The sequence below is a fragment of the Rutidosis leptorrhynchoides genome, chromosome 8, assembly GCF_046630445.1.
Source record: "Rutidosis leptorrhynchoides isolate AG116_Rl617_1_P2 chromosome 8, CSIRO_AGI_Rlap_v1, whole genome shotgun sequence".
NCBI lineage: Eukaryota > Viridiplantae > Streptophyta > Magnoliopsida > Asterales > Asteraceae > Rutidosis > Rutidosis leptorrhynchoides.
In genome coordinates, this window is record NC_092340.1 from 59,173,792 (window position 1) to 59,245,880 (window position 72,089).

General features: G+C 33.6%; 2 protein-coding genes, 1 long non-coding RNA gene and 2 pseudogenes across 3 annotated transcripts; 2 read left to right on the forward strand and 3 right to left on the reverse strand.

Moving 5' to 3' along the window:
- The first annotated feature begins 6,280 nt into the window (after nt 1-6,280).
- On the forward strand, nt 6,281-10,148 carry LOC139861716 (probable ADP-ribosylation factor GTPase-activating protein AGD6). The gene is given in 4 exon segments (XM_071850215.1): nt 6,281-7,232; nt 9,147-9,236; nt 9,358-9,452; nt 9,454-10,148. Coding segments are annotated over 4 exon segments (1,407 nt in total). The 5' UTR covers nt 6,281-6,392; the 3' UTR covers nt 9,836-10,148.
- Nucleotides 10,149-10,385: 237 nt separating this feature from the next.
- On the reverse strand, nt 10,386-34,003 carry LOC139862754 (cation/H(+) antiporter 20-like; annotated as a pseudogene).
- LOC139862755 (uncharacterized) lies at nt 16,373-18,536 on the forward strand. The gene is made up of 3 exons (XR_011764272.1): nt 16,373-16,783; nt 17,707-18,098; nt 18,182-18,536. It is a non-coding gene; the product is annotated as an uncharacterized lncRNA (long non-coding RNA).
- A 1,245-nt stretch (nt 34,004-35,248) lies between the features above and the next one.
- On the reverse strand, nt 35,249-36,819 carry LOC139863442 (chaperone protein ClpB1-like; annotated as a pseudogene).
- Nucleotides 36,820-37,901: 1,082 nt separating this feature from the next.
- Nucleotides 37,902-45,009, reverse strand: LOC139861136 (cation/H(+) antiporter 20). Its single transcript, XM_071849434.1, has 6 exons — nt 44,826-45,009; nt 43,479-44,001; nt 40,858-41,360; nt 39,337-40,245; nt 38,906-39,247; nt 37,902-38,697 (listed from the first exon to the last, which is right to left on the reverse strand). The coding sequence occupies exons 1-6, from the start codon at nt 45,003-45,005 to the stop codon at nt 38,668-38,670; spliced, it is 2,487 nt and encodes an 828-aa protein (XP_071705535.1). The 5' UTR covers nt 45,006-45,009; the 3' UTR covers nt 37,902-38,667.
- Between the last annotated feature and the right edge of the window lie 27,080 nt (nt 45,010-72,089).

Genomic DNA, 72,089 nt, shown 5'->3' on the forward strand with positions numbered 1-72,089 from the left:
ATTGATTTTGGAAACAGTTGGGATCGACATCTACCGTTAGCAGAATTTTCCTACAACAACAGCTACCATTCAAGCATTGAGATGGCGCCGTTTGAAGCACTTTATGGTAGAAAGTGTAGGTCTCCGATTTGTTGGAGTGAGGTGGGGGATAGACAGATTACGGGTCCGGAGATTATACAAGAAACTACCGAGAAGATCATCCAAATTCAACAACGGTTGAAAACCGCCCAAAGTCGACAAAAGAGCTACGCTGACATTAAAAGAAAAGATATAGAATTTGAAATTGGAGAGATGGTCATGCTTAAAGTTTCACCTTGGAAAGGCGTTGTTCGATTTGGTAAACGAGGGAAATTAAATCCAAGGTATATTGGACCATTCAAGATTATTGATCGTGTCGGACCAGTAGCTTACCGACTTGAGTTACCTCAACAACTCGCGGCTGTACATAACACTTTCCACGTCTCGAATTTGAAGAAATGTTTTGCTAAAGAAGATCTCACTATTCCGTTAGATGAAATCCAAATCAACGAAAAACTCCAATTCATCGAAGAACCCGTCGAAATAATGGATCGTGAGGTTAAAAGACTTAAGCAAAACAAGATACCAATTGTTAAGGTTCGATGGAATGCTCGTAGAGGACCCGAGTTCACCTGGGAGCGTGAAGATCAGATGAAGAAGAAATACCCGCATCTATTTCCAGAAGATTCGTCAACACCTTCAACAGCTTAAAATTTCGGGACGAAATTTATTTAACGGGTAGGTACTGTAGTGACCCGAACTTTTCCATGTTTATATATATTAATTGAGATTGATGTTTACATGATTAAATGTTTCCAACATGTTAAGCAATCAAACTTGTTAAGACTTGATTAATTGAAATAGGTTTCATATAGACAATTGACCACCCAAGTTGACCGGTGATTCACGAACGTTAAAACTTGTAAAAAAACTATATGATGACATATATATGGTTATATATATAGTTAACATGATATTATGATAAGTAAACATATCATTAATTATATTAACAATGAACTACATATGTAAAAACAAGACTACTAACTTAATGATTTTGAAACGAGACATATATGTAACGTTTATCGTTGTAACGACATTTAATGTATATATATCATATTAAGAGATATTCATACATCATAATATCATGATAATATAATAATTTAAAATCTCTTTTGTTATTATAAACATTGGGTTAACAACATTTAACAAGATCGTTAACCTAAAGGTTTCAAAACAACACTTACATGTAACGACTAACGATGACTTAACGACTCAGTTAAAATGTATATACATGTAGTGTTTTAATATGTATTTATACACTTTTGAAAGACTTCAATACACTTATCAAAATACTTCTACTTAACAAAAATGCTTACAATTACATTCTCGTTCAGTTTCATCAACAATTCTACTCGTATGCACCCGTATTCGTACTCGTACAATACACAGCTTTTAGATGTATGTACTATTGGTATATACACTCCAATGATCAGCTCTTAGCAGCCCATGTGAGTCACCTAACACATGTGGGAACCATCATTTGGCAACTAGCATGAAATATCTCATAAGATTACAAAAATATGAGTAATCATTCATGACTTATTTACATGAAAACAAAATTACATATCCTTTATATCTAATCCATACACCAACGACCAAAAACACCTACAAACACTTTCATTCTTCAATTTTCTTCATCTAATTGAACTCTCTCAAGTTCTATCTTCAAGTTCTAAGTGTTCTTCATAAATTCCAAAAGTTCTAGTTTCATAAAATCAAGAATACTTTCAAGTTTGCTAGCTCACTTCCAATCTTGTAAGGTGATCATCCAACCTCAAGAAATCTTTGTTTCTTACAGTAGGTTATCATTCTAATACAAGGTAATAATCATATTCAAACTTTGGTTCAATTTCTATAACTATAACAATCTTATTTCAAGTGATGATCTTACTTGAACTTGTTTTCGTGTCATGATTTTGCTTCAAGAACTTTGAGCCATCCAAGGATCCATTGAAGCTAGATCCATTTTTTTCTCTTTTCCAGTAGGTTCATCCAAGGAACTTAAGGTAGTAATGATGTTCATAACATCATTCGATTCATACATATAAAGCTATCTTATTCGAAGGTTTAAACTTGTAATCACTAGAACATAGTTTAGTTAATTCTAAACTTGTTCGCAAACAAAAGTTAATCCTTCTAACTTGACTTTTAAAATCAACTAAACACATGTTCTATATCTATATGATATGCTAACTTAATGATTTAAAACCTGGAAACACGAAAAACACCGTAAAACCGGATTTACGCCGTCGTAGTAACACCGCGGGCTGTTTTGGGTTAGTTAATTAAAAACTATGATAAACTTTGATTTAAAAGTTGTTATTCTGAGAAAATGATTTTTATTATGAACATGAAACTATATCCAAAAATTATGGTTAAACTCAAAGTGGAAGTATGTTTTCTAAAATGGTCATCTAGACGTCGTTCTTTCGACTGAAATGACTACCTTTACAAAAACGACTTGTAACTTATTTTTCCGACTAGAAACCTATACTTTTTTTGTTTAGATTCATAAAATAGAGTTCAATATGAAACCATAGCAATTTGATTCACTCAAAACGGATTTAAAATGAAGAAGTTATGGGTAAAACAAGATTGGATAATTTTTCTCATTTTAGCTACGTGAAAATTGGTAACAAATCTATTCCAACCATAACTTAATCAACTTGTATTATATATTATGTAATCTTGAGATACCATAGACACGTATACAATGTTTCGACCTATCATGTCGACACATCTATATATATTTCGGAACAACCATAGACACTCTATATGTGAATGTTGGAGTTAGCTATACAGGGTTGAGGTTGATTCCAAAATATATATAGTTTGAGTTGTGATCAATACTGAGATACGTATACATTGGGTCGTGGATTGATTCAAGATAATATTTATCGATTTATTTCTGTACATCTAACTGTGGACAACTAGTTGTAGGTTACTAACGAGGACAGCTGACTTAATAAACTTAAAACATCAAAATATATTAAAAGTGTTGTAAATATATTTTGAACATACTTTGATATATATGTATATATTGTTATAGGTTCGTGAATCAACCAGTGGCCAAGTCTTACTTCCCGACGAAGTAAAAATCTGTGAAAGTGAGTTATAGTCCCACTTTTAAAATCTAATATTTTTGGGATGAGAATACATGCAGGTTTTATAAATGATTTACAAAATAGACACAAGTACGTGAAACTACATTCTATGGTTGAATTATCGAAATCGAATATGCCCCTTTTTATTAAGTCTGGTAATCTAAGAATTAGGGAACAGACACCCTAATTGACGCGAATCCTAAAGATAGATCTATTGGGCCTAACAAACCCCATCCAAAGTACCGGATGCTTTAGTACTTCGAAATTTATATCATATCCGAAGGGTGTCCCGGAATGATGGGGATATTCTTATATATGCATCTTGTTATTGTCGGTTACCAGGTGTTCACCATATGAATGATTTTTATCTCTATGTATGGGATGTGTATTGAAATATGAAATCTTGTGGTCTATTGTTACGATTTGATATATATAGGTTAAACCTATAACTCACCAACATTTTTGTTGACGTTTTAAGCATGTTTATTCTCAGGTGATTATTAAGAGCTTCCGCTGTCGCATACTTAAATAAGGACAAGATTTGGAGTCCATGCTTGTATGATATTGTGTAAAAACTGCATTCAAGAAACTTATTTTGTTGTAACATATTTGTATTGTAAACCATTATGTAATGGTCGTGTGTAAACAGGATATTTTAGATTATCATTATTTGATAATCTACGTAAAGCTTTTTAAACCTTTATTGATGAAATAAAGGTTATGGTTTGTTTAAAAATGAATGCAGTCTTTGAAAAACGTCTCATATAGAGGTCAAAACCTCGCAACGAAATCAATTAATATGGAACGTTTTTAATCAATAAGAACGGGACATTTCAATGATCACGGGTGTATTATTATTCTACCTAACTGCACAGTAAATTATTGTATTATAAATACCAAAGGATGTGATTTGCATAAGATGCACACATAGAATATATTTCATATATCACCATCCTTTTACTCTCTCTTATTTTAAGTTTATTAGTAGCTTATAGTCAAGAACAAACCCACTAAAGGTAATTATAAGCCTACTGAATTATAACACGAACCAAACCACTAAAAGTAGTTATAAGCCTACTGAATTATAACACGAACCAAACCACTAAAGGTAGTTATAAGCCTACTGAATTATAACAGTTTGTTCCGTTTTTTTCCTTTTTTTTTTTTTTTTTTTTTTTGTGTGTGTAGATGAATGACTCCTTGTCTAGTTCTTTGATTTTGGGTTACTTTGGGTTAGCTAATATTTTCCAGTTTCTTTATTGTGGTTCGAGTTCGGCTTTTGTGATGTTACAACTTTGGGGATCTCGATTGATGTATATTAAGTGATGGTTTGGCTTAAAAGGCGTGTTATAGTTTAAAGGTTAGTTAAATTCTACATTTAATTGGTTTGTATTGATTTGTAGAGTATTTGTCAATGTAATTGGTTAAGGGATCAACAATGGTTTAAAATTTTTTTTGCTAATAACATTTCTTAGAATTATCATTAATGTGATTTATATTATTGTACATCTTAATAACTAACATTTTAAATGTGAGTGATAACCATTATTTATAATTATTCAATCATCATAACTACAGTTTTATCTTAATGACAGTTTTAGGATCATTTTTATATTTAAATTCTTTTTTTTTTCTTTAATAAGTGACAAATTTCATTCCTCATCCCTGAACTTTACATCAAATTTGACTTCATTTCCTTTTTTTTGTGTGCATTCCTCGTCCCTAATGTATCAAATAGCTACATCCCTCGTCCTCCCGTCTACTTTCTGTCAAAACCAGCTGTTACCTTTTATCACGTGCATATCATGTAGGCGTATTTTTGTCATTGTTTTGTCTTTTTCTATGATATAAACCCCCAATTCTTGACCCATATCAATTTAAGGTTTTACCCCCTATTCTTCACACGATCCATTTTTCATTTGGATCCCTTTTTCATTATGTCATCTCATGCGAAAACCATAATAACAAACAATTATAAATCGATGGTGGTTATTGCAGATCCAAAACATCAACAAAGTTGACAAATCAATAATGAACAGTCGAAGTTCTTCATGAACACTTGAAAATTTTGATTTTCGGTATTGATGTGATTCAGCTGTTGAGATCAACACAAAACATGCTGCAAAATCATTACCGAGTGCTCAACAAATCGATTTAACACCTGTAAAATCATGAATCTCATGAATTTGTGCCCAAAAAATCGGTCGAATCTTTATTTTAAATTGTTGACTCTTCGATTTAGGAATTCGTGATGTTATTCACTCCAAATTGAGGTATCACGAAGTTAAAGTGAATGATTATGATTCAAAATCTCTGCTCAATTTGATCTTAAAGTTGCTGATTTGTGCCGGAGATCAAAACGAGCTTGAATATTCATACGAAGATGAACACGAAATCAAATCCTGTTAATTTGTGCCTGTTAATCTGATTTTATAAACCACGAAGGTTCGGTTTTTGTTGCTAATCACGGATTTAAACTCTGTTAGAAGTTATCACCTCTCAATGATATACACCTAATTCGTAGGTTTTAGATGTTAATGATGAATGAAGGTTGAAGATGAATTCAACTCAATTTGTTTTTGTTTCAAGAAGAAAGTTTATATTCGTTAAATGTTCACATTTGAATCTTACTGCTATCAACTACATAGCGAGTTAATGGTGACAGTAATGAAAAGACCTCACATTTGGATATTTTTGTTTTTTTTTTTTTTTGATCCTTTAAAATTTGGGTATTTGATTTTTTTAATATTAGAGTACTTGTACTATGTGTTGCACTAGTAGTACATTTTGTGTCTGTAGAAGATAAAACAAAACTGGGAAGAGAACAACGAAATGACTAAACTACCCTCATTTGCGTGTCATGTGACATAAGTTAACGATCAAAATTGACAGAAACTAGACGGGAGGATGAGGGATGTATAATTGTGATACATTAGGGACGGGCGATACAAAAAAAAAAAATAAATAAAAAGGACAAGGAGTCAAGTTTAATACAGTATAAAATTAATGAAATTTTATCTTTAAAAAAAAAAAAAAAAAAAAAAAAAAAAGAAGGTATTTAGTTGTACCAAATCAGACCCAAATCTATTGTCCGACATTATCGGCAAATCCACATCATTCTCTCCATTTCCCAATAATTCCCAATTTCGATCCAAATCAATCAACCGCCGATCGGATCTCACCGTCGTGATACAATACAATTCAATTATAATGGCGGCATCACGGCGTCTGCGTGACCTACAATCGCAACCAGGTAACAGAATCTGCGTCGATTGTTCACAAAAAAACCCTCAGTGGGCATCCGTATCGTACGGAATCTTCATGTGTCTAGAATGTTCTGGAAAACACCGTGGTCTCGGTGTTCATATTTCGTTCGTCCGATCCGTTACCATGGATTCATGGTCCGAAATCCAGCTCCGAAAAATGGAGTCCGGAGGTAATGAGAATTTAAATAAGTTTTTATCTCAGTACGGTATATCAAAAGAATTAGATATAATTGCTAAATATAATTCCAATGCTGCGTCTGTGTATCGTGATCGAATCCAAGCCCTAGCTGACGGTAAACCGTGGCGCGATCCACCGGTTGTTAAGGAAACTCCGATTCGAAACGGTGGAAGTAGTAATAGTAATAAGAAACCGCCGATTTCGGGCGGGTTGGGCGGGTCGGGCGGGTCGGGTAGGGTTGGTAATAGTAAGGGAAATGGAGGGTGGGATGATGATTGGGGGAATAGTGGTTTTGATGATGATAGTAGTAGTAATAGATCGAATGTTAGACGGAATAATTCGGTTGGGGATTTTAGGAGTGGTAGTGGGGGAGGTCGTGGTGCACCGAGTAGGTCTAGATCGACACAGAGTTTGTATTCTCAGTCGCAGTTGGCTGCGTCGGCAGCCGGAAAGGAGGATTTTTTTGCCAGGAAGATGGCGGAGAATGAGTCGAAACCGCAAGGATTGCCGCCTTCGCAGGGTGGGAAATATGTTGGATTTGGGTCGTCGCCTAGTACCATGCCGCGAAATGATTCGCAAGGAGATGTTTTTGCCTCTGTTACTCAGGTGCGTTGGTTATTTTGATCATATTGTATTTCATTATTTATTTTTAGGTTTTATCTGTTTTGTGCAACTATTATTGACGAATCGTGCAGATTACGGTTTTATCATAACTAGTTACTACTGCTGTTTAGTGATATTAAGATTAAAATTATAGTTATAATAAGTTGGGAGAGATTACAACAACAACAACAACAAAACCCAATACCACATAAGTGGTGTATGGGGGAGGTGAGAAGTAAAAGTTTGACTTTAGTATTTGATAGATTTATAGATATTGTATATAGGGAAAACTGCATAGTGGTATCACGCATAAAATGTGCATTCCTCATCTTCGGACTTCGGGTAACATTCATCTTATTGACCTATATATGTGCAGTATACTCTAGATTAACGAATTTAAAGAAAGTTAAAAAGACACATATGTAACAAAATGACCGGCCCGGTCACCTATTCCCCTTTTTTGAAAGACATACAGATATTGTATTTTACAAATTGTAGAAATAAAAAGAATGTTATGTTAATTGAGGAAACACACATTTCTGTAGTAGTTAATTCAACATATTGATAATTCAAAAGAGTTGGATATTAAGTTGATTTTGGGAATCAATTGATTATGCATAGCTTGATTCACCATATGTAGTAGGTTTTGATCGTAAATCATGCTTTCACTTATACATGAAGTTGTAATTGTTAGTGTCAATATCATTTTATATGATAAAATTGTGGAACACCTTCAAAACAAATGCAAACCTTGCTCATTGGCTAATCATGATAAAAACATTTAGGAAAATCTATTCTATCTATTAAATTGGTGTTTTGGGTGAGGTCATCACTTGCTTCTATGAGTTGTAACTTTAGCTTCTAGGAGTTGCAAGTGTAAAAGCAATGATGTCACATGTATTAAATTATTTTAATTTAAATTAATTAAATGGAAGCATGTTTTATGTGGAAAATACCTTTTTACACATATCAATACATACACTCCTTTTTTTCAAACAACGTAAATTCAATTAAAAACAAGTACTTCACCCAATAGTGAATTAACTTAATACAATTGAGATGAACTTACATGCTGAAGGCCATATCCACCCAATTAAGTATGTGCCAAACAAAAAACACAGTATATGTAAATTAACATTAAGATACTTAGACCTAACTTAATCGCTTTTTTAAATTAACATTATCTAGCTTCTATCTCACACATTTCTTATGGTATCTCGAAATTTAAATTTAATGAATCAATATTACTTTCTTTTTTTTTTTTTTTTTTGTTTTTTTTTTTGAAAGGCAAACTCACACACCCACCTAAATCTAACTCGAATATATACACCACGAATTGTCCTAAATAGGACTCGAACCCTCAACCTCAAGGTTGTAAGGGTGACCTCGATACCGCTAAGCCATTGGCTCTTTGGTAATGAATCAATATTACTAATGCCCTCAAATACATTTCAAGAACAAATACATTTTTTATTCCTTTTTGTCTTTCATTGTATTCGTATAAAATTTTTGTTTTGTTAGTCTGTTACTGCTCAATATTAGTGTTGTATTAACTATTGTAGTGCTGTAAAGTTTTAGGATACGAGTAATCTTAAACGTTCAAGAATTGGGATTGTTTTCGTGCAATAAAATTACTAAAACCATATATCAACGGGTTAATGACACTAATATTATGATGTAGATGTCTTCATCTAACCCGTGAATTCACGGGTCAATGAACTAGTATATATTATGGAGCACCTTTTACTGCCAAAAATGTTGATTTAGTATTCCAATGGTGTAAAATTACGCGTATACAAGACAAGGCATTTTTTATTGAAACTGCAGTATGGGCAATTTAACTGGAGACTTTGTGAAATTACTTGAAAACTTATTTAATTTTGCTTTATTTTAATTTTATAAAACATGTTCATTCAGGGACTTGGTAAGTTATCTTTCGTTGCTGCATCTGCTGCACAGTCGGCTGCTAGCATGGTTCAAGCTGGTACAAATGAACTCACCACAAAGGTTTGTCTTCTAATTTATTCCATCTTTTACACACACACACACACACACACACACACAAACAACAATGTTGTCATATTAGAGCATTAGACATTATTATCCATGACATCCTTTTCATGTACAGGTGAGAGACGGGGGTTATGATCACAAAGTGAATGAAACCGTCAATGTTGTGACTACAAAAACAACTGAAATTGGACAAATGACATGGGGAATTATGAGGTGTCATGCAAATGGCTTCACAAAAGGTCGATGAGTACACCAAAGAAAGTCCCACCTTTAAGAATGACAACTGGTCAAGAAACGAAACACAATCAAACGGTTGGAATTCAAGTAATAGTGGAAATGGCTTTTTGGTCAGCTCATCAAGCAAAAAAGTCAACTCTGCTGGTTCTGGTGCGTGGGACGATTGGGATCACGATGGGCGTAGAAATCACGTGTCTGATGCAGGAAACGCATCTCATAATGGTGATAGCTGGGCGGGTTGGGATGACGATAAAGATGATGAAGATGATGGTTTTTTTCAGGCTCCATCTAATGGTAAAACCGCCACTCATACCAACAAGTCCGATGGAAACTGGCCTGGTGCAGGGTTTCGTTAAGATTAGCCGTATACGATTAGCCAAATTCAAAAAGTGAAATTGATGGGAAACAAGTGACAAAATATAGAACATATACCATTTCTTTCAGTTTGTGTGCCATCAATATATTACAACACTTATTCTCCTGTCATGTAAATTGTGAGTCCTTACTATCAAGGTTGCAAAATTCGCTATTCGGGGATTAATCGGTCAGGATTTTGGAAGGATTAATCGGAAATTCGGGGATTAATCGGATTGTACTATTTACATTAAAATATTAAATTTCAAAAATTATATGTGAATATATAGAATAAAACCATAAATATAAACATAAAGTTTAACATAATTATCTAAAAGTGTTCATTTTGTTCAAAATCTTTAAAATTCTAGTTCAACTTCATGTTAAAATGTTGACCTATTTTGACTTTGATCGACTTTGATTACCAAATTTGATTTTGACCTATTAATCGACGTTGACCAGTTAATTAAACGGATTTTCAAAAATCGGAACGGACTGCCCTTAAAAATGATTAATCGGGGATTAAACGGGTTTTTTTTGCAACATTGCTTACTATACCTCATTTACAGCTTCCTCATTTTGATTTAATACTAAAACCTCTTCTGAATCGACGTTATCATGTTGTTGAATCACAAGCACAGATGACACAATACCATGGTTGAAGAAGCCAACATGTCTCCAACCGGCCCAAGCTCTGCTCTGGCTGTCTATCGGCTAACCGAGCCACCATAGCTGTCGGGAACCTTGCTTTACCTACTACGATAAGATCATACTCACCACTTTTCCCTATCGTCAATATGCTCCCACTTCCTCTTGAAATCTTCGATCGCCTTCTCATCACGCTCCTAAATTAAAAAAAATAATAATAAAAATATATAATTAATCAAATGAAATTGTTAAAACGTATATATAGGTCGATCTGATTAAAGTCAATGTACCTTCTCTTTTTCTGGATGGGTGATTACTGTTGAAAAGACATACTTCTCTCTACCTTTACTAGTATTCGGCTTTAACTTTAACCAGACACCGTTGTGCTCTGTTTGATCCCTCACTACAAATCTCAAAAATGTCACGTTGACAGCTGGATGCTCCACCATTCTCCCGCCCAATTCCAAACACCCCCGATCATCGGGCCCACCAAAAAACATCACACAAACCTTTTGTGCTGCAGTGGTGACGGATCCTAGTTTTTGTCTGGATTCGTCACCAAGGCCTCTGTCGACTAGTATCCCCACAGTGCATTCAGCCTTGTTTAGGACCCTCTGATTAACTAGTCTCCAACCATGGCCTACATTCTCAATCACATCTGGACCGTCTGTTTTTATCTACCGTTTGTGAAATGGTAATATGATCATTGGAACACTCTTCTCTTTTGCCACGTGGCAAATATCCCCATGCATGGTTGGCAATGCTGAGATGGCAGTAGTGGTCCGGACCACAACTTGGCCCATCTGACCATAGGCTCGAAATGCCATTGCCACCCTCTCATGAAACGCGCGGACTCGGTAGTTAAACCGGCTGACAAACGGAAGACCATTTTCCGAACTCGTTGTACCATCACAATTGACGATCTACGTTCAGTGAGCTCAACAAGGTGTATTATGTAGAGCTTGAGCTGAGTCTTGTTCACAGACCGAGTTCATTCAATTAAGTTGATCAATGAAGATATGTTTCCCGGGCCCGGAACACACGCCAAGACTTGTAGATCACGTTTCTTCCCAGACGATGAGCTTGCGTCTCCATGCTTTCGAGCGGGTTTGTAGATGGCCATGACCGCAGGAGTTGTGATGAAAGTGGTGAAAAGGGCCATGCGGACTAATATTGCAAAAACTTCATCATTAAGAACCTGTAAAACTAGTTTACACTTTACACAACCCATTCTATCAAACATCAAACATTACTGTATATTTGATATGTGAAACTCCACAATGACCATAATCCCGTTATTTCACTATAGTATTACGGCATTTAATATAATTATCAAGGGGCATATTCGTCATTTTCTTAAAATAAATAACAAATTGAGCCCGATTTGCAGTTTGGCCCACGAAGTTGGACCGGCCCAACATTGTTATAAACATAATCATATATATTAAGGAAATCAAGAAGTGAAGAAATCTCAACCTTTTTTCTTTGCCGATGTCAAGAACAATGAGTTCAACCAATCCTTCAGTATCCATCAACAACCCAAGGTAATCGACTCCCTAACCGGCATCATACACAACACGGCCACCCCAAACGTCCCCAAAATCTTCCCACCGCCACTACAACAAAAGTGTACATATAGGACACCCAAATTGGTCATATAATGTCACTTTATAGGACCTTTTGGCCTGATAGGACCAACATGAGATGTGTACCAAATAAGGCGGTCGTATGAAGTATAGACACAAAAAAGTGTCCTAAAATGTAATAAGATTATGAAACCAATTATCGGGTCCTATAATATAATTAACGACCACACAGAAAAGTCCTTACAAGTACATATCGAGTGACTTTTATTTAGATTGAGACATACAAAAGGGTCCCAAAAGTAAAAAAAAAGTTTACATTAGTACCAACATAGGGGTCCTATTTAAGTTTTATATTTCTTAAGGACTAACAAAAATGGTCTCATTATTATGTTAATACCCAAATAAGAGTCCTATTATAAAAAGATACTACTTTAGTACCAATAAAAAAGGTCCTAATGTATCAATATTCTATTTTTGTACCACGAAAAAAGGTCCCAATATACACAAATGTTACTTTAGTACCACTTAAAGGGTCATAATATAATGATTTTCAAGGTTAATACCGCTAAAAAAAAAGTCCTAAATGAGTCCTAATATGTAATAATATTCATCCTATGAAGTCGTAGTAGTTCCGGATCCAGCTCGAATATTTGGATCCAGTTCGGATATTCGGTTTCGATAATATTCGAATCCAGTTCGAATATTTGGGTCCAATTCGGGTCATGTTCGGTTAATCGGGTTCGGTTTCAATATTCGAATTCGGTTTATTTTCGGATTTTGATCGGTTTTATCGAATCCAATTTTATTTAATATAATTACGGACACCCAATTAATAATTAATAATTTATACTAAAAACAAATATGAAATAAAACGTAATTATAACGTATTCTCAAAATATAAACAACACTAAAAATTAAAAAATCGATAAATAATCCAAAATATAAAGATTTCGAATTACATTTGATAAGAATGTAAAATTAGCGACAAGTAGAGCATTAACGTCGAGGGTCAGCATCTGCCTTTATCAATCCTCACGTACCTCTACAAATAAACCATCCATGTATAAGCATAAAAGTACACGTTATAAAAATATTCTTAACTATTTCAAGTTTAACAAGAACATACCTATATAAACGTACAGGCCAAGCAATACACGCACCAATAGCGTCTCCAACTGCATCAGATAAACCATATGCCTAAGCAATTTTTCATCCCTTTTTCAAGGCCACTTGAACGTCTACCTCGCATCAATCTCGTCCAATGTATATACTCCGAACAATCGGAGTTGGATGACTTGGATCCACGCTCCAAATTAAAATACATCAGGGATTATCTACAACAAACTAAAATTTCATTAAGAAAAATCATCAATACACATTTCTATTAATTACCTTCCCAAATACATGATGCATTACTCCGTCATTCACCCATATATCAATCTGTTGTATAAAAATTATTCTATAATAGAAATAACCAAATGAAATTGTACCAACTATCATACAATATGTAAACCATAAGGAGTTTGTCCCAAGCTGCTTTACCTAATTACCTGGTTCAACACGATCTGACCGGTGGTATTGACCCAAGCTGCTTTACCTAATTACCTGGTTTCGAAAGTGACCAGTTTAAACTAATAGCTGTTTTTGATATGCCTGTTTTGCTACCAACACGATTTTAATTAATAAGTCAGATTATTAATGTACATATTATTTTGTAACAATAACCATCACATTCATCATTTCATCATTTATAAAAAACAAAAAAAAACAAAAAAAAAAAAAACCAAAGAGGAAGAAGTATCAGCAAACCAAACCTGTCCCGCCCATTTCAACCCATAATCAGAGTGACCCGTATCATTAAAAATCAAATTAGGAGTTTGAAAAAAGGGTAACTTACTTAAAAGATATATGATCCAAGTTAACACCGAATTGATAGTTTCATGTCTAGCAACCAACATTAACAAGAAGTCATCACATAATTGTTCACTTGAAACCTAAAAACTGAGCATAAAAAATTGACTGAAATATTAGCATAAACCATATTAAATGAAGACAAGTTGATTTAATATAAAGAGTTTAATTAACCTAAGACGGTATAAAAATAAAGGGCAGCAACTACGTGAAATCGAAACCTAAAAAATGGCCTCAACATTAAGATGCATAGCAGGTCGAATTAGAAGAACACTTTAACAATCATAAACAACAAAAACAACAAAAGACTGCTAGATTTATTTCATCTCAAGATAACATGTACCTATTAAATTAGTCAAAAAACAAACAAATTGAATTATAACGAATGAAACTTCCAACTCATTTAGCTTACTCACAATCTATTGTAAAACAGTCTAAATTCTCTAGTGCAAGATAACAAATGGTCTAATAGTGCCCCTACAAACCACAGTACCAAACATCAACATGTTGTGCACCAAGAAATCAACAAACTTAAGCTTAGTAATCAGTTAACTCGTAAGCCAAGGGGCCAGTGCTAGTAAGCTATACACGAAAACTGAGTTAACTGCATAGACAAAAACAACTCCTAAAATCCAGCGGCGCGTGAGCACTCTTCACAAAACATATAGACCTCCACAAATACTTTGCTACAACAAAATGACCTCAAACTAATCCATATGAAACAACTTTAGATAAAATATTCAGATCAAGCAACATAAATCGCATTCACATAGTCAATTACCTGATCTGATGCATTAAGAATTCCACAATAGACAGACAAGAAAGATTAATAACATAAAGAGAACAACAATTGGTTCATGAATTTGTCATTACTTTCTTCTACAGTAGCTTTAAGAACAATACCAGATGCTGCAACAGTCACAGACTTTACAACAAGGTAGAATAAATTGTAGATTTATAGATAAAGTTTACATACTCCGTAATAAACAAAAAAACTGATATTGATATTGATAGAAAAAAGGCGCCACCAATGGAAAATGAAAATTTCAGAACTTGCTTCGAACTTCCCTCTTTAATTTCAGTAAAAAATATTCGCTTCCTCTCTAACGCGGACTATTTCCCTCCCCATTTTACCATTTTCAGTGCATAACCCTTTCTATCCACCTCTTTCTCATTTTAGTCACCTCATACCACTCACGCACCAGTCACTGTGTTCTATAATATAGGTTCGTTTTCGTTTTCTCCTTATTCTTGAAATTGATATTTATCATATGATTAATTCAATTGAAAATTGATATGGGTAAAGTCTGAATGGGTTTTTTTGTTCTAGAATTAAGGCTAGTGTGTAACCCATTGTTTAGCTGATTTATTGGGATGAATTCTTTTTGAAAACTGTTGATTAAAGTTACACAAGTTAGAATATATGCTTTTTGAAAATTTTAGATTGAAAGCCCTATTAAAAAATATCGTTTTTCACCTCGATTGTGGCTATATTTCTTTGATTATTTGTGCTTTTGGTTTGTTTGATACTTATTATCACAGTAGTTTATATTATTTCGGAAATACAAAAGAGTGATTACAATATTTGTTTTCTCTGTGATGCATTGAGAAAGGGGTTAATGATATTGTGTTTTTTCGATTCTCCGAAAACTAAATATATATTGTGTTTATTCTATAGTATTTGCTTTATTTTGTGAAACTAAAGAAGAAAGGCTAAAGGGGGTTCGTCGTTTGCTTCCGTGCTTAAAGCACCTAAATCTATTGGTCCAACAGTAACCTTCAAAAAGAAGACTGTGGTGCCTGATCATCAATTGACCCACATCTCAGTCACATCTTATGCTACAATGATGAAAGTAAACGACATCAATATCTTGATGAACTTTCAAAGGATCTGCAAGGAAGAAGGATTTGATGAGGTCTTGTGAAATAATAGACTTGAGCCCAATTCAACCCCAAAAGTTAACTCAAGGGGATTAGAAACCCAGCTATTATAAACACCACAATGTTTTTACCCAAGGACGATGTGGGATGATTTACTCAACACGCCGTGAGGTGCAGATTACTGCGGGCGCGGTCCCAACATCAATAACCGTAGCTCTGATACCATGTGAAATAATAGACTTGAGCCCAATTCAACCCCAAAAGTTAACACAATGGGATGAGAAACCCAAGCTATTATAAACACCACAATGTTTTTACCCAAGGACGATGTGGGATGATTTACTCAACAGGTCTCTATTCATCACGCGGGAGGATTTTGGTTATGGCTCCATTTCAATTCACATGAGGTTTGTAACAATTTCAATCATAATGTCCTTTTAAAGTCGGATGTATTCTGTTAATAGACCTATTACTCAGAATTTTCTTGTGGATGAAAGGTTGGTTTGGGTGGAACTAAACTGATTACCATTATGCGTGTTAGCTCAAATCCCATCAAACGAGTAGCTGGCCGAGTGGTGATGTTTGATAATGAGAAAAACAAAGCCACGAGTGTTGGCCGAGTGTGTATAGCAACCAGACAGATGCAGTGTATAAAGGAGGACATTGTTGCTGTTATTCATGTGACTGAAATTGAAGTACATGCTCATGAAGCGGGTTTGATGAAATTGGAGATGGAGGATGCAGATGCAGACTCATCGAACAGTGTCTCAGAGGCTATTTCGGAGGATCAAGATGACATATCAGGCTCCTTTGAAGAAACATGTCAGGTCTATTTAAGCTTCACGAGATTGATGCTAATGAAAATTATGTGACTGATGGCTCCAGCTGCAGTTTCTGATGGTTCTGATAAAATCAAACCAAGTGGTATTGCTAATATTCTCACATGTATACACAGAATTGTTATGTTATTATTGTTACTATATGTTTATATGTGATACGACATGTCTATTGGCTCCAAAACCAACAATTTACATTTGTTCATGAAATCTAGAAATCCACAAATGTATGTATTGTTGGTGTTGCACGTACACCACTTAGTGGATTTCTAGGTTCTCTTTCGGCTTTACGAGCCACCAACAGAGGCGAAACTGTGTGGGGGCAGGGGACGGCCGCCCCAGTGATTTTTTTTAGTGTGAAAATTTAGGGTTTTTTGACTTTGCCCCCGATGGATTTTTTTTTTGTCCCAAAACCTACATATTTTACCCCAAAACCTTCAAATTTTGCCCAAAATTCTCAAACTTTTACCCCAAAACCTTCAAATTTTGCCCCAAAATCTCCAACTTTTGCCCCAAAATCTTCAAATTTTGTCTAAAAAAATTGCCACGGTTCAAATTATTATTTTTTGCCCCTGGTAAAAAAAATCCTAGTTTCGCCACTGGCCACCAAACTTGGGTATGTAGCAATTGAATGTAAGTATATCATTTCTTTTTAAACATAACCTCGTGAATCAACAATAAGTTTAATCGCTTTGATTTTGAATGTTCGGTTGTTGGGAATTAGTATTGGGTTTAATTTGTTAAGAAGCCCATATTTGTGGAATTGTGTACTCTAAACTCTAAAGTCTGATAGAAACTAGAGCTTATTTGCTAAGATAGCTTTGTGAAGGAACTGATAGCACGAACCATGTGTTAGGGTACCGAGTGTGACAGTCTTTTTCGAAGTAAATTTAAACTCTTATTGGACTGAAAATGTGAAGAAGGTGTATGGGTGATCATTGTAAATCGGAGTAAACCACAAGGACCAAATATCAAATTAAATCGTAAATTTATTTATTATATTTTCTACAGTAATGGTGTTGCTGCGCGTGTGTTGGTTAATGAAGAGAAGGCACTTAAGCTTGGGTTACATGTGATTGCAAAGGTTTATGGATATGCTGATGCTGAACAGGTAACTAAATGATAAAGAAAAGTGCATAATAATCTGATTAATTATCATGCTAGAAATTGTTAGGACTTGTAGCAAGATTTTGAATATGGTTGAAGAAACATTAATGAATTATGAGACTGATGTTATGATTGCCGGTAAATGAGCTATTTACAAACACCCCAACGTACACTTGTCATACTCAAGGCTCTTTCAAGAGCAGGATTGAATGCGTCCCAAATAGATCTATATGAAATCGGAGAAGCATTCGCTATTGTGGCCGCTTGCAAATCAGAAATTGCTTGGTTTGAATTCAGTGAGTTATCTATTTGCATTAAATTATTGATTCAGTGAGTTATCTATAACTTTAACTTATATTAATGACATTTTTATGCCTAGGCCTTAACGTACATGGTGATGGTGGTGTATCACCAAGACATCCTTTAGGTTGCAGTGGTGCACGTATCTTGGTCACTCTTTTAGGAGTACTTCTATGTGCATGTTCGCGTTTGTTAGTTAATAAGTTCGGATATTTTAGAGAAATGTTAGCTTAATTGAAAGGATGGTGATGCAGGTTTTGAAGTAGAAATGTTGCAAGTATGGTCCAGCAGGCGTGTGCAACGGAGAAAGTGTTGCATCAACATTCATTCGTTGTTGAACTACTTTAGTCATGTATATGGAGTCTCACAAATGTTGCTGCAACATAGTGTTTTATTTTATATTTTTTTGCTCATGGTACTTATATTTCTATTAAAGGTATGTAATTTAGATTATTAGAAAGTTTATTTGTTAGATAGCTAAGTCAAGGTTCAACAATTGAAGTTTCTAAAGAGCTAATGACTAAAATTATGTTATATGGTTCGATAATTGAGAAAACACGTCATTGTTGATAATGTAGAGACCATTATTGTTGAATGTTGAGACTATTATTGATTTCATATAATGCACTTGTCATGATGTAGGAATAATTACAACATATATGGTATTTTAGGATTTTCAAAAGCATCTTAAAGTGTCCTATTAAATTAACACATAATGTGACAATAAATTGTTAAATGTTTTATAAGGTACCATTTTATGATTCATAATTAAAGTGTTATATGAAATCATATGATAATTATGACTCTAAAAACTAAAAGTGTTCTAAAAATTGACAATGATACGACATAAATATTACATGTCCTATTAGCTAAATATATAATACGACTAGCGCAAATAAATGTCCAATGATATTTTATTTCATATGACTTTTATATAAAGTGTCTTATCAAATTAACACATAATGCGACACTAAACCGTTAAATGTCTTATAACGAAACATTTTATGATTCACAATTAAAGTGTCGTATGAATCATATGATAATTATGACCTCAAAAACTAAAAATGTCCTATTAAAGAATTTAAGTGTCCTATTATATCTACTATAATACGACTCACACAAATAAATGTCTTATAAAGAGTAACTTTCATATGACCGTCATATCATGTGTCCTATTACTCTACCTAATAATAAGACACACACATTTAAATGTCTTATAAAGTCCCTTTATATGATACACAATTTAAATGTCCTATTATATCATTAACTATTATGATAATTAGGACACCAAAAACTAATTCGTCCTAATAACATACGTTTATATGACATATGTACAAAATGTCCTATTATGCTATAATATAATAAGACTCTCGGAAATAAATGGCCTTTAAATGTATATTTCATATGACGTTCATAACAAGTGTCCTATTACATAAACACATAATGAGACACTAACGAATAAAGGTCTTTTAAGCTCCTATATTAGGATCCAATTTATGAGTGTCCTATGAAAATATTTGATAATAGGACACAAAAAAATAATGTGACCTAGAAAAGAGCTCTTTAGGACCCCACTCTAAAAGAGTATATCATAATGAGACCCTAAATATCATTTAGTCCTATCTAAGTAGCTTTTACGACCTTATTTTACTAGGTCCCAGGAAAAAAGGTCCTATAAGTGCACATTTGTTGTAGTGGCGCGCACGCTTCCGTGATCACCATTGTTAGTAGGGCCCACACCTTTCCTCCACTGATCTTTGTGACATTAGTTTTTAATCCACTTGAAGCAAAATACAACGGTAGAAGCAATCCGGATACAAAGTCTCCGATCCTTTCTATTAGTTTCTCAGCAAAATCTCCCTTAGGGATTGTTAGTCCGAAGATAAAAGCCCCAAGAATGGAATGTATGCCGATTAGATCAGTAATGAGCGGGAGACCATAACGGTGGCTAGTGTCAAGCAAATGTAGGCTTCATCTACCGCGTCATGTTCCGGTGAACACCTATGAGCCACCCAGCTCATGGCTAGCTGGATCACAACCATCATGAAGATCACAAAACCACATCCTGATGCAATTTTCGAGTAAATTTAACATTACCAATTCTGTACCATGAAACCAAATGCTAATTCATTCATCGATTCATTAAAAATTACTAAGACCATTTCTTATGCGGCGTCAGTCCTTCATCGTTAGATTAGGTGTACAAACTGACGGGAACTGACGGAGTGTAACGGGTGTGACGACCCGGAATTTCCGACCAAATTTAAACTTAATCTTGTTATAATTCCGACACGATAAGCAAAGTCTGTAATTTTGAAGCCTCAAAAACTTTAAACTGTTTTATATATTCAATTGACCTTCGACTGCTCTCGACGATTCACGAACAATTAATTGTAAATAGATATGTGTGTATGAATATATATAAATAATAATTCGAAATATAATTTGAAGTATTATATGTTGTTGTTATTAAAAATGAATAAAATAAAAATAGGATATTATAATAATTATTATTTAAAATATATCTCTATATATAAATAAAGTATATTAAAAATAAATATTAAATAATTATAATACTTATTTGATGTTTCGATTGATATTAAGCAAGTTAAATTCAAACTATTGTAATTTTAAAATAACGGTGATCCGAAAATGAGTAATATATATTTTAGGCTTATTAAAAATGTATTTAGGACCTATTTGTTGAATTCTAAAACTTTTCATATTTTACTTAGGGGTGGGAGTGAATAATTAATGTAATTTTTATTTAATAGTTAATGATTGAATTTTATATCATAATGACCAAAATAAATAAATATAGTTAATTTAAAAATATGAAATTTTTCTGAACACTTTTATCCGCCACTGATTTCGCACGATACACAGTCTGTAAAAACTGTCGGTAGAATCAAACGAATTATATCCACGGGTGTTCTTACTTTATTAAAGTTATCATTTAAAATACGTAAATAATTCAAATATGATTAAGCACCACTCATTGCTTTCTTTGTTTGAATTCGTTTTGCAACTTGCTTATGAACTACATATTTTTTTTTTACATTATATATATTTACATAAAGCAAACACTCACTTACAGTTGCTTTTTATTTTCCTATCCAAGACCCAACACCAACCCTCTTGCTTATTCTTATATCATCATATATAGGTACATAGAGGAGATACATGTATGTATATCAAAATCGCCACCCCATTCATTGTTAGACTACCATCTCCTCCACCTACAAGAATCACCACTCGCCACCCTACCATTATCTCAAAACCGCCATCATTTGCAACCATAAACCCACCACAAAACCATGAAAACGATCATTATTATGCTTTTGTTTCGGTTATAATCCAAACCATCACCAATACTCGCCAACATCTACAGTCGCCATCTCCATCCTATAGTTACCACCCAAACCACCACACCACCAACATCAAATTCTATATTTTTTGTTTTCCATCGAACCCTCACAACCAACAACTGTTGCTACTATATTACAGCTTCTGCAGCTGCTATGAACTGTTGTGAAACGCAACCTTCACGACCGCCATGTACAACCATGAACCCAACGGAAACCAACCACTAGTGAACCTATTAATTTACGCTGTATATAGTATTTTTTTCCCTTCCTTATTTTGTTTCGTTTATAAATCAAACCACTAACACACCATATAACTATTATAGCTTGCATGTTTTTTTCTTCTGTTACGATGACCACCAATACCATCCTACCGCCACCACTTCGACCACAGCTTACCTGCTACTCTTGTCTCCTGTCCATCAGTTTCTGTTAAATAGTCCCATATACCTACTGCTACTCGATGAGGTGATAAAATTCTAATGATGACGACTTGATGATTATGATTCGATAATTATGATTTTATGTGGGTGTTAGTCACGACATGATTTTGATTATGTTTATGACAATGATAATTATGTTATGATAATGGTGTTATAATGATGACGCTTAGGAGGGATCACGATGATGATAAAAAGGGGACCAGAAGAGATCGGTTGTTCTACTTTTAGGGTTATAAAAAAAGAAAAAAAAAGAAACAGATGCTATCCCGTTTCTGTTCTTGTTTTCTTGTCCACATTAAATCCACAACAGATGGGCTTAGCATAAATTGATAATTGGGTTTCTTAAAAAGTTGTTGGGCCAAAGGAAAATGGGCCAGGTTATGAAACTGATAAATAAATCGGTTAAGTATATATTGGATACAAATAATTTCAGAAGATACAGACAGAGTAGATGGTTAAGTGTATTGGGGTTTAACCGAGAGGTCTCGGGTTCGAGCCCGACTTGAGGCATTTTTTTTAGGAAAGCTTTTGGAGGTAGTTTCCTAAACCAAAAATGATTATTATTATTATTAAGTTGTAGTATTATTATTATTATTAGTAGTATTATAATTAATACTCGAATTATAATTATTATTATTATTATCGCAGTTACAAGTATCATAATTATTGTATCATTTTAAAAATTATAGAATTATTATTATCATTAACATAGGTATTAATATTATCATTATTAATATTGTTGATATGATTATCATTAGTAGTAAATTTTTATTATAAAGTATTATTATTATTATCATTATCATTATTACTAAAAGTATCATTATTTTAAACCTATAATTTTATTAAAACTAGTAAGATCATTATTATTATTGTTAAAATTATTAAGTATCATTATCATAACTATCATAACAGAAAAATTAACATTTTACAGTTATTATTGTACATATCATTATTATTATAATTAATATAATTATTGCCATAAATACCTTTACTAGTAATATTAAGTATTATAACTATTATCATTTTTACCAATATTAATATAAATTTAGTATTATTATCATTATTAACACCATTATTTTTATTAACATTATTATTATCACATTTATCAATATTATTATAAAAGATTATTATTATTATTAAAATTAATATTAACATAATTAACATTTTCACGAACAAATGATCTTCATATAAAGATATATTTAATATACATAACTTAACTATATCAATATCTTTAAAAATATATGAAATGAATATATTTAAACAAATAATGAAACCTATAAAATTTTAATATAAAAATGATATCACTAATAACTATATATATTTGTTCGATTACAAGTATATGTTTTAATTATATACAAATGATATAGGTTCGTGAATCCGAGGCCAACCCTGCATTGTTCAATATCTCCATATGTATTTTTACTACAAAATACAGTATTGTGAGTTTCATTTGCTCCCTTTTTAAATGCTTTTGCAATATATATTTTTGGGACTGAGAATACATGCGCTGCTTTTATAACTGTTTTACGAAATAGACACAAGTACTTGAAACTACATTGTATGGTGGGATTACAATACCGAATATTGCCCCTTCAAGTCTGGTAACCTAAGAATTAGGGAAATGGCCCCTAATTGACGCGAATCCTATAGATAGATCTATGGGCCTAACAAACCGCATTCTGGAGTTTGGAATGCTTTAGTACTTCGATTTAAATGGTGATTGCGATTGCCAATATTATGGCATACTTGCGAGTATGCGGGGGATATTCTATATGCATTATGTTAATGTCGGTTACCAGGTGTTCATCATACTAATGGATTTTATACACTTGCGAGTGTAATGATATTTATGAAAAATGAGAATATTGTGGTCTATTAAAATGATAGAAATGAATGTTTATGAGAAACTAATGAACTCACCAACCTTTTGATTGACACTTGAAAGCATGTTTATTCTCAGGTATGAAAGAAATCTTCCGCTGTGCATTTGCTCATTTTAGAGATATTACTTGGAGTCATTCATGGCATATTTCAAAAGACGTTGCATTCGAGTCGTCGAATTCATCGAGATTATTATTAAGTCAATTATAATTGGATATACTATGAAATGGCATGCATGCCGTCAACTTTCGATGTAATGAAAGTTTGTCTTTAAAAAAAAAACGAATGCAATGTTTGTAAAATGTATCATATAGAGGTCAAGTACCTCGCGATGTAACCAAATGTAATGTATTCGTCCTGATGGATTAGGACGGGTCGTTAGAGTTGGTATCAGAGAGGTGGTCTTAGCGAACCAGGTCTTGCATTAGTGTGTCTAACTAGTAGTTATTTAGATGCATTAGTGGGTCTGGACTTCGACCGTGTCTGCATGTCAAAAGCTTTGCTTATCATTTCGTGTCGAAAATTACCTGCTTATCATCCTTAGGAAATTACATGTTTATCATTCTTAGTCTATACACGTTTTACTGCATTGACTGCATGAATAGTGTATAGACAAAAATTCATATCTTAGCGTATCTGTTAATGTAAACTTTGCCTGACATATTCCGTAAATCCCTCCGTAATCTACGAAATCTTTTGCTCTATATATATATAGATATTCTATGTAATTAGAATACCACCCGATAGCCGAAAATCATTTCATATCGAAAAATCCTTTATTCAATCGTACGACATGGAATTCGCCACTAGTTCAAGTCCCTCAAGCTCCGATATGGAGTTTCACTCGAGCTCCGAAAGCAGTATGACAGGAATAGATCAACCAATCAATCATCCCCAATTCATCGAATGGGTTCGTAGTCGACTTAATCAATGGAGACGCGAAGAAGGTGATCCCTTCCATCAACTGAATTCACCTCTTGACTATGAACCTGAAGCGCTTACCGGCGAACCTGTTCGAGACACCATTTTCTCTCTCATATCCAGAGTATCTCGTCATGATTATATACTATCTCAAATTCTAGATCTTATTCATCTGCTCGTCCCAACCGACAATCATTCTGGAGTAATGGAAGAAGTCAACGAGCTTCGCGCTCGAGTAATCAATTTGGAGAAAATGGTGCAAAACTTACCAGCTTCAGCATCAACACCAGTACCACCAACAACCCAAGTTTCAACATCACTTGCCTCAATATCACAATATATACCTCAAGCATAATAATCGTTCTACATGACGTTCTACATCATTTATCCTCGTTCGACATGGCGATTATGTAATCTCTAATATTTTAGAGATTATATATTCTTGTTCTAACGGTAAATCAAATGAGTTTAATATCATATTAACTCATTAAATCCATGATTGCATCTGAAGAAAATATATATGCACGTATATTTTCATAAAGATTGTAATTTAAAATTCTTTCGTACAAACTGTTAATGGTGAAAATATTTTAACGGGTAGGTAATACCCAAGGAATATTTAGAGTTCACCTTAATAATTTACACTGTACATTCGTCGAAGCTGATTCAACAGTCATTTACTAACCTACTTACAACCACCAATATACGTATCCGTTCACCGCAGAATAATCATTTTCATTCAATTTCATATTTGGATTTTGACCTATCAGAACCCAACAAGTGGCATAATGAAGAAAACATATGACAAAATAAAATTTGTTAGAAACAGACAAATTAACTATGAGAAATTTTGTTAAGAATCCACGCTAACTGTTCCTAGCTAACTGATTACATTTTATTTATCGCAATTTAATTATCGCAGTTTATATTCTCGCAATTTTATTTATCGTCATTTAATTTCTGTTATTTATTTTACACACTTTAAATATCGGGACACGTATACAAGGTTTTGATATATCATATCGACGCATCTATATATATTATTTGGAATAACCATGGACACTCTATATGCAGTAATGCTGGAGTTAGCTATACAGGGTTGAGGTTGATTCTACAATAATATATATACTTTGAGTTGTGATCGAGTCTGAGACATGTACACGGGTCACGATACGTATTAATTAATTCGAATATTATAAATTAAACTATATATGAATTATTGGACTGTTAACTGTGGACTATCGACTGTGGACTAATAACATTGGACAATTAAAATGAATTAAAATATTGATTATAACATATGAAACTAAACATTTCTTCAAGTTTGCCACTTGATTTCATCTTAAACCTCATTGGTATTTTGACGGTTACAATCTGCATTCAAACCTTTCATAATTCTTGAAAACACCTCAATCGAGAGGATGAATCAACCGCACTTCATCTACGAAAGAAAAGATCGATGTATATAGTTATGCACCTGAAAAACTCTCGGAACCTGAGTAAACGTTTAACACGTATCTGTGCTAATTCCTTTAGTGTTATTATTACCCAAAATAACTTGGTGATTCCTTTCAAAGTAGCAAATTTTGTCACAGCTTCAGCAAGTTAATTTCAACTTTTGTTCGAAACAACCTTATTATAACCTTGATATATACGTGTGCTCTTTTATTGTTACCGGGGAACCGTTTATATCCCACCATATTACCAGCAGAAGTACCAACAACCTCGTTGCACTTTGGTTTAAATCTCTCCGACAAATCACTATATTTATCTATTAAAGTCTTATCATGAACTCATCGGCATCTTGTAACGATAATTACTATACCAAATACCGGGAGGCATCAAACGATAATCTCGAATTTCTAAGCGATTCTACGACAACAATTATATATATATATATATATATATATATATATATATATATATATATATATATATATATATATATATATATATATATATATAACTTCTATCTCCTGAATTCACGAACTTCAATTCTAAATTTCTGAAAAGCGCTCTAGTCTATGAATCAGTTTCCTGAGTTTTGAAAAAGCTGATGAAACAGTGAAAACTGAAGACTGTCTTAACAGTCAAAAGTTTGATAATAACGAATTGAGTAAACCATGAAGGAGACTCTGAACAAATCACAAGGACTAAACTTGTACATAAAGAATCCTGATGATTCTGTTTCTGATGAAATCTTTAGCGAATACCTTACTCCTTAACCGCTCTAAATCATCGTGAATGAATTTCTTCATCACAATTTGATATCATTGTATCTTTCTTTATTAATATCCTCAATATTTCTGAAGATATCATCATAAATATTCTTGTCCGATATTAATTATCTTTCCGCTCAATCCATGTTATATCATAGAGGAAACTGTTTTAGTTTCAAAATTCTGAAATATTCGAACTTAAATTATGAATGATTTTGACGTAAAGTTGGAAATTGATGCATGAGTTAGTATATAATATAATGACACTTGATCAACGTGATTATATTACAGTAAGTCATGCTGAGTTTCTAATGAAACGTGATGATTCACAGACCATAACATCATCAGGTGCCATGTTACACGACTCTTACATTCTATCTAATATATAAACATATCAAGAACAAAATTTCTTGATAGTTCTATCTTTCTCTTGAATTCTGGTAATTTAACCAATCAAGATCGTGCTATTACAATTTCTATCTTAGAACGTTAGTCATGTTCATTTGAAATTTCATATCTATGAATTCTGGACCATTATTCGTTTGACTTAAAGTCGGAAAGGAAAATAAAAGTATGGAACCCCAAAATATAAAGGAAACGAAGGGAATGGAATTATAGTGAAATATCAGACAAAGCAATCGAGACAGATTATCACATTTAATCAAAGAGGATCCTAATTTCCTTAAATTCCGAAGAATCAAATCTTATTACAAAGATTTTCTTTTGAATCCCTTAAATTCCGGAAAAACAACCGTGACTACGTCACCTGTTAAGTCAAATCTTCATTTACTCATTTTCACTCTTTTGTGATAGCTTCATTTGTACTATTCGAATAATCAAATTATTTTATCCATATTACTCAATGGTAATAAAACTCTATTTATCAACTTATATGAGTCATGAAAACATACTTATTGTCAGGCATGACCATCCCAATCAAATTTCGGGACGAAATTTCTTTAACGGGTAGGTACTGTGACGACCCGGAAATTTCCGACCAAATTTAAACTTAATCTTATTATAATTCCGACACGATAAGCAAAGTCTGTAATTTTGAAGCCTCAAAAACTTTAAACTGTTTTATATATTCAATTGACCTTCGACTGCTCTTGATGATTCACGAACAATTAATTGTAAATAGATATGTGTGTATGTATATATATAAATAATAATTCAAAATATAATTTGAAGTATTATATGTTGTTGTTATTAAAAATGAATAAAATAAAAATAGGATATTATAATAATTATTATTTAAAATATATCTCTATATATAAATAAAGTATATTAAAAATAAATATTAAATAATTGTAATACTTATTTGATGTTTCGATTGATATTAAGCAAGTTAAATTCAAACTATTGTAATTTTAAAATAACGGTGATCTGAAAATGAGTAATATAATTTTAGGCTTATTAAAAATGTATTTAGGAACTATTTGTTGAATTCTAAAATTTTTCATATTTTACTTAGGGGTGGGAGTGAATAATTAATGTAATTTTTATTTAATAGTTAATGATTGAATTTTATACCATAATGACCAAAATAAATAAATATAGTTAATTTAAAAATATGAAATTTTTCTGAACACTTTTATCCGCCACTGATTTCGCACGATACACAGTCTGTAAAAACTATCGGTAGAATCAAACGAATTATATTCACGGGTGTTCTTACTTTATTAAAGTTATCATTTAAAATACGTAAATAATTCAAATATGATTACGCACCACTCATTGCTTTCTTTGTTTGAATTCGTTTTGCAACTTGTTTATGAACTACATATTTTTTTTACATTATATATATTTACATAAAGCAAACACTCACTTACAGTTGCTTTTTATTTTCCTATCCAAGACCCAACACCAACCCTCTTGCTTATTTTTATATATTCATATATAGGTACATAGAGGAGATACATGTATGTATATCAAAATCGCCACCCCATTCATTGTTAGACTACCATCTCCTCCACCTACAAGAATCACCACTCGCCACCCTACCATTATCTCAAAACCGCCATCATTTGCAACCATAAACCCACCACAAAACCATGAAAACGATCATTATTATGCTTTTGTTTCGGTTATAATCCAAACCATCACCAATACTCGCCAACATCTACAGTCGCCATCTCCATCCTATAGTTACCACCCAAACCACCACACCACCAACATCAAATTCTATATTTTTGGTTTTCCATCGAACCCTCACAACCAACAACTGTTTCTACTATATTACAGCTTCTGCAGCTGCTATGAACTGCTGTGAAACGCAACCTTCATGACCGCCATGTACAACCATGAACCCACCGGAAACCAACCACTAGCGAACCTATTAATTTAAGCTGTATATAGTATTTTTTTCCCTTCTTTATTTTGTTTCGTTTATAAATCAAATCACCAACACACCATATAACTATTATAGCTTGCATGTTTTTTTCTTCTGTTACGATGACCACCAATACCATCCTACCGCCACCACTTCGACCACTGCTTACCTGCTACTCCTGTCTCATGTCCATCAGTTTCTGTTAAATAGTCCCATATACCTGCTGCTACTCGATGAGGTGATAAAATTCTAATGATGACGACTTAATGATTATGATTCGATAATTATGATTTTATGTGGGTGTTAGTCACGGCATGATTTTGATTATGTTTATGACAATGATAATTATGTTATGATAATGGTGTTATAATGATGACGTTTAAGAGGGATCACGATGATGATAAAAAGGGGACCAGAAGAGATCGGTTGTTCTACTTTTAGGGTTATAAAAAAAAAAAACAGATGCTATCCCGTTTCTGTTCTTGTTTTCTTGTCCACATTAAATCCACAACAGATGGGCTTAGCATAAATTGATAATTGGGTTTCTTAAAAAGTTGTTAGGCCAAAGGAAAATGGGCCAGGTTATGAAACTGATAAATAAATCGATTAAGTATAAATTGGATACAAATAATTTCAGAAGATACAGACAATGTAGATGGTTAAGTGTATTGGGGTTTAACCGAGAAGTCTCGGGTTCGAGCCCGACTTGGGGCATTTTTTTTTTAGGAAAGCTTTTGGAGGTAGTTTCCTAAACCAAAAATGATTATTATTATTATTATTATTATTATTATTATTATTATTATTATTATTATTATTATTATTATTATTATTATTAAGTTGTAGTATTATTATTATTAATAGTATTATAATTAATATTGGAATTATAATTATTATTATTATTATCGCAGTTACAAGTATCATAATTATTGTATCATTTTAAAAATTATAGAATTATTATTATCATTAACATAGGTATTAATATTATCATTATTAATATTGTTGATATGATTATGATTGGTAGTAAATTTTTATTATAAAGTATTATTATTATCATTATTACTAAAAGTATCATTATTTTAAACCTATAATTTTATTAAAACTAGTATGATCATTATTATTATTGTTAAAATTATTAAGTATCATTATCATAACTATCATAACAGAAAAATTAACATTTTACAGTTATTATTGTACATATCATTATTATTATAATTAATATAATTATTGCCATAAATACCTTTACTAGTAATATTAAGTATTATAACTATTATCATTTTTACCAATATTAATATAAATTTAGTATTATTATCATTAGTAACATCATTATTTTTATTAACATTATTATTATTATCACTTTTATCAATATTATTATAAAAGATTATTATTATTATTAAAATTAATATTAACATAATTAACATTTTCACAAACAAATGATCTTCATATAAAGATATATTTAATATACATAACTTAACTATATCAATATCTTTAAAAATATATGAAATGAATATATTTAAACAAATAATGAAACCTATAAAATTTTAATATAAAAATGATATCACTAATAACTATATATATTTGTTCGATTACAAGTATATGTTTTAATATATATACAAATGATATAGGTCCGTGAATCCGAGGCCAACCCTGCATTGTTCAATATCTCCATATGTATTTTTACTACAAAATACAGTATTGTGAGTTTCATTTGCTCCCTTTTTAAATGCTTTTGCAATATATATTTTTGAGACTGAGAATACATGCGCTGCTTTTATAACTGTTTTACGAAATAGACACAAGTACTTGAAACTACATTGTATGGTTGGATTACTATACCGAATATTGCCCCTTCAAGTCTGGTACCCTAAGAATTAGGGAAATGGCCCATAACTGACGCGAATCCTAAAGATAGATCTATGGGCCTAACAAACCCCATTATGGAGTTTGGAATGCTTTAGTACTTCGATTTAAATGGTGATTGCGATTGCCAATATTATGGCATACTTGCGAGTATGCGGGGGATATTCTATATGCATTATGTTAATGTCGGTTACCAGGTGTTCATCATACTAATGGATTTTATACACTTGCGAGTGTAATGATATTTATGAAAAATGAGAATCTTGTGGTCTATTAAAATGATAGAAATGAATGTTTATGATAAACTAATGAACTCACCAACCTTTTGGTTGACACTTGAAAGCATGTTTATTCTCAGGTATGAAAGAAATCTTCCGCTGTGCATTTGCTCATTTTAGAGATATTACTGGGAGTCATTCATGGCATATTTCAAAAGACGTTGCATTCGAGTCGTCGAGTTCATCGAGATTATTATTAAGTCAATTATAATTGGATATACTATGAAATGGTATGCATGCCGTCAACTTTCGATGTAATGAAAGTTTGTCTTTAAAAAAAAAACGAATGCAATGTTTGTAAAATGTATCATTTAGAGGTCAAGTACCTCGCGATGTAACCAAATGTAATGTATTCATCCTGATGGATTAGGACGGGTCGTTAGAACGGGCATCAGTTTTCGGGCGTTAGTTAGGACTGAGACGGAAAAAAGGTTAGTTTCTACTGGCCGTTGCTGATTGGTCCACGTGGCCTGGTGGTCTTCAACGGCTATAGAGCCGTTAGATTTTCTATTTTCTTTTTGATATATAATTATATATATATATATATATATATATATATATATATATATATATATATATATATATATACCCCATTCCATCCCATTTAATATATATATACCCTATTCCATCCCATTTTTTACACACAAAATCATTTTTTACTCTCAATTTTTATACAATTAAACACATTTCCACAATTCTCAAATCCAAACTGAAGAACCAACGTATCACGTTGTACTGTAGGAACGTATGGAGCCTTCCCGTTTCGAATGGTCGAGACGATGATACGTCTTCGCATGAATCGGAATCTCCCACTCGCTATGGACGTTAATTGTTGGTTTTTTATTATTTAGGATTTAATAAGTAATTTTAGGATTTAATAAGTAATTTTAGGACTTTTAATTTTTTAAACTTTTAATTTTAGGTTTTTAAATGTAACCGTTAGGACATTTTTTTAATAAAATTGTAATCGTGTTTAGGACTTTTAATTTTTAGTTTTTTTATTTATTTAATCGTGTTTTACTATTTTTTTAGTAATCGTGTAGTATTTTTTTTATTTAAAATGTGTTACAAATATAAAGAAAATGTAAAATAATAAAAAAAACTGATAGACCCTACTGAAAACTGATACAAAAAACTGACACCCACTGTTAAAAAAGGTCAAAAACTGACCCTGCTGACTCACAGCCAGTTTGAACTTTTTAGGTAAAAAGCGCAAAAATTGTCTGTGACGTCAGCGTCACTATAAGAAATGGTCTAAAAAGAATAATAACTTGTTAATATCATCATAATGAATAATGAAATAGTAAGAAGACATGTTAAAGTATTTAACATCCCAAAATATTCTAGTGATTCGAGAGATCTCTCGTTCAAACCTAACTAGTGTTCGGTGGTCACAAAAAAGAGTCACTTGGATAAAATAGTTAGGCTGTATATATTGAATAAAATTATTTTCTTTTTGGATAGCAGAAAAACTTTATCCGTTTACCCATTTAGATATTATGTCGAACTAAAATTGGAAACATAAGAATATGACGTAAAAGTTATCATACGACTTCATGCTATGATAAAATGTTTATAACACCACCTATCTATTACACTATTATTTTATAAATAATTGATCTTTGATAATACTTTTTTTTTTCTTCCTTTTTTCTGTTTTTTTATTTAATTTATCTTTTCCATAGAGTTACTATCAAACTCTTCTAAGGTAATCAGATAAATTTTCACTATTTAGACCATCTAGGGCAGTATTTTAACTCATACGTATGCGATTTAATTTTGATTATTTCGTAGTCATTTCGACCTTTTTACCGGCCAACTCCAAGGTAATACGTATGCGATTTAATTTTGATTATTTCGTAGTCATTTCGACCTTTTTACTGGCCAACTCCAAATACCTTGGCATTAAACTTTTGTGTAACTACAATTTTTAGCTTATACGATTTAGTAACGTACTACAAGTCAAATTATGTTATAATTTATACACAAAAATAAAATGGATATATATAACTTCTATAACACGTGTTAAAGTTCATTATAACATTTCAAAAAGTTTCACTTTTCTTGCAACACAAATCATGTGATACATCTAACAAAAAGGTAACAAAAATTGAAAATGAAGCAACAAACCTAAAAGAAGTACCCAAAAAGAAACCAATGGACTTTTATGTGGCCCAACTTCTTCTCCGTTTCCGGCTAACGCAACCGCAAGAGCAAGCAAAATCCACGCCACAATATCATTAAACGCGGCGGCAGCCATAGCCGTCTCGCCCACTCGGGTCGTTAATAGCTTAAGTTCGGCTAAAATACGTGCAAGCACAGGGAAAGCTGTTATGGACAACACAACACCCATGAATACAAGGTATTGTGCGTATCCAACTTTATCAGCTCCATCGATGGTTTTACGTAAAACAAATGTTATTCCTATTCCGAGAATAAAGGGGACTGAGATCCCTGCTGATACTATAACAAATGCTCGTTTTCCACTACGATGAATGGACTTTAAGTCGAGTTCTAAACCGACTAAGAAAAGGAAGAAAAGAAAGCCTATGCTTACAATGGATTCAAGGATTGGAGTGCTCCATTTAAGGAATATTCAGTGCATGTACTAACATTGAACCAAATAAAAATTGAAAAATATTAAACTGATTATGAATTGGGAACAAAAATTACTCCAAATAGTAGTGTATTACACCCAATACCTCGCATGTGCAGGATTGAGTATTGTTGTTGTATTACATATTGAATACAAATTATATATATGTTACAAATCGAACCGAATTCACCTTTGTTACGTGTTCAATTTACAGATAGATTTTAGGTTCATTTTTTATTCGCATTTACTAAAACCGAACGTTTTGTGATTTGGTTACAGTTTGGTTTCGAAATCCAAATTTATAAAACTAAACAAATCGAACCGAATAAACCGAAACCTTTCATCTAGGAGAAAAATAAATTTGTTTCAATAGACGTCTGTGAAAACAACATATGGTGATGTAGGTACTCTTCTTGTGAGCAATATTCGAAAACATGAGAGAAATTGAACGTACGACGATCTCGGCAATGACTTTGGTTGACGAAGAGGCTTGAGGAGGAAAGCGAGAGAGCGAAGGTTGACCGACGGTCAACGACGTACAATTGATTTTACCAACACTGTCATCATTATGACTTCTTGGTGCCGAATATTTGTTACAAGGGTTATGAGACAAGACGACTATTATGGAAATGGTGATGCAAGAGGTAAGCAAAATTATATGAACTAAAAGATAAAATGATAACGTATATATTTTTCTTAATAAAAAAAATAGTAGTATGACTTCACGCTGACTTCACCCCTTCGCTAGCAGTATATAGTATATATCGTAGTTAATTAATTCTTACTTCTAAAGAATATAATTGTATGCGTTAAACTGTTATGTGTTTGGTGACATGTGAAGAAGCACTTCAAACCCGAGATTCTGAACAGGCTTGATGAAATTGTGGTTTTTAATCCATTTCTCATGATCAGCTCGAGAAGTTGCTAGACTTCAGTTGAAAGACGTGAATGTACATCTTGCTAATAGAGGTGTTGCTTTGAAGGTAACCAAGGCAACACTAGATGTCATACTTCGTGAGAATAGTATGATCATTTAAGCATTACTTTTTCTATAATCAGTTTATATGGTTAATTTACTATATGGTATACTAGTTCTGATTAAATGTGAAATTGATGTGTGTATAGTGCGCGGCCAATTAGAAGATGGTTGGAAAGAAAGGTAGTGATGGAGTTATCAAAGATGTTAATTAGAGATGAGATCGATGAAAATGCGACGGTGTATATTGATGCACATACTAATGGGGATGAGTTGAGTTAAAGAGTACATAAGTAACTCAATATATCCGACGACTTCTCCACTCTGCAACACAACTCATCCGCATTCGATGGTACATCAATATACACCGTCGCATTTTCATCGATCTCTTCTCTAATCAACATCTTTGATAATTCCGCCACTACCTTCCTTTCAACCATCTCCTAATTGGTCACGCACTACTCACGTATCAATTTCACACCCAACCAAAATTAGTATACCATATAGTACATTAATCATATAAACTGACTATAGAAAATGTAATGCTTACCTGATCAGAACTACTCTCACGATGTATGACATCTAGTGCTGCCTCGGTTACTTTCAAAGCAACACTTCTATCAGCAAGACGTAGAGTCACGTCTTTCAACTGAAGTCTAGCAACTTCTCGGAGCTGATTATGATAAAGTGGATCAAAAACCACAATTTCATCAAGCATGTTCAGAAACTCGGGATGGAAGTGCTTTTTCACCTGTCATCAAACACATAAGAGTTTAACGCATACAAATATATTATTCATTAGAAGTAGAATTAATTAATTACCATTACGTTACCATATATACTTCCTAGTCAAGGGGTGAAGTCAGCGTGATGTCATACTACTATTTTTTTTAAGAATAAAATATACATTATCATTTTATCTTCTAGTTCATATAATTTAAGCTTACGTCTTGCATCACCATTTCCATAATAGTCGCCTTGTCTGATAACCCTTGTAACAAATATTCGGCACCAAGATTACAAGTCATAATGATAACAGTGTTGGTAAAATCGAATTGTACGACCTTGACCGTTGGTCAACCTTCCATCATCCAACATTTGAAGTAGAGTGTTGAACACAGAACTATGAGTTTTCTCCACCTCATCAAACAATACAACACTGTATGGTCGTCTCCTTACAGCTTTCCGGTGAGTTGTCCACCTTCTTCATGTCCAACATATCTCCTGAAAAACATAACAATAAATACAAACTTCTAGTCAACATCATTTATTATTATTTATATTCATAATTCATAATAACATACTTAAATACTAGAATAAAATTACATGATTTAGCCCGTGGTCCCTTTAACCCTTCAACAACGGCTGTCTTACCCACACCACCAGGTTCCTCAACAATAAGTACCGGATTACTCTTGGTTCGTCTCAATAGAATCATCACCACTCGCCTAATTTCTTCATCTCGGCCGATAACCGGGTCAAGCTTCTCGGCTTGCTCCACAATATCACGACCGTACGTTTAAGTGCTTGAAAATGCGTGTCTCCTCGGCTTTTTTTGTGCTACCTTGACTCTATGAATCACCTTCAAATGTGAGGCATCAGTAGCTTGAATTTGATCTGGTGCAACGGACTGAGAATTAGGTTTTCTAACCCGTTTAGTTGAATTACCCGCCTCTTCAACACCAGCATTGGTTACTTTTTGTTTGAATATATCGTTAGGGTCCACAATTAATGCATTAGCGATATGTAGAGGTGTAGTAAACTGTGCATGACCAGCATCCATATCTAATTCATGAGCTGCTTCCAATGCCTCATTTGTCTTGTCAGTGAATGTATCAGGATTCTTCATCTTTGATTACACTTCCTAAAACATCAAGAAACACAATTACTAAAAATTCAGTCGGTATCATACATAATAAATATTCAAATACGACTAGGAGATTTAGGTAATTATTAAGTTTTCTAACCATTTCAAATTTTTTTAGATTAAAACAATTCAAGTGCATATAAATATGATTTCAATGCTCTGTATCTAGTTCTATATGAAAAAACGAATGATTCAAACGAAATAATACTTATATTACTTGTATCTAATTGCTTATTTCACTCGATTTGCCCTAAATATTACTGTAACATCACCGCATAAGGCAGAGAAAAAAAAATCTATGCTAAATCAAACAGATGGCGCATTAATAACATGAAAAATCCAAAACCGTTACAAAACACAAATCAAGTAATATAGGTATAGCATTACAAATTACAAATACTAATAATAGCATCTTGACATAACGTAAGCATAAGCATAATAATTAATACAATAGATAATGAGCGTACCTTGGTGATATGTTAAAATTCAATCAGAAAGAAACGATTTGGATGTTCCAACTTCGAGTTAATAAACGAGTGCTTTTATGAAAATCGTTTTGGATATGGAGTACCGAATTTTTCTAGAAGCTTCGGATTTGTGTATGGATAGTTGGGTTTGAGTACAGGGTATAGTTAAATTATCAATCCTTGAGGTGTTTGGGTTTTACAAGACTGGTCCAGATATTTTGAAAAGCTACTGTTATGTTCCATTTAACATCTCAAACTTCAAATTTTCACCAGTAGTAAGTAAACAAACATTCAGCACAACACATTATACGGAGTACATATTATCAATTGAGAGTGACTTGAGACTAGCTTCCGGACTCATTCCTTGCTTCGGATTTTGATGGTTTTGCTATGAAAACACTATTCACTCATAGCTTATTAACAGCCCTTAAGTATTTTTTTTCTTTTGTTACATTAATTCTAAGTCTTTTCTTTTAACAACAGCAAATTTTTTATTTTTTTTATTTTTATTTTTTATACTAAAAGCTAGCATAAACTAGACAAACAAAAACATTACATCAAATTATAATAGAAAGGAAAGCTAGGTGTTCTAGCTAGGAGCAAATTTTCTTCTAGCCTTCAACCAAGAAAACGAAAATAAATAAATATTATCTTTAATAGTACCTCTCTTGATTGTATTGAAACCAAAAAAAGTATCGTTACGAAGTCTCCAAATCCACTAAAGAATGGATACGATACAATATAAGTGTGCATTCCTCGAACTCGTTCCTGTTTGCGCACCAAACCAATCGAAGATCTCATTAACCGAATCAAACTCATGCCATAGAACATTCATCTAAATAGAAATGCCATACCATATTGATTTTGACACATTACACGACGACAGAATGTGATCACGCGACTCACACCCAATATTGCAGCTCAGACAAATAATGGTGTCAATATCCAACTCATGAAAAGATAGGTTAAAACAATTAGGAAGACGATCCAGAATAAGTCTCCAAATGATGATATTAACTTTTGATGGAATATGTTTAGACCATCTAGTAGCAATAGAAGTCAAAGGCAAGAAGATAACATCCAGAAAAGTTCTAGTACCTCAAACTGTAAATGTACCGTCCGGTTCCATATTCTAAACTCATTTGTCCCTCTCATTACATAAATGTTGGAATTCAAGTTCTGAAGAAAGTTGTGGTAGTTGACAAGAACCGGGAGGATTATGGAGCCACTCCCATGTAAATGAAGACCCGTTAAACCGATGTAAAAAATGCATTTAATAATGGAGATAGCTGGACGGGTTGGGATGATGATAAAGATGATGAAGATGGTTTTGTTCAGACTCCATCTAATAGTAGAACCGCCATTAATACAAGAAAATCCTATGGAAACTGGTCTGGTGCCGGCTTTCGTTAAGATTAATATGTTCACCAATTTATTCTAAAATTAGCCCAATTTTCTAAAAAGGTGAAATTAATGGGAAAACAATTGTCAAAATACAAAACATATACCATTTTTTTCAGTTTGTGTGCCATCAATCAATATTATAGACATATTACAACACTTATTTTCTTGCCATGTAAAATTATGAGACAGAACTATACCACATTTACAGCCTCTTCAGTTTGGTTTATTACTAAAACTTCTTCTGAATCAACTTTATTATCATGTTGTTGAATCACAAGCACAGATGACACAATACCATGGTTTGAAGAGGCCAAAAGGTCTCCAACCGCTCCAAGTTCTGCGTGTTCTGGCTGTCTATCGGCTAACCGAGCCACCATAGCTGTTGGGAACCTTGCTTTACCTACAACGATTAGATCATACTCACCACTTTTGCCTATCATCAATATGCTCTCAACGATGTTTGATCCGTTGTTTTCTTTGTATTCCACCATCCCTTCCCACTTCCTCTTGAAATCTTCAATCGCCTTCTCATCACGCTCCTGAATTTATAAAAAAAAAAAAATAACAAATTATATTTAGTCACATGAATTTGTTAAAGTATATATAGGTCTGATTAAAGGCAATGTACCTTCTCTTTTTCTGTATCTATGATTGTTGTTGAGAAGATATACTTCTCTCTGCCTTTACTAGTATTGGGCTTTAACCTTAACCCGACACCGTTGTGCTCCGTTGGATCCCCCTCTACAAATCTCAGGACCGTCACATTGACAGCCGGATGCTCCACCATTCTTCCGCACAATTCCAAACACCCCCGATCATCGGGCCCACCAAAAAACATCACACAAACCTTTTGTGCTGCAGTGGTGACGGATCCTAGGTTTTGTCGGGATTCGTCACCAAGGCCTCTGTCGACTAGTATCGCCACCGTGCATTCAGCCTTGTTTAGGACCCTCTGATTAACTAGTCTCCAACCATGGCCAACGTTCTCAATCACGTCTTGACCATCTGTTTTTATCCACCGTTTGTGAAATGGTAATATGATCATTGGAACACTCTTCTCTTTTGCCACGTGGCATATATCCTCGTGCATGGTTGGCAATGCTGAGATGGCAGTTGTGGTCCGGACCACAACTTGGCCCATCTGACAATAGGCTCGAAATGCCACTGCCACTCTCTCATGAAATGCACGGACTCGGTAATTAAACCGGTTGACAAACGGAAGACCGTTTTTCCTGACCCGTTGGACCATCACAATCGAAGAGCTACGTTCAGTGAGCTCAACGAGGTGCATTATGTAGAGCTTGAGCCGAGTCTTGTTCACGGACCGAGTTGATTCAATCAAGTTGATCAATGAATATATGTTCCCCGGGCCATGGACACATGCCAAGACTCGTAGATCACGTTTCTTCCCTGACGATGAGCTTGCGTCCCCGCGCTTACGAGCAGGTTTGTAGATGGCCATGACTGCAGGAGTTGTGATGAAAGTGGTGAAAAGTGCCATGAGGACAAATATTGCAAAAACTTCGTCATTAAGAACCTGCAAAAGTAGTTTACACAACCCATTCTATCAAACATTATAAACATAATCAAATATAATAAGCAAATCAAGAAAAGAACAAATGGTCCAAAAAGTTAACTAAGTTACCAAAATTGTCAATAAAGATAATATAACTTCTACAGATGCTCAAAAAAGATTGTGTTTTTAGTTTGAAACCCGAAAAGGATTAAGATTTCAAAAAGTGTTAAATTGAGGCAAATCGTGCTCATGTGGCTTTTTTTTATATATAATTGCCAATCTATTGAATCCACGTGTACATATCAATTAAAATACCGAGTCCTTGTAAATAAACTGACCGGCATTGAAAATACCTAGTCCACGTACACATATCATTTAAAATACCGAGTCCAGTATTTTAAATGATATGTGATGTGGATTTAACAAATCGGCAATAATAAATAAAAAAAGCCACACAAGCACGATTCACCTCAATTTAACACTTTTTGAAATCGTAATCCTTTTGGGATTCCAAATTAAGTACACAATCATTTTCGGAATCTGGAATTGTCATATTACCTTTATTGACAATTTTGATAACATATATTACATTTTCAGACCATTTGTCCAAACAAGAAATGAAGAAATCGTAACCTTTTTTTCTTTGCCGATGTTAAGAACAATGAGTTCAACCAATCCCTTAGTATTCATCAACAACCCAAGCGTAATCGACTCCCTAACCGGCATCATACACAACACGGCCACCACAAACGTCCCCAAAATCTTCCCACCGCAAGCTGCCGTGATCACCATTGCTAATAAGGCCCATGCCTTCCCTCCACTGATCTTTGTGACGTCGGTTTTCAATCCACTAGAAGCAAAATACAATGGTAGAAGCAATCCGGATACAAAGTCTTCGATCCTTTCTATTAGTTTCTCAGCAAAATCTCCCTTAGGGATGGTTAGTCCGAAGATAAAAGCCCCGAAAATGGAATGTATGCCGATAAGATCAGTAATGAAGCCGGAGACCATAACGGTGGCTAGTGTCAAGCAAATGTAGGCTTCATCTACTGTGTCGTGTTCGGGTGAGCACCTATGAGCCACCCACCTCATGGCCGGCCGGATCACAACCATCATGAAGATCACAAAACCACATCCTGATTATCATGGTATATATAAGTTAAAAGAATTATAAACTTAAAAAAAAAAAAAAGCGACTGTATATGTGGTTTGCAAATTGCAATTTGGAGTAAATTTAACATTACCATTTCTGTACCATGAAACCAAATGCTAATTCATTCATTAATTCATTAAAGGTACACTAGAAAGATTAATAACTTGTTAATATCATCATGACTTGTTATTATCATCATAATGAAATAGTAAGAGGACACGTTACGGTTATAACAGGTTTATGGTTCAAAGTTCAAACATAACTAGCAACATGTTAAAGTTATATAGATGTTCCAAAAAAAAAAAAGAAGCTAGCAGCATGTTTTGGTAGTCGTAAAAAAAGTCGGAAATAGTTTTTATGGGATAAATCAATTAGAGGCTCTGTACATAGAATAAAAATAAGAGAATGCTAAATGCAATTCTTAAAACTATGTTTAAGCATATCATATTTAAGTTTTAAAACTCGGTTGAGTTAATTGAAAAGCATAAATATTCGTTTTAAAATATCAACTTTTCAATATATTTTTGGTATTAGTATTAGTCATGATAACATTTATATATGTTGGCGCATAATCCCTAGTTCTACATATGATATATCATTTGTTTATTTTCGGTTATGTAATACATTTTATATTGTGACTATTGAATCTTTATGTGTGTGTGTTTATATTTTGTCAATAGTTAAGTTGCAAACACAGTCGATCGAGTGAGTTCACTCACTCGACCGACTGAGTCCACACAGTCGCACGACTGTCTTAGACAGTCGACCGACTCTGTCTAATGGCAGTATATATACGGGTTTAGACCTCCATTGTGAGGTTACTCATTCCATTAACCCTAATCCGTGTGTTTTCGTTCTAGTCGTTTTAATATCCACCGAATAATCATGTTAGGAGTCCTTCTAATCTAGTGTTCATCCTAGGTTTGACCAATTCGACACCGACACGACCCGTTATTCGAACCTTGTTTTAGAGTTTTCCGCCTCTAGATCGAGTTACAAACGATTCAAGATCCTTAGTAATTACGTCTACAATATATATAAATGCTTACACGTAATCCTTAAAGCTATCATTTTTTATAAAAATATTTCTCCTCCGGATAGCAGAAAATTTTTAGCCATTTACCTGTTTCGATATTATGTCCGACTAAAAATGGAAACAAATAAAAATATTAAATGACGTAAAAGTTATCATATGACTTCGTGCCATGATAAAATGTTTATGACACCGCCTATCTATTTATTATCTGTTATTATTAATATATAAAATATATAAAATAAATATATAAATATAATTATAAATATAAATATAAATATTTGATCTTTGATAATACCTTCTTTTTTTTTTTTTTTTTTTTTTTTCCTTTTTTCTGGTATTTATTATAATTTTAGTTATTTATATTTAATATTTATTTCCTGGTGTTATAACGACTTTTCCATAGAGTTGCTATCAAACTCTTTTAAGATCAAACTAAAGTAATCGGATAAATTCACAATTCAGACCATCCAGGTAATAGTACCCACTCCGTTCCAATATAAATGTTCACATTTAACTTTTAAAATTTTTCTTTATCAACTTTTATTGTAAATATTTTTATTTATATTAGATATTATTTGATAATGTTTAAATAAATCGCGTTTGAAACACCCAATCTATTTATATAAATTTTATCAAAAATTATGTAACACAAATAAAGATATTTACAGTCAAAATTGACAAAAATGACTTTGAAAGTTAAATGTGGACATTTGTAGTGAGACGAAGGAAGTAGTATTTTTTACATGTATAATGTCTAATTTTGATTTTGACTCTTACTGGCCAACTCAGAATGCTTTAGCAAATCAAAAATTTCACTTGGAATTTCGGTAATAAACTTTTGAGTAATAACAAGGGTTAGCCTATACGATATAGTAACATACTAACATGTACTACAAGTCAAATTTATTATGATATTGTACACAGATGATGGATATATAACTTCTATAACACGTGTTAAAGGTCATTATAACATTTCAAAAAGTTTCACTTTTCTTGTGAGTGCAACATAAATCATGTGAACATCTAACAAAAAGGTAACAAAAAATTCAAAATGAAGCAACAAACCTGAAAGAAGTACCCAAACAGAGATCAACGGACTTTTATGTGGCCCACCTTCTTCTCCATTTCCGGCAAGCGCAACCGCAAGAGCAAGCAAAATCCACGCCACAATATCATTAAAGGCGGCTGCAGCCATAGCAGTCTCACCCACTCGGGTCGTTAATAGCTTAAGTTCGGCTAAAATACGTGCGAGCACAGGGAAAGCTGTTATGGACAATGCCACACCCATAAACACAAGGTATTGTGCGTAACCAACTTTATCAGCTCCATCGATGTTTTTTCGAAAAACGAATGCTATTCCTATTCCGAGAATAAAGGGGACTGAGATCCCGGCTGCTGCTATTACAAAAGCTCGTTTTCCACTACGACGAATTGATTTTAAGTCGAGCTCTAAACCAACTAGGAAAAGGAAGAAGAGTAAGCCTATGCTTGCTACGGATTCAAGGATCGGAGTGCTCCATTTAGGGAAAATTCGGTGCATGTACTCTTGATTTCTACCTAATGCAGATGGCCCCAAAATTATCCCGCCCTATAAATGAAACATACATAAAATTTGTGAACGAATCAAACGGGGTTTTTTCCTTAAATAAAATAAACAACCTATCACAACTTTTTTGTTTACAAGAATAAATTACTCATATGAAAACGATATCGTTTTCTAAAGAAAAACGTCCTCAACAAGAATTACAAAAACAAACTAAACGAGATCTACACGCAAATTATCTATAAACTAACTTCCCTAACCACCCGAAACCTATAAAACAAACTACTAACCAATCAAGACCGACAACTACACGGGGAAAAAAAAAAAGATATACATATACATGTAGAAAATTGCCTTTAATACTTCTCAATTTCATTATACGGTATTCATTGTTAGTTGTATCATATTAATTATCTATTTTAAGGCTCTTTTATCTTCTCAACGTAAATACATAAGGAAAAAAATAAGAATGTAAGGGGTAAAAAAATCATATTTCTTAAACTACATAATTTTATTTATTTTATTTATGGATAATTAAATTGAAACGGATGAAATACTAAAATTGCTTATAAAAGGTTATTATAGTTCCTTAGACGCATATAAGAATTTTGTATGTCCTGAATTTTAGGATTGATCAGCTTTAATACACTATAGAAATTATTCATACACCACTAATAGTCTAATATAATTATGTTTATATGATTTTATATATGATACAATAATAATAATAAATAATATAATGCAAATTAATGATTAGTATATCTGTGATTACTTAATTTTGATGGTGTACAATTACCGACCTATACACATATTATATGAGCAATAATAGTATAAAAGAAGAGTAAGAAATAAGAGAAATGGAAACATACGACGATCTCGGCAATAACTTTGGGTTGACGAAGAGGCTTGAGGAGGAAAGCGAGAGAGCGGCTGAGGGCGAGGACAAGGGCAGTTTGGACAATTAACAAGGGGAAAGCATAGTCAAAAGGATTGTCACCTTGCCAAGCCCCATCTGAAGCAGTTTTTATTGATGTTATGTTCACCGTCATCTCTTATAGCTTTCTCAAGGATCACTAAATTAGGGGCTTCAATTTAGTAGTAGTATAGCGGTATATATATATGGAGACGTGGAACACTCTTACGTGGCAATCTCATGTCAGAACTCTTTTTTCTTTTCAAATTACATCTAGGAAGATTCTAAGCTTGTACAAATTCTAAAAAAGTAATTGGATAACATAGGTGGTATGATATACGGAGTATACACTAATTATAAGAATTTTTGTCTCTTGGATTTTCTTTTCTTTCTTTCTAGTATATATAAATTAACTCAAATTCATTATGTAAACCATTTTTTATAAAGGTTTTGTAATCCTAGCATACATCTGCGGTTTTTAATTCTGACTGTAACGTCAGAAGCAAATACTGTACTTTTTTTGTGATGTGTCAAAGTATTGAAGTTAAATTATTTAAAGGGTAATGACAAATTTGAGTGTAAATTTGTAGTGGGTGGTGTGATTAAATATGATTGGTAATTGTGTATAAAATATATAAAAATTAATGCTCTTTTATGATTTGCTGAAAATCCCTCGACACAATTATTTTACGTCAAATTATTGACTGATGCCCCCTCGCGTCAAAATCTGACACCCGTTAATGATGTCAGGAGCGTCAAAGACGATTCCACCTCATTTGACGGACAAAAGTAACGCTGAATTACAAATAATCTTACAGTCTTACATCTATTATAACTACGACTATTTACTAACTGAACTTCTATCATCCACATCATCATAAAATACTTTAACATTCCTTTAACTTACCCCTCACTATCTTATACTCCCACTTTAAACTTTAACCATTAAAATTATTATTATTTAAATACATATAATTTTACGGCAAGGACTGTTGCAGTCAACAAAAAAAAAAACATGCAGGTCCTACTAACTTGTGTCAAGGATCGTTGCAGCCTTGGTTGGCATGGCTGTTGACGGTGTTGCTCCTTACCCACGCCATCAAGCGGCACTGCTCACCTCCTCTCACTCACCAAGATAGGGATCGGCCTAATTGATTGATTTTATGTTGTAAAAAATATGATTGATAAACTTAGAAAGTAGTTATTCAAAAAAATAAATATCATGAGGGATGAAAAATAAAACAAATATCATGTGGGATTAAAAAATGATGGAGTTATGAGAAAGCAGTGAGTGATGTGAATTTGGTGGAGTTATGAGAAATTAATTTTGTGGTTGATTTCATATTCTATGAAGAAGTTTTTGAAAATTTTATGAAAATATTAACTCGCTCAAGGAAATAATGAAAGTCACAAATATTTCACATTTTTTTTTCTTTTTTTTGAACGCGCGGTTAGGAGTTACTGACGCGGGTTCAAACGCGATGTCGACATCCACCCGCCCGATCATTTCTCTGCTAGATTTTATTACAATCTTACCGCCCTGCAGAAGAAAACTCACACGACGAATCCATACGGCATCGCGTGTATTAATAGTCCCTTGCGTAAGGTCCGAACACAAGACGTCCGCAACCTCCGAGGCCCATGAAATGAACGGGTACCAACCAGAAAAATTTTATAGCGAGTGAGAGTCAAGTTTTGACCTCCCATATGAAAAGACAAATTACTACGAGTACGCCAACTCTTTATTAATTACCACACGGGATGATATGAAACAATCATAATTTAATTTTGTTTTTCTTTTAGACTATTGAGCTACTATGATCAATTGATCTACTTTATATTATAGATTATTTCATATAAATTACGTGGTTCAAACTTCAAATAAACTATATGAGATACAAATGAAGGTGCCTCTAAAAATGATGAGCGATAGTTGACTTGGTTACTTCGATTAAGTGTAGTAAACAAGCTTCGTCTTCATGTGTTTCTTTAATGTTTTGAAAAAGGATGGACTCTTGGGCTTATATTGCAGGACATTGTGTTTGGGCTATACGATCCTTACAAATGGTATCAGAGCTAGGCAATAGCCCCGATGTGGTGGACAGCGCAGTCGGCGCACCCCTGAGCGCACGCAGCGACGTGGCGCGACCCTGGCACGATGAGTTGATCCTGGAAGCCTTGTATCGAAATCTCCCTGCCCTCCCACCAGGTTAAGAGTTTCGAGTTGACGGCGGTAAAGGTTGGATCCGGACTATCGTTGGAGGGGAGGCCCAGATGGACTTGGGTTGGGGGGGGGGGGGGGGTTGTTAGGGTGCAAACCAAAGTCCCACATCGGTCATGGGACAAAACAAGTATATAAGTTTAAGGGAAAGTCATTCTATCACCAATTGATTTTAGAAAAGGATGGACTCTTGGGCTTATATTGCAGAACATTGTGTTTGGGCTATATGATCCTTACAAGGATAATAGGACCCAAAACAACGCAAGTGATTCAACAAGATCACTCACCGATAGTAATTCTACAAGATTACTAACCCACTTAATGAACGAAAGATTATAAATGCAAGAAATGTAAATCGACACAAGAGATAACGTGTGAAATGTCCCGTTCTTATTGATTAAAAACGTTCCATATTAATTGATTTCGTTGCGAGGTTTTGACCTCTATATGAGACGTTTTTCAAAGACTGCATTCATTTTAAAACAAACCATAACCTTTATTTCATCAATAAAGGTTTAAAAAGCTTTACGTAGATTATCAAATAATGATAATCTAAAATATCCTGTTTACACACGACTATTAGATAATGGTTTACAATACAAATATATTACAACGAAATAAGTTTCTTGAATGCAGTTTTTACACAATATCATACAATCATGGACTCCAAATCTTGTCCTTATTTAAGTATGCGACAGCGGAAGCTCTTAATAATCACCTGAGAATAAACATGCTTAAAACGTCAACAAAAATGTTGGTGAGTTATAGGTTTAACCTATATATATCAAATCATAACAATAGACCACAAGATTTTATATTTCAATATACATCCCATACATAGAGATAAAAATCATTCATATGGTGAACACCTGGTAACCGACATTAACAAGATGCATATATAAGAATATCCCCATCATTCCGGGACACCCTTCGGATATGATATAAATTTTAAAGTACTAAAGCATCCGGTACTTTGGATGGGGTTTGTTAGGCCCAATAGATATATCTTTAGGATTCGCGTCAATTAGGGTGTCTGTTCCCTAATTCTTAGATTATCAGACTTAATAAAAATGGGCATATTCGATTTCGATAATTCAACCATAGAATGTAGTTTCACGTACTTGTGTCTATTTTGTAAATTATTTATAAAACATGCATGTATTCTCATCCCAAAAATATTAGATTTTAAAAGTGGGACTATAACTCACTTTCACAGATTTTTTACTTCGTCGGGAAGTAAGACTTGGCCACTGGTCAATTCACAAACCTATAACAATTTATACATATATATCAAAGTATGTTCAAAATATATTTACAAAACTTTTAATACATTTTGATGTTTTAAGTTTATTAAGTCAGCTGTCCTTGTTAGTAACCTACAACTAGTTGTCCACAGTTAGATGTACAGAAATAAATCGATAAATATTATCTTGAATCAATCCACGACCCAGTGTATACGTATCTCAGTATTGATCACAACTCAAACTATATATATATTTTGGAATCAACCTCAACCCTGTATAGCTAACTCCAACATTCACATATAGAGTGTCTATGGTTGTTCCGCAATATATATATAGATGGGTCGACATGATAGGTCGAAACATTGTATACGTGTCTATGGTATCTCAAGATTACATAATATACAATATAAGTTGATTAGGTTATGGTTGGAATAGATTTATTACTAACTTTCACGTAGGTAAAATGAGTAGTTTTTATCAATCTTGTTTTACTCGCCATTTCTTCGTTTCTAATCCGTTTTGAGTGATTCCAGTGGCCACGGTTTCGTATTGAACTTAAATTTATGAATCTAAACAGAAAAAGTATAAGTTTATAGTCAGAAATACAAGTTACAAGTCGTTTTTGAAAGAGGTAGTCATTTCCGTCGAAAGAACGACATCTTGATGACCATTTTGAAAAACATACTTTCACTTTGAGTTTAACCATGATTTTTGGATATAGTTTCATGTTCATAAGAAAAATCATTTTTACAGAAGTATAGCTTTTAAATCAAAGTTTTTCTTAGCTTTTAATTATCCCAACCAAAACAGCCCCCGGTTTTACTACGACGGCGTATATCCAGTTTTATGGTGTTTATCGTGTTTCCGGGTTTTAAATCATTAAGTTAGCATATCATATAGATATAGAACATGTGTTTAGTTGATTTTAAAAGTCTAGTTAGAAGGATTAACTTTATTTGCGAACAAGTTTAGAATTAACTAAACTATGTTCTAGTGATTACAAGTTTATAACGTTGAATAAGACAGCTTTTTATGTATGAATCGAATGATGTTATGAACATCATTACTACCTCAAGTTCCTTGGATAAACCTACTGGAAATGAAAAAAATGGATCTAGCTTCAAAGGATCCTTGGATGGCTTGAAAGTTCTTGAAGCAGAATCATGACACGAAAACAATTTCAAGTAAGATTTCCACTCGAAATAAGATTGTTATAGTTATTGAAATTGAATTAAAGTTTGAATATGATTATTACCTTGTATTAGAAAGATAACCTACTGTAAGTAACAAAGGTTTCTTGATCTTGGATGATTACTTGGAATGGATTCAGAAAACTTGAAAGTAAACTTGCAATCTTGGAAGTATTCTTGATTTTATGAAACTAGAACTTTTGGAATTTATGAAGAACACTTAGAACTTGAAGATAGAACTTGAGAGAGATCAATTAGATGAAGAAAATTAAAGAATGAAAGTGTTTGTAGGTGTTTTTGGTCGTTGGTGTATGGATTAGATATAAAGGATATGTAATTTTGTTTTCATGTAAATAAGTCATGAATGATTACTCATATTTTTGTAATTTTATGAGATATTTCTTGCTAGTTGCCAAATGATGGTTCCCACATGTGTTAGGTGACTCACATGGGCTGCTAAGAGCTGATCATTGGAGTGTATATACCAATAGTACATACATCTAAAAGCTGTGTATTGTATGAGTACGAATACGGGTACATACGAGTAGAATTGTTGATGAAACTGAACGAGGATGTAATTGTAAGCATTTTTGTTAAGTAGAAGTATTTTGATAAGTGTCTTGAAGTCTTTCAAAAGTGTATGAATACATATTAAAACACTACATGTATATACATTTTAACTGAGTCGTTAAGTCATCGTTAGTCGTTACATGTAAGTGTTGTTTTGAGACCTTTAGGTTAACGATCTTGTTAAATGTTGTTAACCCAAAGTTTATAATATCAAATGAGATTTTAAATTATTATATTATCATGATATTATGATATATTAATATATCTTAATATGATATATACATTTAAATGTCGTTACAACGATAATCGTTACATATATGTCTCGTTTCGAAATCCTTAAGTTAGTAGTCTTGTTTTTACTTATGTAGTTCATTGTTAATACACTTAATGATATATTTAATTATCATATTATCATGTTATATATAATATAATAATGTATTAAAATGCTTCATATATATTTAGTAAGACGTGGTTATAACGATAATCGTTATATGTATCGTTTCGAGTTTCATACGTCAATAGTCTCCTTTTTAAGTATATAACTTATTGTTACTATTTTTAATGAGATACTTGATGATCATTATATCATGTTAAACATATATATTTATTCATTTATGTATCATCATGTCATATACAACTTATAGCGTTCGTGAATCATTGGTAAAACTGGGTAATCAGACGTTTACAAAATTTCCGTTTCAATTAACCAAGTCTTAACAAGTTTGATTGCTTAACATGTTGGAAACATTTAATCATGTAAATAACAATTTCATTTAATATATATATATATATATATATATATATATATATATATATATATATATATATATATATATATATATATATATATATATATATAAACATGGAAACGTTCGGGTCACTACAGTACCTACCCGTTAAATAAATTTCGTCCCGAAATTTTAAGCAGTTGGAGGTGTTGACGTATCTTTTGGAAATAAATGCGGGTATTTCTTCTTCATCTGATCTTCACGCTCCCAGGTGAACTCGGGTCCTCTACGAGCATTCCATCGAACCTTAACAATTGGTATCTTATTTTGTTTAAGTCTCTTAACCTCACGATCCATTATTTCGACGGGTTCTTCAATGAATTGAAGTTTTTCATTGATTTGGATTTCGTCCAACAGAATAGTGAGATCTTCTTTAGCAAAACATTTCTTCAAATTTGAGACGTGGAAAGTGTTATGTACAGCCGCGAGTTGTTGAGGTAGCTCCAGTTGGTAAGCTACTGGTCCGACACGATCTATAATCTTGAATGGTCCAATGTACCTTGGATTTAGTTTCCCCCGTTTACCAAATCGAACAACGCCTTTCCAAGGTGAAACCTTAAGCATGACCATTTCTCTAATTTCAAACCCTATATCTTTTCTTTTACTGTCCGCGTAGCTCTTTTGTCGACTCTGGGCGGTTTTCAATCTTTGTTGAATTTGGATGATTTTCTCGGTAGTTTCTTGTATTATCTCCGGACCCGTAATCTGTCTATCCCCCACTTCACTCCAACAAATTGGAGACCTGCACTTTCTACCATAAAGTGCTTCAAATGGCGCCATCTCAGTACTTGAATGATAGCTGTTGTTGTAGGAAAATTCTGCTAACGGTAGATGTCGATCCCAACTGTTTCCGAAATCAATAACACATGCTCGTAGCATGTCTTCAAGTGTTTGTATCGTCCTTTCGCTCTGCCCATCAGTTTGTGGATGATAGGCAGTACTCATGTCTAGACGAGTTCCTAATGCTTGTTGTAATGTCTGCCAGAATCTTGAAATAAATCTGCCATCCCTATCAGAGATAATAGAGATTGGTATTCCATGTCTGGAGACGACTTCCTTCAAATACAGTCGTGCTAACTTCTCCATCTTGTTATCTTCTCTTATTGGCAGGAAGTGTGCTGATTTGGTGAGACGATCAACTATTGCCCAAATAGTATCAAAACCACTTGCAGTCCTTGGCAATTTAGTGATGAAATCCATGGTAATGTTTTCCCAATTCCATTCCGGGATTTCGGGTTGTTGAAGTAGACTTGATGGTTTCTGATGCTCAGCTTTGACCTTAGAACACGTCAAACATTCCCCTACGTATTTAGCAACATCGGCTTTCATACCCGGCCACCAAAAATGTTTCTTGAGATCCTTGTACATCTTCCCCGTTCCAGGATGTATTGAGTATATGGTTTTATGAGCTTCTCTAAGTACCATTTCTCTCATATCTCCAAATTTTGGTACCCAAATCCTTTCAGCCCTATACCGGGTTCCGTCTTCCCGAATATTAAGATGCTTCTCCGATCCTTTGGGTATTTCATCCTTTAAATTTCCCTCTTTTAAAACTCCTTGTTGCGCCTCCTTTATTTGAGTAGTAAGGTTTTTGTGAATCATTATATTCATAAATTTTACTCGAATGGGTTCTCTGTCCTTCCTGCTCAAGGCGTAGGCTACCACATTTTCCTTCCCCGGGTGGTAACCAATCTCAAAGTCGTAATCATTCAACAATTCAATCCACCTACGCTGCCTCATATTCAGTTGTTTCTTATTAAATATGTGTTGAAGACTTTTGTGGTCGGTATATATAATACTTTTGACCCCATATAAGTAGTGCCTCCAAGTCTTTAATGCAAAAACAACCGCGCCTAATTCCAAATCATGCGTCGTATAATTTTGTTCGTGAATCTTCAATTGTCTAGACGCATAAGCAATCACCTTCGTTCGTTGCATTAATACACAACCGAGACCTTGCTTTGATGCGTCACAATAAATCACAAAATCATCATTCCCTTCAGGCAATGACAATATAGGTGCCGTAGTTAGCTTTTTCTTCAATAACTGAAACGCTTTCTCTTGTTCATCCTTCCATTCAAATTTCTTCCCTTTATGCCTTAATGCAGTCAAGGGTTTTGCTATTCTGGAAAAGTCTTGGATGAACCTTCTGTAGTAACCAGCTAGTCCTAAAAACTGGCGTATGTGTTTCGGAGTTTTCGGGATTTCCCACTTTTCAACAGTTTCTATCTTTGCCGGATCCACCTTAATACCTTCTTTGTTCACTATGTGACCGAGGAATTGAACTTCTTCCAACCAAAATGCACACTTTGAAAACTTAGCGTACAATTCTTCCTTCCTCAATACTTCTAACACCTTTCTCAAATTTTCACCGTGTTCTTGGTCATTCTTTGAGTAAATAAGTATGTCATCAATGAAAACAATGACAAACTTGTCAAGGTATGGTCCACACACTCGGTTCATAAGGTCCATGAACACAGCTGGTGCATTAGTTAAACCAAACGGCATGACCATAAACTCGTAATGACCGTAACGTGTTCTGAAAGCAGTCTTTGGAATATCATCTTCTTTCACCCGCATTTGATGATACCCGGAACGAAAGTCAATCTTTGAATAAACAGACGAGCCTTGTAGTTGATCAAATAAGTCGTCGATTCTCGTTAGTGGGTAGCGGTTCTTGATGGTAAGTTTGTTCAACTCTCGGTAGTCGATACACAACCTGAATGTACCATCTTTCTTCTTGACAAACAAAACAGGAGCTCCCCACGGTGATGTGCTTGGTCGAATGAAACCACGCTCTAAAAGTTCTTGTAATTAGCTTTGCAGTTCTTTCATCTCGCTGGGTGCGAGTCTGTAAGGGGCACGAGCTATTGGTGCAGCTCCTGGTACAAGATCTATTTGAAATTCAACGGATCGATGTGGGGGTAATCCTGGTAATTCTTTCGGAAATACATCGGGAAATTCTTTTGCTACGGGAACATCATTGATGCTCTTTTCTTCAGTTTGTACTTTCTCGACGTGTGCTAGAACAGCATAGCAACCTTTTCTTATTAGTTTTTATGCCTTCAAATTACTAATAAGATGTAGCTTCGTGTTACCCTTTTCTCCGTACACCATTAAGGGTTTTCCTTTTTCTCATATAATGCGAATTGCATTTTTGTAACAAACGATCTCTGCTTTCACTTCTTTCAACCAGTCCATACTGATTATCACATCAAAACTCCCTAACTCTACTGGTATCAAGTCAATCTTAAATGTTTCGCTAACCAGTTTAATTTCTCGATTCTGACATATATTATCTGCTGAAATTAATTTACCATTTGCTAATTCGAGTAAAAATTTACTATCCAAAGGCGTCAATGGGCAACTTAATTTAGCATAAAAATCTCTACTCATATAGCTTCTATCCGCACCCGAATCAAATAAAACGTAAGCAGATTTATTGTCAATAAGAAACGTACCCGTAACAAGCTCCGGGTCTTCCTGTGCCTCTGCCGCATTAATATTGAAAACTCTTCCGCGGACTTGTCCATTCATGTTCTCCTGGTTCGGGCAATTTCTAATAATGTGGCCCGGTTTTCCACATTTATAACAAACTACATTGGCATAACTTGCTCCGACACTACTTGCTCCGCCATTACTCGTTTCGACACCATTTGTTCCTTTAGTTCTGTTAACCCCTGGTCCGTAGACCTCACACTTCACCGCGCTATGACCATTTCTTTTACACTTGTTGCAAAATTTGGTGCAGAACCCCGAGTGATACTTTTCACACCTTTGGCATAGCTGCTTCTGATTGTTATTGTTGTTGCGGTTATTATTGCTGTTGGGATGATTGTTGTAGTTGCTGCTGTTGTTATTGTTGTTGTTGTTGTTGTTGTTGGGCCGTTTGTTGTAGTTGCGATTGATGTTGCGATTGTTGGGATAGTTGTTGCAATTATTGTTGTAATTGCTGTTGTTGTTGTATTGGTGATTCTTATCACCGTTTTCCTCCCACTTTCTTTTGACTTGCTTCACATTGGCCTCTTCAGCAGTCTGTTCTTTAATTCTTTCTTTAATCTGGTTCACTAGTTTGTGAGCCATTCTACATGCCTGTTGTATGGAGGCGGGCTAGTGTGAACTTATATCTTCTTGGATTCTTTTCGGTAATCCTTTCACAAACGCGTCGATCTTCTCTTCCTCATCTTCGAACGCTCCCGGACACAATAGGCACAATTCTGTGAATCGTCTTTCATACGTGGTAATATCAAATCCTTGGGTTCGTAACCCTCTAAGTTCTGTCTTGAGCTTATTGACCTCGGTTCTGGGACGGTACTTCTCGTTCATCAAGTGCTTGAATGCTGACCACGGTAGTGCGTAAGCATTATCTTGTCCCACTTGCTCTAGATAAGTATTCCACCATGTTAACGCAGAACCTGTGAAGGTATGCGTAGCGTACTTCACTTTGTCCTCTTCGGTATACTTACTTATGGCAAACACCGATTCGACCTTCTCGGTCCACCGTTTCAATCCGATCGGTCCTTCAGTTCCATCAAATTCCAAAGGTTTACAGGCAGTGAATTCTTTGTAGGTGCATCCTACACGATTTCCTGTACTGCTAGATCCAAGGTTATTGTTGGTATGTAGCGCAGCCTGTACTGCGACTATGTTTGAAGCAAGAAAGGCACGAAATTCCTCTTCGCTCATATTCAAGGTGTGTCGAGTAGTTGGTGCCATTTCCTTCAAAATAGTCAAATGAAACAATTTAATCATACAGAATATTAAGAGTAGTCAATAGTATCTCGTAGCATAATATGAACTCATTTATAAAAGCTTTTCTTCATATTAGCGTTTTATAAATTTAAATTCGGGTAGTACCTACCCGTTAAGTTCATACTTAGTAGCTAATATACAATTCAACTACTACAATTCTATATGAAAAACTGATTATAATAATATTTCGCGTTCAAACTTTTACACAATATTTTACAAACTTACAATACCGCTTATTTTACATATAGCATGAAATATAGCACACAATAAATTTGATACAAGATGGTTGTGAAGATAATTCTAGCTAGTACACAAGTCGTTCAGCAAAGGCAATAAAGACACGTAATTCATACGTCCAGAAATAAGTCATGCATTCTGGTTTTACTAGGACTACTTCCCATCCTTGGTCTTGTGGAACATAACCGTTATGGCCGTTGATAAGACAGCGTGTTGTAACTTCGTTAAAGGGACGAGGGTTACGTAATGACCAACAGTCTTGTAATAACCTAAAAACCTCATTTTTTACCCCAATTACCGACTCCGACACTTGTGGGAACGTTTTGTTTAATAGTTGTAGCCCGATGTTCTTTTTCTCACTTTGGTGAGAAGCGAACATTACTAACCCGTAAGCATAACATGCTTCTTTATGTTGCATGTTAGCCGCTTTTTCTAAATCATGAAGTCCTATATTTGGATACATTGAGTCAAAATAATTTCTTAACCCGTTGCGTAAAATAGCATTTGGGTTCCGCGCAATATATGCGTCAAAGTAAACACATCGTAACTTATGGGTTTCCCAATGTGATATCCCCCATCTTTCAAACGAAAGTCTCTTATAAACCAAGATATTCTTGGAACGTTCTTCGAATGTCTTACAAACTGATTTCTCCGTAAATAGTTGTGCCGAAGAATTCTGACCGACTCTAGACAAGATTTCATCAATCATGTCTCCGGGTAGGTCTCTTAAAATATTGGGTTGCCTATCCATTTTGTATTTTTATACTGTAAAATAGACAAGAGTTAGATTCATAAAAAAAAATACTTATTAATACAAGCAATTTTTACATATATCATAAAGCATAAGCACACTATATTATATATATTACACCACACGAATACAACTATCTTATTCCGACTCGCTCGTTTCTTCTTCTTCGGTTTTGGTTCGTTTTGACAAGTTTCTAGGGATATATGATGTTCCCCTAATACGAGCCGTCGTTTTCCACATTGGTTTAGAAAAACCTGGTGGTTTAGAGGTTCCCGGGTTATTGTCACAACTTAAGAAATACGGGTGTTGACGATACATATAAAGTTAATCGGGTTTGGAATCAAATTTCTCTATTTTTATGCCCTTTCCCTTATTGTTCTCTTTTGCCTTATTAAATTGTGTTGGGGTAATTTCTATAACATCATCGGATTCCTTGTCAGGATCCGATTCATCGGAGAATTGGTAATCCTCCCAATACTTTGCTTCCTTGGCGGAAACACCATTGACCATAATTAACTTTGGTCGGTTGGTTGAGGATTTTCTTCTACTTAACCGTTTTATTATTACCCCCACTGGTTCTATTTCTTCTTCCAGTTCCGATTCTTCTTCCGGTTCCGATTCTTCTTCCGGTTCCGACTCTTCTTCCGGTTCCTCTTCGGGAACTTGTGAATCAGTCCACGAATTATTCCAATTTATATTCGACTCTTCATTATTATTAGGTGAGTCAATGGGACTTGTTCTAGAGGTAGACATCTATCACATAATATCAAACACGTTAAGAGATTAATATATCACATAATATTCACATGTTAAAAATATATAGTTTCCAACAAAATTTGTTAAGCAATCATTTTTCAAGTAAACACGGTCGAAGTCCAGACTCACTAATGCATCCTAACAAACTCGATAAGACACACTAATGCAAAATTCTGGTTCTCTAAGACCAACGCTCGGATACCAACTGAAATGTCCCGTTCTTATTGATTAAAAACGTTCCATATTAATTAATTTCGTTGCGAGGTTTTGACCTCTATATGAGACGTTTTTCAAAGACTGCATTCATTTTAAAACAAACCATAACTTTTATTTCATCAATAAAGGTTTAAAAAGCTTTACGTAAATTATCAAATAATGATAATCTAAAATATCCTGTTTACACACGACTATTAGATAATGGTTTACAATACAAATATGTTACAACGAAATAAGTTTCTTGAATGCAGTTTTTACACAATATCATACAAGCATGGACTCCAAATCTTGTCCTTATTTAAGTATGCGACAGCGGAAGCTCTTAATAATCACCTGAGAATAAACATGTTTAAAACATCAACAAAAATGTTAGTGAGTTATAGGTTTAACCTATATATATCAAATCGTAATAATAGACCACAAGATTTCATATTTCAATATACATCCCATACATAGAGATAAAAATCATTCATATGGTGAACACCTGGTAACCGACATTAACAAGATGCATATATAAGAATATCCCCATCATTCCGGGACACCCTTCGGATATGATATAAATTTCGAAGTACTAAAGCATCCGGTACTTTGGATGGGGTTTGTTAGGCCCAATAGATCTATCTTTAGGATTCGCGTCAATTAGGGTGTCTGTTCCCTAATTCTTAGATTACCAAACTTAATAAAAAGGGTATATTCGATTTCGATAATTCAACCATAGAATGTAGTTTCACGTACTTGTGTCTATTTTGTAAATTATTTATAAAACCTGCATGTATTCTCATCCCAAAAATATTAGATTTTAAAAGTGGGACTATAACTCACTTTCACAGATTTTTTACTTCGTCGGGAAGTAAGACTTGTCCACTGGTCGATTCACAAACCTATAACAATATATACATATATATCAAAGTATGTTCAAAATATATTTACAAAACTTTTAATACATTTTGATGTTTTAAGTTTATTAAGTCAGCTGTCCTTGTTAGTAACCTACAACTAGTTGTCCACAGTTAGATGTACAGAAATAAATTGATAAATATTATCTTGAATCAATCCACGACCCAGTGTATACGTATATCAGTATTGATCACAACTCAAACTATATATATATTTTGGAATCAACCTCAACCCTGTATAGCTAACTCCAACATTCACATATAGAGTGTCTATGGTTGTTCTGCAATATATATATAGATGGGTCGACATGATAGGTCAAAACATTGTATACGTGTCTATGGTATCTCAAGATTACATAATATACAATATAAGTTGATTAGGTTATGGTTGGAATAGATTTATTACTAACTTTCACGTAGGTAAAATGAGTAGTTTTTATCAATCTTGTTTTACTCGCCATTTCTTCTTTTCTAATCCGTTTTGAGTGATTCCAGTGGCCACGATTTTGTATTGAACTTAACTTTATGAATCTAAACAGAAAAAGTATAAGTTTATAGTCTGAAATACAAGTTACAAGTCGTTTTTGAAAGAGGTAGTCATTTCCGTCGAAAGAACGACATCTTGATGACCATTTTGAAAAACATACTTTCACTTTGAGTTTAACCATGATTTTTGGATATAGTTTCATGTTCATAAGAAAAATCATTTTTATAGAAGTATAGCTTTTAAATCAAAGTTCTTCTTAGCTTTTAATTATCCCAACCAAAACAGCCCCCGGTTTTACTACGACGGCGTATATCCAGTTTTATGGTGTTTATCGTGTTTCCGGGTTTTAAATCATTAAGTTAGCATATCATATGGATATAGAACATGTGTTTAGTTGATTTTAAAAGTCTAGTTAGAAGGATTAACTTTATTTGCGAACAAGTTTAGAATTAACTAAACTATGTTCTAGTGATTACAAGTTTATAACGTTGAATAAGACAGCTTTTTATGTATGAATCGAATGATGTTATGAACATCATTACTACCTCAAGTTCCTTGGATAAACCTACTTGAAATGAGAAAAATGGATCTAGCTTTAAAGGATCCTTGGATGGCTTGAAAGTTCTTGAAGCAGAATCATGACACGAAAACAATTTCAAGTAAGATTTCCACTCGAAATAAGATTGTTATAGTTATTGAAATTGAATTAAAGTTTGAATATGATTATTACCTTGTATTAGAAAGATAACCTACTGTAAGTAACAAAGGTTTCTTGATCTTGGATGATTACTTGGAATGGATTTAGAAAACTTGGAAGTAAACTTGCAATCTTGGAAGTATTCTTGATTTTATGAAACTAGATCTTTTGGAATTTATGAAGAACACTTAGAACTTGAAGATATAACTTAAGAGAGATCAATTAGATGAAGAAAATTAAAGAATGAAAGTGTTTGTAGGTGTTTTTGGTCGTTGGTGTATGGATTAGATATAAAGGATATGTAATTTTGTTTTCATGTAAATAAGTCATGAATGATTACTCATATTTTTGTAATTTTATGAGATATTTCTTGCTAGTTGCCAAATGATGGTTTCCACATGTGTTAGGTGACTCACATGGGCTACTAAGAGCTGATCATTGGAGTGTATATACCAATAGTACATACATCTAAAAGCTGTGTATTGTACGAGTACGAATACGGGTACATACGAGTAGAATTGTTGATGAAACTGAACGAGGATGTAATTGTAAGCATTTTTGTTAAGTAGAAGTATTTTGATAAGTGTCTTGAAGTCTTTAAAAAGTGTATGAATACATATTAAAACACTACATGTATATACATTTTAACTGAGTCGTTAAGTCATCGTTAGTCGTTACATGTAAGTGTTGTTTTGAGACCTTTAGGTTAACGATCTTGTTAAATGTTGTTAACCCAAAGTTTATAATATCAAATGAGATTTTAAATTATTATATTATCATGATATTATGATATATTAATATATCTTAATATGATATATACATTTAAATGTCGTTACAACGATAATCGTTACATATATGTCTCGTTTCGAAATCCTTAAGTTAGTAGTCTTGTTTTTACTTATGTAGTTCATTGTTAATACACTTAATGATATATTTAATTATCATATTATCATGTTATATATAATATAATAATGTATTAATATGCTTCATATATATTTAGTAAGACGTGGTTATAACGATAATCGTTATATGTATCGTTTTGAGTTTCATACGTCAATAGTCTCCTTTTTAAGTATATAACTTATTGTTACTATTTTTAATGAGATACTTGATGATCATTATATCATGTTAAACATATATATTTATTCATTTATGTATCATCATGTCATATACAACTTATAGCGTTCGTGAATCATTGGTAAAACTGGGTAATCAGACGTTTACAAAATTTCCGTTTCAATTAACCAAGTCTTAACAAGTTTGATTGCTTAACATGTTGGAAACATTTAATCATGTAAATAACAATTTTATTTAATATATATATATATAAACATGGAAAAGTTCGGGTCACTACAACGTGGTTATATGCAATCGTTGTGATTGCTTTAGTCCACGGACCAACTAGAGAATGTAATTACTGAATATTTGTAGTGTGTTTACAATGAGTTACAAGAGGGTCTATTTATAGAATGGTTTAAGGAGTAAGCTAAAAAAAAATTCCTTGAAGCTTCATGTGAGTTTCCTAACAACTTCATGGAAGCTACATGTGAGTTTCCTGACAGCTTCGTGGAAGCTACATGTGAATTTCCTCACAATTTCGTGGAAGCTTCCTAACAACTTCGTGGAAGCTTCATGTGAGTTTCCTGAAATCTTCCCTCTAATTGTTTAAAGTTCTCCATATCTCCAACAATCTCCCACTTGGAGACTTTGAACAAACCCAACCTTCGTCAACCCAAAATATCAACGATCTAACCAAGAACGTTAAACCACCATTATACCGCCAAACTCCATTTGGGACACGCACACTCAACACATACTTCGGATGAGCAGACTTTTGATACAAGGTCTTCAACACTACTTTTTAGAATTGAAACATTAACTCTCTAATTCTCTAGTTGGGGTCTTCTCTCATCAATTCATTAGAAGACCAATTGAGGTAATGCAAAACCTCAATTTCTCTGTCGTAACAACCTTAGTAAACATATCAGCAGGATTCTTCGTACCAAGGATTTTCTCCAATAATAAAGTACCATCATTTATATGTTGTCGAATAAAATGATACCTTATCTTGATGTGTTTCGTACGACTATGAAACACCTGATTCTTCCCAAGATGAACCGCACTTTGATTATCACAATTCAAGACGCAATAGTCTTGTTTTTTTACCCAACTCACCTAAGAAGTTTTTCAACCAAACAAGCTCTTTAGAAGCTTCTGCAATAGCTATATATTCAGCTTCGGTGGTTGATAAAGCAACACTCTTTTGTAGTCGAGACATCCAACTAATCATCGTATTCTCTATTGTGAAAACATAACTCGTAGTGCTTTTCCCCAAATCATCACATCCACCCAAATCAGCATCCGCATAACCCCTAAGTATGAGATTGTTTTTGGAGAAACACAATCCCATATTAGAAGTACCTTTTAAATAACGAAGCAACCATTTGACCGCTTCCCAATGCTCTTTCCCCGGATTAGACATATAATGACTTACAACTCCCACTGCTTGAGCAATATCGGGTCTTGTCCAAATCATGGCATACATAATACTACCCACGACCGATGTATATGGAACCTTTTCCATATCTGTTTTGTCTTTTACCGTCTTTGGTGATTGACTTTTCGATAACTTAATCGTGCTACCCAAAGGCATAGAACGAGCCTTTGAATTCTCCATATTAAACCTCTCTACTACTTTCTCAATATATTTGGATTGAGACAAGTATAGGGTACCTTTCACATGATCACACACAATACTTATGCCAAGTATTTGCCTAGCACCATCATGATCTTTCATCTCGAATTCACGAGAAAGTAATCCCTTCAACTTGTTAATTTCGGACATGTTGGAACCTGCAAGTAACATGTCATCAACATACAACAATAAGATTATATAAGAAGACTTGAGTTTCTTCAAGTAGTAACAGTGATCCACTTCACATCTTAAGAAACCAATCTTCTTCATAAAATCATCAAACTTTAAGTACCATTACCGAGGTACTTGCTTCAATCCATATAAACTTTTCTTTAGCTTACAAACCCACTTCTCTTTACCCTTTACCTCAAAGCCCTCGGGTTGCCTCATGTAGATCTCTTCAACAAGATCACCATGCAAGAATGTGGTCTTCACATCTAATTGCTCTAGATGTAAGTCTTCGGATGCAACCATAGAAAGTACCAAACGGATCGTAGTTATTTTAACTACTGGTGAAAATATCTCTTTGTAGTCAACCCCTTCCTTTTGTTGAAAGCCTTTGACTATCAAACGAGCCTTGTACCTTTTCTTGCCATCCAACTCATTCTTGATTCGATACACCCATTTACTTTGCAACGCCCTTTTATCATGAGGTAATGATAATGCTAAAAACGAACATATATTTCATAGCATTATTCCTCAAGAAAGACAAGCTTTTAGTTGCAATTGTTCTATTTACAAGTGATATTCGTTTAAATAATAAAAGGTGAAGACAAAAGACAGATTCGAATAATTGAAGACGCAAACGACCAAAAAGCTCAAAAGTACAAAATACAATCAAAGAGGTTCCAATTATTGATAAGAAACGTCTCGAAATTACAAGAGTACAAGATTCAAAACGCAAAGTACAAGATATTAAATTGTACGCAAGGACGTTCGAAAATCCGGAACCGGGACCAGAGTCAACTCTCAACGCTCGACGCAACGGACTAAAAATTACAAGTCAACTATGCACATAAATATAATATAATATTTAAATAATTCTTATAATTATTTATATATTATAATAAATAATAAAAACCGTCGGCAAGAAAGACTCCAAACTGGACTGAGCTGTAATTTCAATCTCCGCGACTCGCGGAGTTTGAAGGCCAAAAATGCCGCGAGTCGCGGAGCCCCAAGTTTCGAAAGTCCCTATAAAAGCAACCGAATTCTGAGCATTTTTCATCATCTTTTTTTCCTTCTTCTCTCAATATATACGTAATATATATATATAATTTAATTTTAATTTTAATTTTAATTTTAATCTTAATAATAAGGGTATGTTAGCGAATGTTGTAAGGGTGTAAGTCGAAATTCTGTCCGTGTAACGCTACGCTATTTTTAATCATTGTAAGTTATGTTCAACCTTTTTACATTAATGTCTCGTAGCTAAGTTATTATTATGCTTATTTAATCCGAAGTAATCATGATGTTGGGCTAATTACTAAAATTGGGTAATTGGGCTTTGTACCATAATTGGGGTTTGAATAAAAGAACGACACTTGTGGAAATTAGACTATGGGCTATTAATGGGTTTTATATTAACTAAACAATACCTTGTTAATTTAATATACAAACTTATAATTCGACGTATTTATATATAACCACATACGCTTAATCGGACACGATGGGCGGGATATTTATAAGTACGAATTATTGTTCATTTGCCGGACACGGGGATGGATTAATAGTCAATGGACTCATTAAAACAGGGGTGGATTACATTCAAGGGTAATTGGTGTAATTGTTAACAAAGTAGTAAAACCTTGGTTTACACGCAGTCGATAACCTGGTGTATTCATTAAACAAAGTATTAAAACCTTGTTACAATTCGAATCCCCAATTAGTTGGAATATTTGACTTCGGGAATAAGAATAGTTTGACGAAGGCTTTCGCTCTTTATATTTATGACTGATGGACTATTATGGACAAATCCGTATGGACATATTAAATAATCCAGGACAAAGGACAATTAACCCATGGGCATAAAACTAAAATCAACACGTCAAACATCATGATTACGGAAGTTTAAATAAGCATAATTATTTTATTTCATATTTAATTTCCTTTATTTTATATTTAATTGCACTTCTAATTATCGCATTTTTATTTATTGTTATTGTATTTAATTGCACTTTTAATTATCGTACTTTTTAATTATCGCAAGTTTATTTTATCGCACTTTTATTATTCGCAATTTCATTATCGTTATTTACTTTACGTTTTAAATTAAGTCTTGTATTTATTTATTATTTTACATTTGGTTTTAGCTGCGACTAAAATTTTAAAATCGACAAACCGGTCATTAAACGGTAAAAACCCCCCTTTATAATAATAATATTACTTATATATATATATTTGTATTTTTATAAAAGTAAACTAATATAGCGTTAAGCTTTGTTTAAAAAGATTCCCTGTGGAACGAACCGGACTTACTAAAAACTACACTACTGTACGATTAGGTACACTGCCTATAAGTGTTGTAGCAAGGTTTAAGTATATCCATTCTATAAATAAATAAATATCTTGTGTAAAAATGTATCGTATTTAATAGTATTTCCTGTAAAAATATAAGCTATTTTATATACACCTCGCACGACATCAAGTTATTTTTGGCGCCGCTGCCGGGGAACCGCTTAAAAGCCGGAAGCGCAACGCTACATAAAAAAAAGAAGATTTTTAGTTTACTTTTATTAAAATTCGTTTTTATAAAAGTACGTTTTAAATATTCGAAAATATAAAAAGAAAAACAAAAATTTATATATTTTTAAGAGTTTGTTAAAAGTTTTATAAGTTTCTTTATTTTTATTTTAGTTTATAAAAATATAAGTTTTATTTAAATATCTTTTATTTATATAAAAATAGAAAATTAGAAAACATAAAAAAAATAAAAAAATAAAAATGTGTCGAATTTTTAAAACCTGTCAGTTGAATTTTGAAACCCCGCGAGTCACGGGGTTTGCTGCATCGAATACCGCAAGTCGCGGAGATAACCTGACACGCCGACAGAACCCTAATCAGGCATTAATTACGAATTATTATTATAATTATTAATATAAAACCCTAATTAGGTTTTAATTAAATATGTATTTTAGTTTTTATTAATATTTTGTTTAATTAGTTTAATTAATTTGTAAAATTAATAGTTTTAATAAATAAATAATATAAAAATAATATTTTTATAAAAATTGTACTTTTTACAACTTTTTGTATATTTTTATATTTTGTCCCTTTTTAATCGTTTTAGCGTAATATTTGTATTTTTCGCTCATATTTAGTTTTAAACTTAGTTTTTTTTACCATAGTTATTTTTATTTCTAGATTTTTAGGCTTTGCCGTAGAATTCTTTAAGTGCTTTTTCTTTAGACTAAGATTTAGGTGCTTTAGAATTTTGCGACGCCTTTTTAAGTTTTAGTTTCTTTTTAAGTTATTTCCATTTGGGATATAGTTTTTCCTGTAAGCTTTAATATTTTTAGACGACTTTTACCTATGTATCAATTATCATTCCAATTAGTAATCTCAATTTGCGATTATAATTTTAAGTTAGTTGTAGTAATAAGGTTATGTTAGTCAAGTATTTTTAAGTTTTATAAGTTTCTTTTATTTTTCCGTCACCTTTTATTTTTCAACCATTTTTCTTTTTCGACATTTTTTCGACGAACTCTTTTTCTTTCCTATTTCTCGCTATTCTAGTTTTAAGACATAGATTTTTATTCTACTTCTTATCTAAATTTCTTAAAATTACGAAAATTTATTTTAAGTGGTTAAGTTGATAGACATCAAAATTTTCTGGTTCGTAGTAATAGTTGGATTTGTACGTGGACCGGGTTATTGGAGCCAAACAGTCCTCAATTATATTGAGACCAAATGAATCCTGCCCCTCTGCTGCATCTTTTGGCTATTCGAAACGTGGGCAAAATCAGAAAAGTCTATTGATTGGATAACTTATTATAATTTTTCTTTCCTTTTAAAAACTAATAGGATATTCAGTGAATGCACCGAGCAAGATGTTCACCACCTTTTGTACGTTCACCACCTGTAACTAGATCAAGACATTTAGCAAATATTACTGCCGTTGATTTTTCTTTAGAATCGTCATCCAGTCGACCAAGTACTTCAGTTCAAATTTCCGATAATCCATTTTTTGAACCCGACCTCACAATTGAGAATCCGGAGAATATTCAGGAACGATTCGTAGATCCTGAACCACTAAACTTTCCTCCGGAACCACCAATCATTCAAACAGAGATTGTTGAGGAACGAACCATTAAATCAGAATCCTCTAGTAATTCCGATTCAACAAATTCAATTATGGAGAATCTGGAACCTTTAAGAATGGAAGACCGAATGAGAGCTAAACGCACTGGCCAAGGTCACGCAATTACTCATCCAGACATTAATGCGCCAGATTATGAAATCAAAGGACAAATTCTACACATGGTGACTAATCAATGCCAATTTAGCGGTGCGCCGAAGGAAGATCCAAATGAACATCTACGTACCTTTAATAGGATCTGCACACTATTTAAAATCCGAGAAGTGGAGGATGAACAGATATATCTCATGTTATTTCCCTGGACTTTAAAGGGAGAAGCCAAAGATTGGTTGGAATCGTTACCTGAAGGGGCGATCGATACATGGGACGTTTTAGTTGACAAATTTCTTAAACAATTCTTTCCTGCATCTAAAGCCGTAAGACTTCAAGCAGAAATTGTTACATTTACACAAAAGCCGAATGAAACTCTATATGAGGCGTGGACAAGATATGGAAAGTTATTAAGAGGATGTCCGCAACATGGTTTAGACACCTGTCAAATAGTACAAATATTCTACCAAGGATGCGACATCACTACAAGGAAAGACATAGATATAGCAGCTGGTGGTTCTATTATGAAGAAAACCGAAACTGATGCTTACAAAATTATTGATAACACTGCTTCCCACTCACATGAGTGGCACCAAGAAAAAGATATCGTTAGGTCATCTAAAGCAGCTAGAGCCGATTCTAGCCAAGACTTAGATTCCATTTCCGCAAAGATAGATGCTGTGGAGAGACGAATGGAAAAGATGACTAAGGATATTCACTCAATACGAATTAGTTGTGAGCAGTGTGGAGGACCACATTTGACAAAAGATTGTCTCAGTATTGAATTAACAATGGAACAAAGAGAGAATATTTCATACATAAACCAAAGGCCTGGAAATAATTATCAGAATAATTATCAACCGCCAAGACCTATTTACAATCAAAACCAGAATTATAACCGAAATATTCCATACAACAACCAACAAGGTCCTAGCAATCAACAAGTATCCAATAATACTTACAATCAGCAAAGACCTAATTTTCAAAAACAAACCACCACAACAAACCGATGATAAAAAGCCGAATTTAGAAGATATGATGACGAAGCTAGTTGAAACTCAAACGCAGTTTTTCACATCTCAAAAACAAACCAATGAACAAAATGCTCAAGCATTTAGAAATCAACAAGCTTCTATTCAAAATCTGGAACAAGAAGTAAGTAACCTAGCAAGGTTAATAGGTGAAAGAAAACCGGGAAGTCTACCTAGTGATACAAATGCTAACCCCCGGAATGAAACAGCTAAAGCCATTACCACAAGAAGTGGTACAACACTTAAACCACCTGAAATACCTGTAACTTCTGATGAAGCTATTCCTACTCCACAAGAACCACAACCTGATCAAGATAAGGAAAAAGAATCGGTAGTTGAAAAGGTTAATGAAGATAACACAGTTAAGGCTAAACCTTATGTTAAACCATACCAACCACCACTTCCTTACCCTAGTAAAATGAAGAAAGAGAAACTTGAAGCCGAGCAATCCAAATTCTTGGATATGTTTAAACAGATAAATGTAAATCTTCCTTTCATTGATGTGATTTCAGGAATGCCTAGATATGCTAAATTCTTGAAAGATCTAATCTCAAATAGAAAGAAAATGGAAGAACTCTCGGCTGTTACTATGAATGCTAATTGTTCAGCAGTGCTGTTGAATAAGATACCAGAAAAACTATCTGATCCAGGAAGTTTCACAATTCCATGTTTTTTGAGTAGTCTTAGTTCAATAGAAGCATTGGCAGACTTAGGTGCTAGTATAAATCTAATGCCGTATTCACTATACGCTAAACTAGACCTTGGAGAATTGAAACCAACCAGAATAAGCATACAACTAGCCGATAGATCAATAAAATATCCTAGAGGGATAATGGAGAACATGCTAGTTAAAGTTGGTACTTTAGTATTTCCAGTAGATTTTGTTGTTTTGGACATGGAAGAAGATTCTCAAGTTCCTCTCATATTAGGAAGACCGTTCTTAAACACGGCTAAAGCAATGATAGACGTGTTCGGTAAAAAATTGACCCTAAGTATAGAGGATGAGAGTGTTACCTTTTCAGTTGATAGAGCAATGCAACAACCGCAATCTGCAGATGATACATGTTATTATATTCAAACTATAGATGCACATGCAGAATTATTAGAAGAATTTCCAGAATTACAAGGAACAGGAGAATGTTCTTTAGGAGAAGGTAATGAACCAATTGATGAAGCTGAAATGTTAGCTACACTTATAGCTAATGGATATGAACCAACAACAGAAGAAATTCAAATGCTAAAAGAAGAAGACAGATATCGATACAAATCATCGATAGAAGAACCTCCGAAATTAGAGTTAAAGCCACTTCCAAACCATTTGGAATACGCTTATTTACATGGTGAATCTGAATTACCTGTAATAATATCGTCTTCTCTTACTAAAAATGAGAAATCACAACTCATTTCTATGTTGAAAGCTCATAAACCAGCCATTGCATGGAAGATTCATGATATTAAAGGAATAAGTCCTTCGTATTGCACACATAAAATCCTTATGGAAGAAGGTCATAAAACGTATGTGCAACGCCAACGAAGACTAAATCCTAATATGCAATATGTAGTTAAGAAAGAGATTATTAAACTGCTAGACGCAGGTCTAATTTATCCAATTTCTGATAGTCCATGGGTAAGCCCAGTTCAATGCGTGCCTAAGAAGGGTGGCATGACTGTCATTACAAATGAGAAAAATGAGCTTATTCCTACTAGGACTGTAACAGGATGGCGTGTGTGTATTGATTATAGAAAATTAAATGACGCCACCAGAAAAGATCACTTTCCCTTACCTTTCATAGATCAAATGTTGGAAAGATTAGCCGGAAATAGTTACTATTGTTTTCTAGATGGATTTTCCGGATATTTTCAAATTCCAATAGCATCCGAAGATCAAGAGAAAACCACATTCACGTGCCCTTATGGTACTTTTGCTTACAAACGCATGCCATTTGGACTTTGTAACGCCCCTGAAACCTTTCAAAGGTGTATGATGACAATTTTTCACGACATGATAGAAGAATGCATGGAAGTTTTCATGGATGACTTTTCAGTCTTCGGTGATACATTTGAATCATGTCTAGTTAATCTGGAACGAATGCTTATTAAATGCGAACAATCAAATCTAGTACTTAATTGGGAGAAATGCCATTTCATGGTTAAAGAAGGCATCGTTCTTGGTCATAAAATTTCAAAAGAAGGAATTGAAGTGGATAGAGCTAAAGTAGATGTAATTGCTAAACTTCCACATCCCACCAATGTTAGAGGAGTTAGGAGTTTTATAGGGCATGCCGGTTTTTACCGACGTTTCATAAAAGATTTTTCTAAAATTGCCACTCCTATGAATAAACTCCTAGAAAAGGATGCTCCATTCATCTTTTCAGATGAGTGTATCAAATCTTTTAATATTCTTAAAGAGAAACTCACTAATGCGCCAATCATGATAACACCAAATTGGAATCTACCATTTGAACTAATGTGCGATGCAAGTGATTTTGCAATGGGAGCCGTTTTAGGACAAAGGATTGAAAACCGATTTCAACCTATATATTATGCTAGTAAGACGTTACAAGGAGCACAAACGAACTATACAACTACTAAAAAAGAACTCCTTGCTATTGTCTTTGCTTTTGACAAATTTCGTTCATATCTCGTTCTAGCAAAAACGGTGGTCTATACCGACCATTCTGCTCTTAGATACCTATTTTCAAAACAAGATGCTAAACCAAGATTAATCCGTTGGATCTTACTCTTACAAGAGTTTGATATTGAAATCCGAGATAAAAGAGGAGCAGAAAATCTCGCCGCTGATCATCTTTCTCGTCTTGAAAATCCCGAATTAGAAGTTCTAAATGAATCGGCCATACAAGACAACTTTCCTGATGAATATCTATTGAAGATAGATTATAATGAAATTCCATGGTTTGCAGACTATGCAAACTATTTAGTATGTGGATTCCTTGAAAAAGGATTATCATACCAAAGACGAAAGAAATTCTTCAGTGATATAAAACACTATTTTTGGGAAGATCCACATCTGTTTAAAAGTTGTCCCGATGGAATAATACGCCGATGTGTATTTGGAGATGAAGCTAGTAAAATATTAAACCATTGTCACACAGGACCAACAGGAGGGCATTATGGGCCTCAACTAACAGCAAGAAAAGTTTATGATGCTGGATTCTATTGGCCTACAATTTACAAAGACGCACACCTTCTTTGCAAATCCTGTGATGCTTGTCAAAGGGCCGGAAAAATAAGTCAACGTGATGAAATGCCACAAAATGTCATCCAAGTATGTGAAGTATTTGACATTTGGGGTATTGACTTTATGGGTCCATTTCCAAAATCTCATAATAATCTATATATACTCGTAGCCATTGATTATGTATCTAAATGGGCGGAAGCACAAGCTCTCCCAAATAACGATGCACGAGTTGTAGTCAACTTTTTAAAACGTCTTTTTGCAAGGTTTGGAACACCGAAAGCTTTAATAAGTGATCGGGGAACTCATTTATGTAACAATCAACTTGAGAAAGTTCTTAAAAGATATGGAGTAACTCATAAAATCTCCACTGCATATCATCCACAGACTAGTGGACAAGTTGAAAATACCAACCGAGCTTTAAAACGTATTCTAGAAAAAACCGTAGGATCAAATCCGAAGGAATGGTCCATTAAGTTGGAGGATGCACTCTGGGCTTTCAGAACAGCCTACAAAACTCCAATTGGAACCACACCTTTTAGACTCGTTTATGGAAAAGCATGTCATCTTCCAGTAGAAATTGAACACAAAGCATTTTGGGCTTTGAAGACATGTAATCTTGATTTACATGAAGCCGGACGTCTACGATTAAGTCAACTAAACGAATTAGAATAATTAAGACATGAAGCATACAAAAATTCGTTAATCTATAAAGAAAGAACGAAGAAATGGCATGATAAAAGAATCAGAAGTTCAAAAGAATTTAAAGAAGGAGACAGAGTTCTTCTTTTCAATTCACGATTGTAACAACCCAAACCAACCCTCGACCAAACCACGCGAAAATATAAAATAAAAAAATAATTTCCTGTGCAGCATACCCGCACGGCGCGCCATATAGGGGCGCGGCGCGCCAAAGTGGACTGTCCGGAAAGTCTCAAAATGCGAAAAAGATTGACTAGTTCCCGACACATTTAGATGAAACGCTTTTTACCATACATCCAAATATGTAAAACTAACTTGTTTCAAATATAAAATCAATGTTTTACAGGCGGGGCCCACACCGGCCGTTTTACGAGTTTAATACA

Bases quoted from the DNA above. Each gene is read 5' to 3' on its own strand.
- LOC139861136 (XM_071849434.1), bottom strand. From the start codon at position 45,005: ATGACGGTGAACATAACATCAATAAAAACTGCTTCAGATGGGGCTTGG. The intron at 44,002-44,825 runs GTATGTTTCCAT...TTTCATTTATAG, and splicing joins AAGTTATTGCCGAGATCGTC to GGCGGGATAATTTTGGGGCC. The intron at 40,246-40,857 runs GTTACGATTTCT...CTACTTTTGCAG, and splicing joins ACATCGGCAAAGAAAAAAAG to GTTCTTAATGACGAAGTTTT.